The 72089-nt window shown below is 40.8% G+C and overlaps 1 protein-coding gene across 1 annotated transcript; it reads right to left on the bottom strand.

Moving 5' to 3' along the window:
* Positions 1-10130: 10130 nt before the first annotated feature.
* On the bottom strand, positions 10131-53992 carry NEK2 (NIMA related kinase 2). Its single transcript, XM_053712414.1, has 9 exons — positions 53758-53992; positions 49051-49268; positions 48732-48972; positions 47191-47273; positions 46960-47086; positions 35683-35899; positions 33923-33977; positions 14081-14157; positions 10131-12890 (listed from the first exon to the last, which is right to left on the bottom strand). The coding sequence occupies exons 1-9, from the start codon at positions 53851-53853 to the stop codon at positions 12682-12684; spliced, it is 1323 nt and encodes a 440-aa protein (XP_053568389.1). The 5' UTR covers positions 53854-53992; the 3' UTR covers positions 10131-12681.
* Positions 53993-72089: the final 18097 nt, after the last annotated feature.

Consider the following 72089-nt stretch of genomic DNA (forward strand, 5'->3'; position numbering starts at 1 on the left):
CCTAGGGGGATACAGATCATCTTAAAGTGAAAGTAAATGCTAGCGTTTTACAAACGCTAGGATTTACTATTAAAACAAATAAAGGGCATTTTCATTCATGAAGTATAAGATACTTCATGTAGAAAGCTCCTTTATTTGATTCAATCGATATCCGCTCTTAGCTCCTACAGCAGAGCACGGCTAAAAACATTTTTGGCTAAGAGGTGACGTTTTCACCTCTTAGCCAATAGCAGTGCGGTAAATCCGGCTCCCATGGGCGATTAGCCGGATTTACCACACGGCTATTGGCTAAGAGGTGAAAACGTCACCTCTTAGCCAACAATATTAGCTGTAGCAGCTAAAAACGGCGATCGATTGAATCAAATAAAGGCGCTTTCTACATGAAGTATCTTATACTTCATGAATGAAAGTGCCCTTTATTTGTTTCAATAGTAAATCCTAGTGTTTGTAAACCTATTGACGTAGCTCAGTGGGAACTGAAACTATTCCCATTGGCAGCACATTGGCTCCTGGCTGCACGTGTAGTCTCCTCAAATGGCTCATGACTGCATGTGTAGTCAGTGAGTGGGGCAGCAGTGTGTTTGCAGCGCGGGTAGTAGTCAGTCGGACTCACAGAGCTCTGAGGGCGGCTGCAGCGCAGCTTAAACGCTGAGCTGAAGTCAGTGTTTTTTTGTGCAGCTAGCTCCCAGTAGTGCATTGCTGCTCCTGCTCTTGTTATATGGATAGGAAGTGGAAGCTTAAAAATGCTTGATGATGAAGTGCGAGTGTCTTTAGCTAATATTACACCAAATATTCAGAAACTGTGTTCATCCCATCAACCTCATACATCCCATTAAAATAGTAAGTAGCTATTGGTTTTATTAAACTTTTTTTTAATTCTTGCACATACATACTGTTACTTGTAAATACATTTAGTTATTATATAATTTATGTATGTGTCCGTATCTCTTAAAACAAGTTAGTTTAACCTCCTGTTTGCCAGTACAACTGAATTACTGTGTCGCGAAATGATGTAGGTCTAAAAAGTGTGTCACCAACATGAAAAGTTTGGAAAGCTCTGCTGTATTCTATTGAGTGTGCAGTAGCATTATGTCTAATAAAAACAATGTACATACCTTAATTAAAAAATACTTTATTGCTTAAAAAATGCCAAACATTATCTGAACCTTCAGCGAGTTGTAACCTTTTTGCTGTTGTTGTATGTATTTATTGGAAACATTGGGCCAAAAGACTTGCTCTGTGGAGGGTTGCCACAAACCTTCAATTAAAAATGCAATATCTGCAAAGCGCAATAAAAGAGGTACACCTGTATCTCAAGAACTGGTACTGACTGGTCCCAAAGCTTCAGCAGTAAGATATGTACTGGAGAGGGGGTGTTCTATCTAAAACTCCAAGATTACGTCACTTCCGGTGAATCCATACATCTGATTGGTTGTGTATCCTGTCCCTCACGGAAACACAGGCCAATCAGATGGGACTGTAATCGGCTATCTTTACTATCTATTTTGCCTCTGCCTGGGGGGGTTCAAGGGGGGCAAAGCCCACCATTGAAAACCTCATTCCCCAAGGTTTACTAGGGGTGGATGCCAGAGGATCAGCGGTGCGCCCTCCAGACAGAGGCAAAAACAGATAGTAAGAAATAGAAGTTACCGGAAGTGACGTCATCTTGAAGTTTTATTGGAGATTTTGACAGAACCGGGGTAGTATCACTGTAATACCTCTAAGCCACTGGTTTTCAAACCTGTCCTCACGCCTCCCTAACAGGCCAGGTTTAGAGGATATCTGAACTAGAGCACAGATGAAATAATCAGCTGATTAGTAAGCATTGTTATTAACCTGCTCTCACCCAAGGTAATCCTGAAAATCTGGCCTGTTAGGGAGGCCGGAGGACAGGTTTGAAAACCAGTGCTCTAAAGCTATGAGACATTCATCCTCTGCTGACTTACAGGCTTTCAAAAGTAATATTCTACTACTAATATAAGGTTATTAACTTTATTCTTCCAGACCATTTATTAACATAAAAATGGGGATGGACTTTCATTGTTTAGTAATCAGAGCTTCTGCTGCATTTAATGTTTTACATTTAGACTTTAATTTATAACAAACTACATACACATCAGATAAAACACATACTACTGTTGTGACATTTTTAGTACTAAGCCCTTAGCGCATGGAATCTGTTGCACAGCTGCGTTTACTACATACAAAGCCCTGAACAACTGCAACCCAACACTGTAGGTAATTCACTCCGTTTCCTTTCCTAACCAGACACTTTCCCTTTGTGAAAACTGCATTCTTTCTCAACAACTGTGTTTTTCCCTCGTAACACAGCACCTGTGCTGGCTGCTCCAGGATTGCCAGTGTGAAAATGCTGGTAGTTCTGGTGATTTTGTTTGGTCTGATCTCGCCTGCCTGTAAATATGGCTTATGCGCTGGCAGAACAAATAGCTATTAGTGCAAGAACAAGGTATATGGACAGGAATACAATTTTATTTTTTTTTCAAATAAAAAAACAGAGACGTGTGTACAAGTGAGCCTCAGGTCAGATGTCTGACCCCTACAGCCCCCTTTATGCCAGCTATATGTTTAAAGGGACATTGTACACTAGAATTTTCTTTGCATAAATGTTTTGTAGATGATCCATTTATAAAGCCCATCTGGTGGTGTTTTTATAAAAATGTATAGTTTTGCTTTTTATTTTTTTAAGAACATTGTGCTGATTTTCAGACTCCTAACCAAGACCCACAGCGTTAGATGTATACTTGTGTTTACAGACTCCTGTTTATGTTATCTGTCTTTTCATATGCAGGGATAGGGGAGGGAGAAGAGTGTCTGCTCTTTTTGTTTACCCAGCCCCTTTGAGTGAGTGTCCCAGTCTACCTCATCAACAGTGCTAAACTGGGAGCTTCTAAGTAAGTTTTTAAAAGGTTTTATACTGGATTTTTAGATCAGTATATGTGCATATTATTCTTTATAGTAGTGTCTATTACATACAGTTAAGCAATAGTAGTAGTATAAATGCTCCTCTGTACAATGACTTTGAGGATAGACTGATAGATGAGATAGATCTGTAACCTGCATTAAAGGGACAGTAAACCCAAAAAAATTATTTCATGATTAAGATAGAGAATACAGTTTTAAGCAAGATTCCAATTTACTTCTATTATCTAATTTGCTTCATTCTTTAGATATCCTTTGTTGAAGAAATAGCAATGCAGATGGATGAGCCAATCACACGAGGCATCTGTGTGCAGCCACCAATCAGCAGCTACTGAGCCTATCTAGATATGCTTTTCAGCGAATGAAGCAAATTAGATAAGACATAAATTATAAAGTTGTTTAAAATTACATGCTCTTTCTAAATAATGAAAGAAAAACATTGGGTTTCATGTCCCTTTAATAAAGAGGCTCCCCTGCATTAGGATTGTACACATTCTGCACACAGTATGTACAGACTGGGTACATTGGGGCCCCCTCATCACTTGGGCCCTGGTGCCACTGCACCAGTGGTAGTTCCGCCCCTGTATGGAACAGCAGATAATAAAGTGGTCAAACACATACGCTTGGAATTCTGGTCTTAGAGACCTAATGCACATTGTTATAACTACGTGGAGGTACTATGACCGTTTTGGCTGTACGTTAGTAAGTTAATCCTTTCTGGCAGCCAATTTTTTTTTTAATATAAAATGTTTATTTTTGCATAGTGAAACAACTTTGCAATATATTTTTATTATTTATTTGCACCTTATTGATATAATTTATCTCTGAAAATTGAAAGATTTCTAATCACTCAGAACTTGAAAAGACTTATCAAGGCTAACTCTGCTACATGTGTCTCTAATTGGCTTTATCAGATAACAAATAATGCACTCTATACTAACTTTATGACAGGGGCTAGCCTTGCTGTCTGTGGAATAAAGCTCAGATTGGCTCCTCCAAATAAGGCAAATAGTGGGTAGATTTTGGCTATTGAAAAATAATTACAGTAAAATTCATTTTTGTTTTTAAAAATATTTAGACGTGGCCGATATACTGTACTATTCTATAGCAACACATCAGAAATGTCTTGTAATTACAAGGTGTGTACTGTTCCTTTAAAGGGGCAGTCTAGACAAAAAAAAAAACTTTCATGATTCAGATAGGCCATGCCATTTTAAACAACTTTCCAATTTACTTTTATAATCAATTTTGCTTTGTTCTCTTTGTATTCTTAGTTGAAAGCTAAACCTAGGTAAGCTCATATGCTAATTTCTTAGCCATTGAAGACCACCTCTTATCTGAATGCATTTTGATAGTTTTTCACAACTAGAGGGCATTAGTTCACGTGTGCCATATAGAAAATATTGAGCCGACGCCCGTGAAGTTACCTAGGAATCAGCACTGATTGGCTAAATTGCAAGTCTGTAAAAAGAACTGAGATAAGGGGGCAGTCTGCAGAGGCTTAGATACAAGGTAATCACAGAGGTAAAAAGTATTATTATAACTGTGTTGGTTATGCAAAACTGGGGAATGGGTAATTGAGGGATTATCTATCTTTTAAAACAATACAAATTCTAGTGAAGACAATACTAATTTGTTAATCATGTAATGCTTGCATTAGTGGGCCTAGATAAATGTGTTTAACAAAGGTGAAGTCCTAATCAGAAGCTGCATGCCCAACATCTACAAACCACATTTTCATAGAGCTGCTGCTGAAAATAAGTTACTGGCACCTCCTCTAATGCTTGTAGCATATTTTACTTCTGGAGCTGAGAAAACATTAGAAAGTAAGCAATATATATTCAAAGGACATTCAACTTTATTAATTTCACAGTAATTTTGTGCACAAATGTCAAGCATATAACAAATCCTCTGTCACGGATTATACTTCTATGGTTTTACATTGTTTCTAGTTCTAATCTTCTTGCACATAGCTCATACACCTGCAGTTTTTGGACTTTACACTGAGCAGACTACGAGCTGAAGTGGGACAAGAAAACAAGTGGTGACTGTGAGGAAAGAGTAGGCAGAGAAATATACTAGACAGGTAGATTAGGTTGGGAACAAAGTGAAAGGGGCGTATAAGAGAGAGGGGCCAGAGAGGAAAGCCAGGAACAATAGGATTGGTAGGTTTGGTATGAGAAGAAATAATCCTAAAGGCAAAGCAGAAATTACCTGTGGATGGAAATAAAGGCACAGCATGTGACAGCAAACCATAAAGCAGCAGCATTACTGTAGATGGGTGCTAAACTGGCCTTGTGTGCCCTATATTTTTGTCCATGTCAGGTTGTATGATTTTCATTGTAAGCCCTACAAGCTGATATCACAACCTCTTGCTCTAGTTTTCCTTTTAAAGAAAATGCATTTTTTTATATAAATTTGGTGCCAGCTGCACATTCTTAGAAAAGATTACACAGACCTAAACAAACTATTCTACTAATATGTGAGAAGCAGAAATACAATTGTTAGAAGTCATGGCTCTGAGTCTGTAATATAATCAGAAATCTCCTTTTATGCAAATGAATATACAAGTCAAATTAGAAATGCACCTTAGTGTGGGGAAGTATGTTTGCAATGTTAGACACATTTTGTGTTGTACACAGCTCTGCAAGTTTATCCCAGGCAAACACTGCTGCATGTTTGTAGTGCAGACTAAGCAAGTGCATTAATGCCTTTCAACCCTAAATGAATGCAGAAGATGGTGGCCGCAAGCCACATTCAGCAATCTTCTTTACAAGAATAAATCCGGCTCCAGAAATTGCCAAAGGTGGCTTGTGCCCATCATCTTCCCCATTCATTTAGTGCCAAAGGCATTAATGCACATGCCTAGTGCAGACTAAAGGGACAATAGCCAAAATGACACTTTCATGATTCACAATGTTAAACAACTTATATGCATAATTCTCTTGGTATCTTTTGATGAAAAGCATACTTGCTGCTGGCTACACGTCTCGTCAGTGGCTCACCCAAGGGCGAAACCACAGGGGGTGCAGAGAAAGCAATTGCGACTGTGCCCCCAAGGGTGGGGGCCCAGCTTAAAAAAAAATTTTTTACAATAAAAAACGTTGACCTGCCACTGCCTGCACTGATATCATGTGAGTGTGACATGATGCTTCACTAGTGTCTCTGACTACAGGGGTAAGTGTTTCTGTTTTACCCATTGGTGTTTGGGTGTGGGTGTATGTATGTGACTGTGTGTGTATTATTGTGGAACCAGCAAATTACAGACCTTGTTATTACAGCATGAGGGGGGGGGGGGCAGGGGGGGGTAAACAGTGTCAGTCTATACAGTACCACTATATACAGTACAGGGGGCTGGACCATGTCACAGACTACTGTGGTCACTATAAAGTACTGGGGCGGGTAGGGTCAGGCCAGCCATCTCACCGACAGATTACAGACTGTGTCACTGACTCACTATATACAGTACTGGTGGGTTAAACAGTGTCACTATATACATTAATAGGGGGTCAGACCATCTCACAGACTGTGGGCACAGGGTACCTCCTTTTGCAGACAGGTAATCTGATTCACATTTTTTTTTTTTCTGTTAAAAGTAAAATAAAAAGATATGTATCAAACTCACTTTTTTGGGTAGGGGGGGTGGGCCCTTCTTAGATTCTTGCACCTGGACCCTGTGGTTTCTAGTTACGCCTCTGGGCTCACCCCCATGTGTTTAGCTAGTTCCCAGAAGCAAATTGACTTAAGCACCAGCACTTACAACATCTGATGCTAGAAGAACTAAGTGCAATTCATATTCAACTTTTATGTTCTTTTAAGGTTTCCAGAATTTGAGATGATCTATAATATGCTTTGTTTTACTTTGTGAGATAGTCAACACTTTTATTTTACAATTTGTATTAATCAAAACAAACCGTATATATTTTACAAGTCCCATAAACACATACAAGACTTGGAAGGTCCCAGTGGGGACCTTAAAGGGACAGTACACACTCATTTTAATATAACTGCATGTAATAGACACTACTATAAAGAATAAGATGCACAGATACTGATATAAAAATCCAGTATAAAACTGTTTAAAAACTTACTTAGAAGCTGTCAGTTTGGCTCTGTTGAAAAGGTAGCTGGAAAGCCCACTGCAAGTGGCAAATAAGACACTCCCCCCCTCCCCCTTCTTTTGCATATGAAAAGACCCTTTACACAAACAGAAGCAAGCTGGAGAAGGTAGCTGACGGTATTCACATAAAACTTTGGGGCTTGGTTAGGAGTCTGAAAATCAGAGCAATGTTCTTTAAAAATAAGCAAAACTATACATTTATTTTTTTTAAAAAACTTTATGGGCTTTATAAATAGATCATCTACAAAACATTTATGCAAAGACAAAATGAGTGTATAATGTCCCTTTAATGGGTCATTTACATTGAATGACAACTTCTGCTCCACAGTGAGCAATATGTTATCACTGCCGAACTGCTATATCACGCAGCTTGGTATTGCTCACAGCCCAGTGAAAGATCAATGCTTTAACCACAAACCAAAGAAAGACGATCCCATCTTAGGCTGGACAACCAACATCTATTATGCCAGAGCACACGTGTGGGAGCTATAACTTTTTTGTACATAGATATTGAAGACTTTTTCATGGCATTTCCCTCACAAAAAATGGGATATTGTACTGTAGTCATGCTGCATGGAATTCAGAATAGCAAAGCAAAGATCATACATCTGTTCAGAATTGAATTCCTAATTTTACCTCTAGCAATCTCAAATAAATGACTTTTTTGTGGGGGGTTTTAATATTGCAAATATCCAAGGACAGTACTGCCAAGAAATTTCCCTGGAATTATTTACGGTTTGTGGGTCAGTTTGCACTGACCATCTCTACATCAGCACAGCAACGTTCTGATTTACCAGTGCTGCAAATAAAGGGGACTTTCAGTCATGAAGTATAAAATACTTCATGCTGAAAGTTCCTTTATTTGCCTGCAGTGTATGCCGCGCTAAGCCCCTCAGCAGAACGTTATTTTTTTTCATTGAGGTAGTTTCCACCTCTTATCCAATAGCTGTGCGGCCTATTTCGCATTATGCTGTATGGCTAGAACGCTATTGGCTAACATCACCTAACTGATGAAATAGCATTCTACCGTGGTTGGCTTGAGGCATTCCGCACGGCCCAGGCTGCAGGCAAATAAAGGAATTTTCAGCTTTAAGTATTTATTTGCAGCACTGGTGAATCCGAACATTTCAAAAATGCTAGGATTTGCCATCACTTAACACTACATATATTTCATGCACATCCCTCTAATTATGAATGCTGCCATTTTGGAACCTAGGTTTCACTGTAGGTATCTGAAGGAGAGTTGCTGCACATGTGCAAACAGGTCAGCTCTCAAATGCAGTGAAAGCCAGATTTCAACATGGGAGAACCCATCACTAGAGAGATAATCTAGAAATAACCTCAATACTATGCTTATAAAATATCTCGGCTAGATTACAAGTGGAGCGCTAATCTAAGTGGCTAGTTAATGCTACCGTGAGCTTGCAGTAGCAATTTGCACACTGAAAATTAACCAGAGATCAGAACTATCCTTTTAAAAATGTCCTCCAATTGCCCCCAAAATAAAGAATATTCTTCCTTTTCATTATTATTTTTTTTTCTTAAACATAACTGTAATAAGCAGTTATAAGGGGTTAAATTGTGCAGATGTGGAGTGCTCGGAAAAAAAACCCCCACAAAAAAACACAGCACTGAAAAGTGCCTTTACATTGTGATCTATGGGGAATGGGTTATGTAAATATATATGCTTATATTCATATATATTTGTGTTAATATGTGTATATACAATTTGCTGCGCTAGATTCTCTGCCGTGTCTCTCAGCATGAGAACGAGGCTCCCGTCGGAGCCTATGGAAGTGCGTTCTCGTGAGCGCAAAGCTTAACTGCAATGCTAACACACGGTCGCATTCGCATTGCACTCAACTAGAAATACCAGCCTACATTTGTGTGTGCTGGTATTACAAGTGGATCGCAAATATTGTGCTTGAGAGCGAAATTTTGAGCTCCACTAATAATCTGGCCCTTAATCTGCTTTTAAACAGAGACTATGGGTCACAAATTTAAACACTATTAGGAACACTAAGGTTTTCTTTGTGTCTAAAACAATGCATTTTCATATGCATTACAATTTTCATGACACTTAGGGGCCCATTTATCAAAGGGCTTGCGGACCTGATCCGACACTGCGGATCAGGTCCGCAAGACCTCGCTAAATGCGGAGAGCAATACGCTCTCCGCATTTAACATTGCACTAGCAACTCACAAGAGCTGCTGGTGCAACGCCGCCCCCTGCTGACTCGCGGCCAATCGGCCGCCAGCAGGGAGCCGTCAATCAACCCGATCGTATTCGATCGGGTTGATTTCCGGCGATTCCTGTCCGCCTGCTCAGAGCAGGCGGACAGGGTTATGAAGCAGCGGTCTTTAGACCGCTGCTTCATAACTTGTGTTTCTGGCGAGTCTGAAGACTCGCCAGAAACACGAGCCCACAAGCTCCGTACGGAGCTTGATAAATGGGCCTGTTAGATGTTTCTGTTCTGTAGAAGAAAAATTATATATAACTTTTTTGTTAGTGGAGCAAGCCACTATTCACAGCTAGAGCTGGGAGTTTTCCATATAAACCAGTGACCAGATGCACACTTTATGATAGTATAAAAATAAAATAAAAGTGTTTCAAGTAACCCTTTCCCCCCGCCATACAAAAATATATTTTAACATGCTTAGTGTGCATTCATATGCATTTCTTCCTCCAACTGTTGTACTTCAATCATATGATTTAAATTTAGGTCACAATGACACTCAGCTGTAACAGTTTAAGGGTTTCCCTGCTTTAGTTAAGCAGAGAATCAGTCACTGCATGCTGCAGCAGGGAGAGTCTGAACGATAAGCATTCATTTTATAAACGTTTAAATATGTTAACTTAACCTTGCAGCTTTCAATATGGCGTTTTGTAACCCAGCAGGTTGTTTCTTGACGCAGAGAATTAACCAATTCTTCCTGAATTCCAAAATCGTAATGTGTATCCAATATTTTTATAATTAAATTTATATTCACATCAATCTTTTATGATGTTTGTATCAGTGTATATTATGTCTTAGTGAATATAAATTGCAATAATCAAATATTACATACATACTGCAGCAAAGCTTTAAAGAGACACTCAAGTCAAAATGAAACTTTCATGATTTAGAAATAGCAGCAATCTTAAATAACTTTCCAATTTACTTCCATTAACAAAACACGCAGTCTTTCTATAATTACACTTTGCAAGAATTCACAGAATATGATTGGCTGTCACAATACAGGAGTGGAAATAGACATAACTGAAATTAGTCAGAAAAACCATAAATCTACTACTCATTTGAAGTTCAGACTAAGTGCTATTGCATTGTCTTTTATCATGCAGTTGTTGATTATGGGATACTGTATTTACATGTTCTTTAAGTAAAGCTGTATCATGAAACATCCAGCAGGAACACAAACCCATTTAGTGAGGGTAGTATGTACTATTACTGATCCGCCAACTCCTTGCTTGACCCACTGCAATCCGGATTCCGCCCAAAACACTCAACTGAGACTGCCCTTACCAAGGTCACAAACAATCTTCTCTCTGCTAAAAATATTGGCCACAATTCTATACTCATCTTACTTGACCTCTCAGCTGCCTTCGACACTGTTGACCACCCCCTCCTCCTACAGACCCTTAGCTCTTTTGGCCTCTGTGACACTGCTCTTTCCTGGATTCACTCCTATCTTTCTCACAGGTCTTTTTCTGTGTCATTTGCCTCTGTCGGAGTACTTCAAGGATCTGTACTGGGTCCTCTACTCTTCTCCATCTATACTTCTTCGCTGGGTAAACTTATCAACAGTTATGGCTTCAACTATCACCTCTATGTTGATGACACCCAGATCTACCTCTCCACCCCTGCTCTCTCTCATGTCAGCAACTGCTTATCTGGTATTTCTTCCTGGATGGCCTCTCACCACCTAAAGATTAACATGTCCAAGACTGAGCTCCTTCTTATCCCCCACCCCCCCCAGCTCTACGCTGAGTTCTCTATCCCTGTTGACAGTATCACCATTTCCCAATCGCCCCAAGTCCGCTGCCTCAGAGTCACACTTGACTCAAACCTATCCTTCGTCCCCCATATCCAATCGCTTTCTACATCCTGCCGCAATCATCTACGCAATATTTCCAAAATTTGCCCTTTTCTGAGCGCTGACACCACAAAGCAAATAGTCCACTCCCTTGTTATCTCCCGACTTGACTACTGCAATAACCTACTCGCTGGCCTTCCTCTTTCCCCCCTTCAATCCATCCTAAATGCCTCTGCCAGGCTGAACCACCTTTCCCGTCGATCTGTATCTGCTGCACCTCTTTGTGAGTCCCTTCATTGGCTCCCCATTCACAGCAGAATCAAATTCAAAATTGTCACCCTTACATACAAACCTCTCACCAACGCCGCTCCCCTCTACCTATCCTCTCTAATATACAAGTATACTCCAGCCCGACCACTAAGATCCAACAATGACCTGCTCCTTGCATCTGCAACTATCACCTCCTCTCATGCTAGACTACAGAACTTCTATAGTGCAGCACCTACTCTCTGGAACACTCTCCCTCGTGCTGTCAGGCTTTGCCCTAATCTTTCTTCCTTTAAATGTTCCCTGAAGACTTTTCTGTTCAGGGAAGCCTACAACCCAACTCAATAATAAATGCATTTCACTTATCTAACATTTTCCTTATCTAACTCAGTATTAACATCTTCCTCACTTCCTGTTTCTCAACCTCCTACCCTTCTAGGTTGTAAGTTCCCACAGGAATAGGGCCCTCAATCCCTCCTGTATGTGTTTTTAAATTTTGTCCTGTATCTTACAAGTCTTGTATTGTTTTATTTAAATGAATTGTATCCATGGACAGCACTGCGGAATATGTTGGCGCTTCATAAATAAAGTATAATACCTTGCCTCACAGTTTATTATATATAATAATGTGTAGGACAGATGGTGCAGTTATTTTAAAGGGACATGTGCTGCAAATATATGCGTTATGTTGGCGTAAATGCTGTAAGGTAGAGTGTTTAGGTTGGTTCATTTACTGCCCTTTTAAAAATTTCCCAAGCACAGGTACATAAAGACTAAGCAATACAAACAACCTATGAATTAATTTTTAAACATTTACCAGGAAACATAATGGAAGGCTTCATATTTTCAAAAATATGAAATATTAATCCAGTGTCCTGTTTTGACGCAAATGCAAACAAATCATGGTGCCATTACAGCCAAAATATTGGCCTTTTTTCACTGTATGCTTTAACAGTATTACTATACATTATATAATGTAGACCAAATAACATTTTCCAATAATAAATGCACTGAAACTGGTTTCTGATTACCTCTGAATTCTATAGGACACTTAAAATGCAAATGCTTTTTACCTTTTGAACAAACACTAATGTAACCACATTGACCTTAAAATTCCCATCAACACATACAGGCATTCCCACAGCTGTAAAAAAATATATTAACTTTTTAAATGTTGGCATACATTTAGTGCCTGGCTTATAATTACTTCTTACAAAAACCGTATAAAACAATAAATAAAAAAAACTGTTAGACAATGGAGTAAAGTCTAAAAAGTTTGAACAGTGTTTTTTTTCCCCCCCTTTCTCCTTTTGTAGCCATCAACGCATCCCTAAGATCTGTCGACTTTTTAACTGAAAGTTCTTTTCAATCTCGCTCAAAGCTTTCGCTCTCATATTTGCAGCATGCAACCGTCGTTTTAATTCTGTACATTTCTCTTGACTCATTCCATCTGAGTCACGGTTTTCTTTACTCTCCCCAAAGTGGACATACTTCTTGCTCCTTGTAGATGAGCGATCAAGAATGGTATCTGTATTAAAAAAAAAAAAAAAAAAAAAATTAGAATAGTCGACAAAAATGTCAGCTGCACTTCAAATTGTCTTTATGATGAGATTACCAAGCCACATATCCCTCTTATCTAAAAAGACATAAAAAGTAGCTAAACATATAATAAAGGTTATAAAATAGTTTCCCTAATAAGACTAAGCTAGGGCAGTGAGACATGAACCAATAAACTAGTCAGTAAAAATAGAACTTTTACAAGCTGCACAGTTCTAGTTTGTCTTGCAAGGAGAAACCACTTATTCTCTTGGTCAATATGGTTTAATAACAAAACATTTTTTATAGTAGAGACTATTAAAGTGAAGGTAAACTTTGGTGAATAAAAAATAATATTAAAAATGGGGGCACTTACAGTCAAAGTTTACAAAGCAGTCGTTTTGTTAAAAAAAAAAATCCCCCCTTTTCACAGCTAGACCAGCTTCCCCCATAGAGATCCTCTTCACACGTCAGCAATGACTAATCCTGCTTCCTCCAATCACAGCTTTCCCCCCCAGGGTAGTCATTGCCTGAGGCCATGCTGTGATTGGAGTAAGCAGTATTAGTCATTGCAGACGTGTGAAGAGAGGATCTCTACGTGGGGGAAACTGCTCTAGCTGTGAATGAAGAAAAAAAAAAAAAACACACCACTGCTTTGTAAACTTGGATGAATGAAAATGCCCCTGTTTTTAATAGCATTTAAAAAAATAAATAAAAAAAAATGTGATTTCATTCACTAAAGTTTACCTTCACTTTAACTTTCATGCTGAGCAATAGCTTATCAACACAAGCAAGGCACTCGCCTGCATCCACCCAGGAATTATAGTGAAAAACTTACCAGATAATTGACTAACTCAGAACCCTTAAGCCAGCACTACAGCAATTCTGCATAAAATGATATCAATTTATGTTTCATTCACAGTAATTTAAAGCTTTTTTGCCCCCTCCACACAAAAAAAAAAAAAGTGGAAGCACTTTTCATACGAACATTTATTAAACTGTAAACACACAAGACAAATAAACACAAATTTAATAAAGTGCATAGTATTTAGTTAAATATTTTTTCACTGTAAACTTGGCAGATCCTTTAAAAGGTGCAACACACTAAATCTAGAAGGGACAGTTTTCAGTAGTTATTCCAATCTTTTAATTCTTCTAGGGGTCTCCTGATGGCTCTCATACCTAGCCCATTTTCCAGTGCAGGAGAAAAGAGACGTTGCTCTTTCATCAGATTTAAATTCTTCATCAAATTTTCTGCCCTTGGGTGGAAGGAAAAAAAATAAAATATTAAACCATATCTATATTACTTAGCAGTTATCTAAATGAATTTCACAGTTAAAACCGTTCTTACTGGCACGTATTTATCCTTATCCCCGCACAACTTCCGACAAATTTACTATATTTTTAACAGTAGCAACAAAACCCAAACGTCCCCCGCACAGACACTAAATGTGCGCTTCATAGATTTAACATAAAACTTTACCAAAAACAAATCAGCTAGGCTGCTACTAAACCTAAAATGTAGGAGGCACAATGTATGGACCAGAGAGGATATTCAAATGCAAAACATGACGTTCTCTTAAAGGCCATAATATTAGAAAAATTACAAGCTCTGATTTAATCCCCAAAACCCCATGTAACAAGCACTGCTGACTGGATCAGAGTCAATTTCCACCCTGGACCAGTAGTGCTCAACGGGTCCCAAGTGGTACTTCTGTGTTTAACTCCATTGTAGGGAGGTTAAACACAGTAGCGCAGGGACCAAAGTCTTAAAATTACACTAACAAAATGAGAACATGTAATTTGTCAACTATTATGGCCCTTAAATGCAAAAACAAAAAAAACAAACAAAAATTATTCTTAGCAGATAATTTTCTTTTCTTCTGTACGGGGAAAGTCCACAGCTGCATTCATTACTTTTGGGAAATACAGAACCTGGCCACCAAGAGGAGGCAAAGACACCCCAGCCAAAGGCTTAAATACCTCCCACTTCCCTCTTCCCCCAGTCATTCTACCAAGGGAACAAGGAACAGTAGGAGAAATATCAGTGTGAAAAAAAAAAAAAACCAAAAAAAAAAAAACAAACCACACACACAAAAAATGGGAAGAGGACAAAGTGCCCCATCAACTAGAACCATAAGGATCCTTGTTAGAGACCACTCAAATCCTAGACAACTGAGCACAAAAAACTGAGACAAAAGTCCCACTGACTAGAAGTACCCTCTCCATGATCAATGGCAACAAACAAACAAACTCCCCACACCATTCTCCCGAGCTAAGAAGAAAGGAGGAATCAGATAAAGTCAGAAAGGACCTCTAGAAACAAACCCCGAAAACCCAAAGGACAAACAAACAGAGAGAAGCCCCTAGCCTAACTTGAAAAAGCAGACTAAGAGGACAAAGCCCCGTAGAGAATACTCTACCGACAGAGGAGAGCAAAGAAAGGAAAAATTTCAGGCCACCTACATGGATCAAAAGGAACCAATGTAAAGCCTTAACCAGAACCGAAGTTCTAGAAGGACAAAAAGGTAGAACATAACTACCTTACTGCAGAGAAACTGAACACCCATAGGTCAGAAACCCCAGGAGCAGAACAGGAACAGAATAGTAATATCCGTTTACGCCACAAACGAAAGCCACAGGCTTCCATTGGACAGGCTAAACGTCAAGCCATAATAACTAGCCAAACGAGTAGCTAGCACCAGGACCTTACTGGAAAGGAACAAGAGGAGAGAAAAAAAACAAAAAAAAAAAAAAAAAAAAAAAAAAAAAAAAAAAAAAAAAAACACCACTCTGCAAGCAGGGTGGACCATCTCCCCTCCTACTAGAAAACGGGGTAAAGGAGGATGACACCCTGACCAATAATTAAGAACCAGCTACCTGCTGAGGGAAGGTTCCATATCATCCAAACCAACTGCAAGGCCTCCCAACCTAAGGAAAGAGCACTCTGGGTACAGGATACGTGGTCGATGCCCAAACAGAGCTGTCAGAGTCCCTGACCCCTACTCAGATTGAACTGTCCCATCACAGAAGCGACTGGCAAGGTCCAAAAGGACAAGGGAGATCAAAAAGTCCCAGCATCGACAAGACCCGGAGATCAGATAACTAATCTCCAGCCACGATTTCCTAAGGAAAATAAGTAGCAAAATGAGGCACCGATACCCAGAGTGATTAGCTCGGGTTCTAGGATACCTATCCTAATTTACCTTCAGAAACCCAAAAAGGTAAGGTACACTCAGCAAAGAGAGACCCTCGACCCACATAACTCCTGGAGTCAGATGAGGAAAGCTACCTCAGGAGGAGCCAACTGGATAGGCACAGTAGACCAGATCCTCCCAAATAGAAGGGAGAAAAAAAAAAAAAAAAAAAAAATGAAGAAACCAGGAAGACTCCAGTAGAGTAATTCCCAGGGGAAAAAAAACTTCCTCCATTTCTCCGGGAAGAGAGAAAAAGAACAGCCCCAGTAGGAACAAGACTTCCCAGGACCGGGAAACCAAGCCTGCTACTGGACGCCAGACAGATCCAAAGTCTATGAAAAGCTGAAAACAGATTAACCATTATGCCAAGTCAAAAGACAAGGACTAGGTTAAAAACCGGACACCCAGAACCCGGATCAAAACCAAGAAACCTTGCGGTACAACCACAAAGTTACCCCTTTTGTAAATAAAATTGAACATGAGTTGATGCAATCAATGCCATGCACCCATGGGGTCTTGAACTCTGATCTCTCATGTTGTATCCCAGTGACTGTCCACTCAGCCCCAAAGGTCTTCTAGGATAACACCCACAAAGTCCAAAGACAAAAAAAGGCAGGACCCAAAAGAGATCAGAACTCAAATCTTAGAAATGAATCCCTTTTGGAGAGAATATGACTGTCTCTATAGGTCCAGTCTGGATTAACCCTCTTTCCAAAAAGGCAAGGGTAAGTGAAAAATACGACAATCCTTGAAACGGAAAAAAAAAAAAAAAGGAGAAGTACTGCCTAAGTAGATCGAAAACCAAAATAAGACCGTACAATCCACAGTGGAGTACCAATAGAGGGTAAAATTAAATTACCCCCTACACCAGGTACTGAAGATCTCCATGAAGTCATCTGATCCCCCCTCAGAAGGGAGAACTCTAGCTCCTGTCCAAAGGACCTCAGGAACTACAAGAATACTGCCATAGCAGGATTCATAATCCCAGCTAGCTATGCAGGGACAAGACACTTAGGACTGAGTACGAACCAAACACCGGACGCCCCACCAAGATGAAATAAACTAGGACCAGCCTGACATCTAGGATAGAAGGGCCTCCTATAGCTTGTAGAAACAAGAAAACAACCTCTTAACAAGAAGCAAACTTAGTACCCAACCAGGACCAGCCTGATGTCCGGGGTACGATAGAACTGTTCAAGGGCCAACTGAAAGTTCTAAACCCTAGCAGGGCTAGACTAAACAGACAAACTATAGACAAATAAGGTCTGAGGCTTAAAGGGACAATCTAGTATAAATTAAACTTTCATTATTCAGATAGGACTTGTAATTTTAATCAACTTTCCAATTTACTTTTATCATCAAATTTGCTTTTTTCTCTTAGTATTCTTAGTTTAAACTAAACATAGGTAGGCTCATATGCTAATTTCTAAGACTTTGAAGGCTGCCTCTTATCACATGCTTTTTAAATCTCTTTTCAACACAAAGAGACAGAAAGTACACGTGGGCCATATAGATAACACTGTGTTCAGGCACAGAAAGTTATTTAAGATCTCGCACAATACAAAGCTAAATTTAAGACAATAGATAATAAACAGTCACAGTCATGTGATCAGGGGGTTGGAAGAAGGTTCCTAGATACAAGGTAATCACAGAGGTAAAAAGTATATTTATATAACTGTTGGTTATGCAAAACTGGGGGATAGGTAATAAAAGGGATTATCTATCTTTTAAAACAACAACAATTCTATGGTAGACTGTCCCTTTAAACTTTTTTTTTTTTTTTTTTTTTTTTTTTAACTTCCGTCGGAAGCTTCATCTATCGCGACCAAAAAAACACCAGTATCAAAATCCCAGAGAAGAATTTTTTTTCCTAAAAAAGGAAGTCTACAACAGTCTAGATATGGAAATAGCCTCAGAGGAAGCAAAAGTATCAAATTTGTAGAATTTAGAAAAAGTATGAAGCGAAGACCAAGTCGCCGCCTTAAAAATCTGTTCAACAGAGGCCTCATTTTTAAAAGCCCATGTGGAAGCTACTGCTCTAGTGGAATGAGCTGTAATTCTTTTAGGAGGCTGCTGGCCAGCATTCTAATAAGCTAAACGGATTATGCTTCTCAGCCAAAAAGAAAGAAGATGCCAAAGCCTTTAGGCCTCTCCTCTGTCCAGAGTAGACAAACAATGCAGATGCTTGACGAAAATCCTTAGTAGCTTGTAAATAAAACTTTAAAGCACGAACCACGTCAAGATTGTGTAATAGACAATCCTTCTTTGTTGTTCCGTCACTGTGTCTTAATCCTTCTTCAATCTCCTGATTGATATTCTTATTAGATACCACCTTAGGAAGAAACCCAGGTTTGGTACGCAAAACTACCTTATCTGCATGGAAGATCAGATAAAGGGAAATCACACTGTAAGGCAGATAGCCATCTCTTCGGCTCGAAGAGTTTCAGAGTTACCAAAAACAGAACTTTCCAAGATAAAAGCTTGATATCTATGGAATGCAGAGGTTCAAACGGAACCCCTTGAAGAACTTTGAGAAATCTGTCCCTTTAAGGAACTAGCTGACAATCCCTTCTCCAATCCTTCTTGGAGAACGGATAGAATCCTAGGAATCATGACTTTACTCCATGAGTAACCCTGGATTTACACCAATGAAGATATTATCTTATGATAGATTTTCCTGGTGACAGGCTTTCGAGCCTGAATTAAGGCATCAATGACCGACTGAGAAACCACGTTTTGATAAAATCAAGCGTTCAATCTCCAAACAGTCAGCCGCAGAGAAATTAGATTTGGATGTTTGAATGGACCTTGGAGTAGAAGGTCCTGCCTCAGTGGCAGAGTCCATGGTGGAAGGGATGACATGTCCACCAGATATGCATACCAAGTCCTGCGTGGCCACGCAGGCGCTATCAAAATCACCGAAGCTCTCTCCTGCTTGATCTTGAGGGGGGGGGTGAATTGCAAAAAGGAATGGGAACACTAACAGGGCCAGCCTGTCAGAGACCAGATTCCTCAAGAGCTTAGAACTGGGATTAGATACACAAGAGACGACACAAGGCTCTGTCAGCATTTTCTAGATCTTATCTCTCTAGAAATAAATATACTGAACATACCTCAAGGCAGGTAATCTGCAAACAGTTCGACCAACTGAAGTCTTTCCCATACTCTTCAGTTATGTGTGAGAACAGCAATGGACCTTAGTTACAAACCACTAAGATCAACCTCCAGGCAGATTCTTCTTCTAATTTCTGCTTGCGAGTAACACAGTAAGACGCCGGTACCGTTTAAAAATAAACTCTTGATTGAAGGTAAAACAGAATTTATGCTTACCTGATAAATTACTTTCTCCAACGGTGTGTCCGGTCCACGGCGTCATCCTTACTTGTGGGATATTCTCTTCCCCAACAGGAAATGGCAAAGAGCCCAGCAAAGCTGGTCATATGATCCCTCCTAGGCTCCGCCTACCCCAGTCATTCGACCGACGTACAGGAGGAAATATGCATAGGAGAAATCACATGATACCGTGGTGACTGTAGTTAGAGAAAATAATTCATCAGACCTGATTAAAAAACCAGGGCGGGCCGTGGACCGGACACACCGTTGGAGAAAGTAATTTATCAGGTAAGCATAAATTCTGTTTTTTCCAACATAGGTGTGTCCGGTCCACGGCATCATCCTTACTTGTGGGAACCAATACCAAAGCTTTAGGACACGGATGAAGGGAGGGAGCAAATCAGGTCACCTAAATGGAAGGCACCACGGCTTGCAAAACCTTTCTCCCAAAAATAGCCTCTGAAGAAGCAAAAGTATCAAATTTGTAAAATTTGGCAAAAGTGTGCAGTGAAGACCAAGTCGCTGCCTTACATATCTGGTCAACAGAAGCCTCGTTCTTGAAGGCCCATGTGGAAGCCACAGCCCTAGTGGAGTGAGCTGTGATTCTTTCAGGAGGCTGCCGTCCGGCAGTCTCATAAGCCAATTGGATAATGCTTTTAAGCCAAAAAGAAAGAGAGGTAGAAGTTGCCTTTTGACCTCTCCTTTTACCAGAATAAACAACAAACAAAGAAGAAGTTTGTCTGAAATCTTTAGTGGCCTCTAAATAGAATTTTAGAGCACGGACTACGTCCAAATTATGTAACAAACGTTCCTTCTTTGAAACTGGATTCGGACACAAAGAAGGTACAACTATCTCCTGGTTAATATTCTTGTTGGAAACAACTTTCGGAAGAAAACCAGGCTTAGTACGCAAAACCACCAGATAGGGCGGAGAACACTGCAGAGCAGATAACTCAGAAACTCTTCTAGCAGAAGAAATTGCAACCAAAAACAAAACTTTCCAAGATAACTTAATATCTACGGAATGTAAGGGTTCAAACGGAACCCCTTGAAGAACTGAAAGAACTAGATTAAGACTCCAGGGAGGAGTCAAAGGTCTGTAAACAGGCTTGATTCTAACCAGAGCCTGAACAAACGCTTGAACGTCTGGCACAGCTGCCAGCCTTTTGTGAAGTAAAACAGATAACGCAGAAATCTGACCCTTCAGAGAACTTGCAGATAATCCCTTCTCCAAACCTTCTTGTAGAAAGGATAAAATCTTAGGTATTTTTATCTTGTTCCATGGGAATCCTTTAGATTCACACCAACAGATATATTTTTTCCATATCTTATGGTAAATTTTTCTAGTTACAGGCTTTCTAGCCTGAATCAGAGCATCTATTACAGAATCTGAAAACCCACGCTTTGATAAAATCAAGCGTTCAATCTCCAAGCAGTCAGTTGGAGGGAAACCAGATTCGGATGTTCGAATGGACCTTGAACAAGAAGGTCCTGTCTCAAAAGGTAGCTTCCATGGTGGAGCCGATGACATATTCACCAGGTCTGCATACCAAGTCCTGCGTGGCCACGCAGGAGCTATCAAGATCACTGAAGCCCTCTCCTGGTTGATCCTGGCTACCAGCCTGGGAATGAGAGGAAACAGTGGGAATACATAAGCTAGGTTGAAGGTCCAAGGTGCTACTAGTGCATCTACTAGAGTCGCCTTGGGATCCCTGGATCTGGACCCGTAACAAGGAACCTTGAAGTTCTGACGAGAGGCCATCAGATCCATGTCTGGAATGCCCCATAGAGTTATTTGGGCAAAGATTTCCGGGTGGAGTTCCCACTCCCCCGGATGGAATGTCTGACGACTCAGAAAATCCGCTTCCCAATTTTCCACTCCTGGGATGTGGATTGCAGACAAGTGGCAGGAGTGATCCTCCGCCCATTGAATTATCTTGGTCACTTCCTCCATCGCCAGGGAACTCCTTGTTCCCCCTGATGGTTCATATATGCAACTGTCGTCATGTTGTCTGATTGAAACCTTATGAATTTGGCCTTTGCTAGATGAGGCCAAACTTTGAGAGCATTAAATATCGCTCTCAGTTCCAGAATGTTTAATCGGGAGAAGAGATTCTTCCCGAGACCATAGACCCTGAGCTTTCAGGGGTTCCCAGACCGCGCCCCAGCCCACCAGACTGGCGTCGGTCGTGACAATGACCTACTCTGGTCTGCGGAAGCTCATTCCCTGTGACAGGTTGTCCAGGATTAGCCACCAACGGAGTGAATCTCTGGTCCTTTGATCTACTTGAATCTTCAGAGACAAGTCTGTATAATCCCCATTCCACTGTCTGAGCATGCACAGTTGTAATGGTCTTAGATGAATTCGTGCAAAAGGAACTATGTCCATTGCTGCAACCATCAATCCTATTACTTCCATGCACTGCGCTATGGAAGGACGAAGAACAGAATGAAGAACTTGACAAGAGCTTAGAAGTTTTGATTTTCTGACCTCTGTCAGAAAAATCCTAATTTCTAAGGAGTCTATTATTGTTCCCAAGAAGGGAACTCTTGTTGACGGGGAAAGAGAACTTTTTTCTATGTTCACTTTCCATCCGTGAGATCTGAGAAAGGCTAGGACGATGTCCGTATGAGCCTTTGCTTTTGACAGAGACGACGCTTGAATCAGGATGTCGTCCAAGTAAGGTACTACTGCAATGCCCCTTGGTCTTAGAACCGCTAGAAGGGACCCTAGTACCTTTGTGAAAATTCTCGGAGCAGTGGCTAATCCGAATGGAAGTGCCACAAACTGGTAATGCTTGTCCAGAAAAGCGAACCTTAGGAACTGATGATGTTCCTTGTGGATAGGAATATGTAGGTACGCATCCTTTAAATCCACCGTTCCTATTGGAACTGGATGAATTACTCCCATTTTTAACAGGTCTTCTACACAATGTAAGAATGCCTGTCTTTTTATTTGGTTTGAAGATAATTGAGACCTGTGGAACCTTCCCCTTGGGGGTAGTTCCTTGAATTCCAGGAGATAACCTTGAGAAACTATTTCTAGTGCCCAAGGATCCTGAACATCTCTTGCCCAGGCCTGAGCAAAGAGAGAAAGTCTGCCCCCCACCAGATCCGGTCCCGGATCGGGGGCCATCCCTTCATGCTGTTTTGGTAGCAGTGGCAGGCTTCTTGGCCTGCTTACCCTTGTTCCAGCCTTGCATCGGTCTCCAGGCTGGTTTGGGTTGAGAAGTATTACCCTCTTGCTTAGAGGATGTAGAAGTAGAGGCTGGTCCGTTTCTGCGAAAGGGACGAAAATTAGGCTTATTTCTAGCCTTAAAAGACCTATCCTGAGGAAGGGCGTGGCCCTTTCCCCCGGTGATGTCTGAAATAATCTCTTTCAAATCAGGACCAAACAGTGTTTTGCCCTTGAAAGGGATGTTAAGCAATTTTGTCTTGGAAGACACATCCGCTGACCAAGACTTTAGCCAGAGCGCTCTGCGCGCCACGATAGCAAACCCTGAATTTTTCGCTGCTAATCTAGCTAATTGCAAAGCGGCATCTAGAATAAAAGAGTTAGCCAATTTAAGTGCTTGAACTCTGTCCATAACCTCCTCATACGAAGATTCTTTATTGAGCGACTTTTCTAGTTCTTCGAACCAGAAACACGCTGCCGTAGTGACAGGAACAATGCATGAAATTGGTTGTAGAAGGTAACCTTGCTGAACAAACATCTTTTTAAGCAAACCCTCTAATTTTTTATCCATAGGATCTTTGAAAGCACAACTATCTTCTATGGGAATAGTAGTGCGTTTGTTTAGAGTAGAGACCGCCCCCTCGACCTTAGGGACTGTCTGCCATAAGTCCTTTCTGGGGTCGACTATAGGAAATAATTTCTTAAATATAGGGGGAGGAACAAAAGGTATGCCGGGCCTTTCCCATTCCTTATTTACTATGTCCGCCACCCGCTTGGGTATAGGAAAAACATCAGGGGGCACCGGAACCTCTAGGAACTTGTCCATCTTACATAATTTCTCTGGAATGACCAAATTGTCACAATCATCCAGAGTAGATAATACCTCCTTAAGCAGTGCGCGGAGATGTTCTAATTTAAATTTAAATGTTACAACATCAGGTTCAGCTTGTTGAGAAATTTTTCCTGAATCTGAAATTTCTCCCTCAGACAAAACCTCCCTCCTGGCCCCTTCAGATTGGTGTGAGGGTATGTCAGAAACGTTATCATCAGCGTCCTCTTGCTCTTCAGTGTTTAAAACAGAGCAATCGCGCTTTCTTTGATAAGTAGGCATTTTAGATAAAATATTTGCAATAGAATTATCCATAACAGCCGTTAATTGTTGCATAGTAATAAGTATTGGCGCACTAGATGTACTAGGGGCCTCTTGTGTGGGCAAAACTGGTGTAGACACAGAAGGGGGTGATGCAGTACCATGCTTACTCCCCTCATCTGAAGAATCATCTTGGGCACTATTATCTGTGGCATCATTGTCCCTACTTTGTTTGGACACTATGTCACAATTATCACATATATTTAAATGGGGAGACACATTGGCTTTCATACATATAGAACATCGCTTATCTGATGGTTCAGACATGTTAAACAGGCTTAAACTTGTTAACAAAGCACAAAAAACGTTTTAAAATAAAACCGTTACTGTCACTTTAAATTTTAAACAGAACACACTTTATTACTGAATATGCGAAAAAGCATGAAGCAATTGTTCAAAATTCACCAAAATGTCACCACAGTGTCTTAAAGCCTTAAAAGTATTGCACACCAAATTTGAAAGCTTTAACCCTTAAAATAACGGAACCGGAGCCGTTTTTACATTTAACCCCTATACAGTCCCAGGTATCTGCTTTGCTGAGACCCAACCAAGCCCAGGGGGGAATACGATACCAAAAGACGCCTTCTATAAGCTTTTTCAGTGGTTCTTAGCTCCTCACACATGCATCTGCATGCCTTGCCTTCCAAAAACAACTGCGCATTAGTGGCGCGAAAATGATGCTCTGCCTATGACTAGAGAAGGCCCCCATCTGAAAAAGGTGTCCATACAGTGCCTGCCGTTTTTTAACAACAATCCCCAAGATTATAATAACTATAAAGAGTTATAATCTGTCAAATATGCTTAGCAAAGTAATCGTTTTAGCCCAGAAAAATGTCTACCAGTTTTATAAGCCCTTATCAAGCCTTTTATTCTTTTGCTTAATCTAAGAAAATGGCTTACCGGTCCCCATAGGGAAAATGACAGCCTTCCAGCATTACAAGGTCTTGTTAGAAATGTGGCCAGTCATACCTCAGGCAGAAAAAGTCTGCCAACTGCTTCCCCCAACTGAAGTTACTTCATCTCAACAGTCCTGTGTGGAAACAGCAATCGATTTTAGTAACGTTTGCTAAAATCATCTTCCTCTTACAAACAGAAATCTTCTTCTCTTTTCTGTTTCAGAGTAAATAGTACATACCAGCACTATTTTAAAATAACAAACACTTGATTGAAGAATAAAAACTACATTTAAACACCAAAAAACTCTTAGCCATCTCCGTGGAGATGTTGCCTGTGCAACGGCAAAGAGAATGACTGGGGTAGGCGGAGCCTAGGAGGGATCATATGACCAGCTTTGCTGGGCTCTTTGCCATTTCCTGTTGGGGAAGAGAATATCCCACAAGTAAGGATGACGCCGTGGACCGGACACACCTATGTTGGAGAAAAACTACACTAAGTCACCACATATCTCTTGATACTTCCTATCGTGGCAAGAGAATGACTGGGAGTGGCAGTTAGGGGAGGAGCTATATAGACAGCTCTGCTGTGGGTGTCCTCTTGCAACTTCCTGTTGGGAAGGAGAATATCCCACAAGTAATGGATGAACCCGTGGACTGGATACACCTTACAAGAGAAAGTATATTTATATAACTGTTGATTATGCAAAACTGGGGGATAGGTAATAAAGGGATTATCTATCTTTTAAAACAAAAACAATTCTATGGTAGACTGTCCCTTTAAACTTTTTTTTTTAAAGTTCCGCCGGAAGCTTCATCTATCGCAACAAAAAAACAAAACACCAGTATCAAAATCCCAGAGAAGAAATTTTTTTCCTAAAAAAGGAAAAGTCTACATTAGTCTAGATATATGGGGGGGGGGGGGGGGGGTTGAGATTGCAAAAAGGAATGGGAACACTAATAGGGCCAGCCTGTCAGAGACCAGATTCCTCAAGAGCTTAGAACTGGGATTAGATACACAAGAGACGACCAGGAGTAGGATCTCCATCCCTCCACTCGTTTAGCGCAGTTCGCAATCCGATTCAGAAGACAGAGCATCCATTGACAAATCAGAACTGGGATCCTCCAATGCTGCCAACACATGCATCAGCAGTACACGCCAGTCTGAATCTAAAAAAAGGCAAAACTCACCTCTGGCGGGTATCTAAAGGCCCCGACCCTGAAGGCTGTACCCCGTGCAGTAACCTCTGGAGGAAATAAACCTCCTTCCGGAGAAGCGGTAACAGTATTTAGGACAACTGTTTAGGAACAGAATATTTTAGGGAAGACACCTCACGGGACACAGAATCCTCAGAGGCTGACGGCTCAACGATCTCTAACCTCCCCCTATTGGGAGAAGAGAGCACTCCATTGCCGCATACTGAACATAAATGATTGGGCTGGAATACTCGGGCCTCCACACAATCTACACGGGTAACAGAATCTGAATCAAAGAAATCCTTCCCCCGAAAATTCGGAATCCTCCATAACTTGACAAAAATAACTGGCACCTTACACCCCCAATGGCTGGGGCTAACACCACCTCCTATGGCCCAGACAAGTAGAGAAACAGACCATCTCCATCAACACTCGGTCAGGAATATGGAAATGGAGAACGAAAAATGTTGCCGCGCCCGGTCACGAGGTGCAACCTGCATGCCAAAAGGAAAAGCGCACCAGTCCACAGGAACTGCGCAGCTCGAAAAATACTTGTACGTTCCGAAATAGCCATGAGCCCCATCATCTTTAATCATGTTTGTTATGTGATTCTGTGCTTATGTGTAAAGTCCCCCACTGTTCCCTCAGGAGATATTAACCCTTGATTCCATAAAGATAAAGGAGTCCCACTGAGACCCTGTCTTCTATCATTACATTATATTCCCACAATGAAAAGTAAAATGATCTTACCAGAATCTATGCAGTGGAACAGTAACACGGTCCTACAAGTTTGACAGATAGTAGCGTTGCTTCTGACAACGACTTGAGCAAAGAAAGCAGGCAGCGAAACTCGTCAATGCCAATTGCTTAGGGAGCTCTTAATGAGTCGGGATGATTTTGCAGAAAGACTCTCCCTGCATCTCTGGACTAACTTTCATCCATGCTCTTACCGAGAGGCTGACAGGACTACTTAAAACTCCAGTCCCATCTCGAAGAGTACTACCCTCTATAAGAGATTACTCCAAAATCTTCTAACACTTCTCTGCCAACCTCCTGTGACGAAATGCAAGGGATGACTGGGGTTATGAGGAAGTGGGGGAGGTATTTAAGCCTTTGGCTGGGTGTCTTTGCCTCCTCCTGGTGGCCAGGTTCTGTATTTCCCAAAAAGCAATGAATGCAGCTGTGGACTCTCCCCAATTTAAGAAGAAAATAGCTTGCTTTAAAAAAGGAACGGTAAACAAAAGTAAATTTGCATTAAAGGGACAGTATACACTCATTTTCATTTAACTGCATGTAATAGACACTACTATAAAGAATAAGATGCAGATACTGATATAAAAATCCAGTATAAAACTGTTTAAAAACTTACTTAGAAGCTCTCAGTTTGGCTCTGTTGAAAAGGTAGTAGGAAAGCCCACTGCAAGTGGAAAAATAAGACACCCCCCCCCTCCCCTTGCATATGAAAAGACCCTTTACACAAACAGGAGCAAGCTGGAGAAGGTAGCTGACTGTATTCACATAAAACTTTGGGGCTTGGTTAGGAGTCTGAAAATCAGAGCAATGTTATTAAAAAAAAAAAACAGAATTTATGTTTACCTGATAAATTACTTTCTCCAACGGTGTGTCCGGTCCACGGCGTCATCCTTACTTGTGGGATATTCTCTCTTCCCCAACAGGAAATGGCAAAGAGCCCAGCAAAGCTGGTCACATGATCCCTCCTAGGCTCCGCCTACCCCAGTCATTCGACCGACGTTAAGGAGGAATATTTGCATAGGAGAAACCATATGTTACCGTGGTGACTGTAGTTAAAGAAAATAAATTATCAGACCTGTTTAAAAAAACCAGGGCGGGCCGTGGACCGGACACACCGTTGGAGAAAGTAATTTATCAGGTAAACATAAATTCTGTTTTCTCCAACATAGGTGTGTCCGGTCCACGGCGTCATCCTTACTTGTGGGAACCAATACCAAAGCTTTAGGACACGGATGAAGGGAGGGAGCAAATCAGGTCACCTAAATGGAAGGCACCACGGCTTGCAAAACCTTTCTCCCAAAAATAGCCTCAGAAGAAGCAAAAGTATCAAATTTGTAAAATTTAGAAAAAGTGTGCAGTGAAGACCAAGTCGCTGCCTTACATATCTGATCAACAGAAGCCTCGTTCTTGAAGGCCCATGTGGAAGCCACAGCCCTAGTGGGGTGAGCTGTGATTCTTTCAGGAGGCTGCCGTCCGGCAGTCTCATAAGCCAATCGGATAATGCTTTTAATCCAGAAGGAGAGAGAGGTAGAAGTTGCTTTTTTACCTCTCCGTTTACCAGAATAAACAACAAACAAAGACAAAGTTTGTCTGAAAACCTTAGTAGCTGCTAAGTAAAATTTGAGAGCACGAACTACATCCAAGTTGTGCAACAAACGTTCCTTCTTTGAAACTGGTTAGGACACAAAGAAGGCACAACTATCTCCTGGTTAATGTCTTTGTTAGAAACAACTTTTGGAAGAAAACCAGGTTCAGTACGCAAAACCACCTTATCTGCATGGAACACCAGATAAGGAGAAGAACACTGCAGAGCAGATAATTCTGAAACTCTTCTAGCAGAAGAAATTGCAACCAAAAACAAAACTTTCCAAGATAATAACTTAATATCAACGGAATGTAAGGGTTCAAACGGAACCCCCTGAAGAACTGAAAGAACTAGGTTGAGACTCCAAGGAGGAGTCAAAATTTTGTAAACAGGCTTGATTCTAACCAGAGCCTGAACAAAGGCTAGAACATCTGGCACAGCTGCCAGCTTTTGGTGAAGTAACACAGACAAGGCAGAAATCTGTCCCATCAAGGAACTTGCAGATAATCCTTTTTCCAATCCTTCTCGAAGGAAGGATAGACTCTTAGGAATCTTAACCTTGTCCCAAGGGAATCCAGCAGATTTACACCAACAGATATACCAAATTATGTGGTAATTTTCTGGTTACAGGCTTTAAGGCCTGAACAAGAGTATTAATAACAGAATCTGAGAACCCTCGCTTTGATAAGATCAAGCGTTCAATCTCCAAGCAGTCAGCTGGAGTGGGTCGAACGGACCTAGAACAAGAAGGTCTCGTCTCAAAGGTAGCTTCCATGGTGGAGCCGATGACATATTCACCAGATCTGCATACCAAGTCCTGCGTGGCCACGCAGGAGCTATCAAAATCACCGACGCCCTCTCCTGATTGATCCTGGCTACCAGCCTGGGGATGAGAGGAAAACGGCGGGAACACATAAGCTAGTTTGAAGGTCCAAGGTGCTACTAGTGCATCCACTAGAGCCGCCTTGGGATCCCTGGATCTGTACCCGTAGTAAGGAACTCTGAAGTTCTGACGAGAGGCCATCAGATCCATGTCTGGAATGCCCCACGGTTGAGTGACTTGGGCAAAGATTTCCGGATGGAGTTCCCACTCCCCCGGATGCAATGTCTGACGACTCAGAAAATCCGCTTCCCAATTTTCCACTCCTGGGATGTGGATAGCAGACAGGTGGCAGGAGTGAGACTCCGCCCATAGAATGATTTTGGTCACTTCTTCTATCGCTAGGGAACTCCTTGTTCCCCCCTGATGGTTGATGTATGAACTTGGCCCTCGCTAGCTGAGGCCAAGCTTTGAGAGCATTGAATATCGCTCTCAGTTCCAGAATATTTATCGGTAGAAGAGATTCTACCCGAGACCAAAGACCCTGAGCTTTCAGGAATCCCCAGACCGCGCCCCAGCCCATCAGACTGGCGTCGGTCGTGACAATGACCCACTCTGGTCTGCGGAAGGTCATCCCTTGTGACAGGTTGTCCAGGGACAGCCACCAACGGAATGAGTCTCTGGTCCTCTGATTTACTTGTATCTTCGGAGACAAGTCTGAATAGTCCCCATTCCACTGACTGAGCAGGAACAGTTGTAAAGGTCTTAGATGAATGCGCACAAAAGGAACTATGTCCATTGCCGCTACCATCAAACCTATCACTTCCATGCACTGCGCTATGGAAGGAAGAGGAACGGAATGAAGTATCCGACAAGAGTCTAGAAGTTTTGTTTTTCTGGCTTCTGTCAGAAAAATCCTCATTTCTAAGGAGTCTATTATAGTTCCCAAGAAGGGAACCCTCGTTGACGGAGATAGAGAACTCTTTTCCACGTTCACTTTCCATCCGTGAGATCTGAGAAAGGCCAGGACAATGTCCGTGTGAGCCTTTACTTGAGGAAGGGACGACGCCCGAATCAGAATGTCGTCCAAGTAAGGTACTACAGCAATGCCCCTTGGTCTTAGCACCGCCAGAAGGGACCCTAGTACCTATGAGAAAATCCTAGGAGCAGTGGCTAATCCGAAATAAAACGCCACGAACTGGAAATGCTTGTCCAGGAATTCAAACCTTAGGAACCGATGATGTTCCTTGTGGATAGGAATATGTAGATACGCATCCTTTAAATCCACCTTGGTCATGAATTGACCTTCCTGGATGGAAGGAAGAAGTGTTCGAATGGTTTCCATCTTGAACGATGGAACCTTGAGAAACTTGTACAAGATCTTGAGATCTAAGATTGGTCTGAACGTTCCCTCTTTTTTGGGAACTATGAACAGATTGGAGTAGAACCCCATCCCTTGTTCTCCTAATGGAACAGGATGAATCACTCCCATTTTTAGCAGGTCTTCTACCCAATGTAAGAATGCCTGTCTTCTTATGTGGTCTGAAGACAACTGAGACCTGTGGAACCTCCCCCTTGGAGGAAGCCCCTTGAACTCCAGAGAATAACCTTGGGAGACTATTTCTAGCGCCCAAGGGTCCAGAACATCTCTTGCCCCAGCCTGAGCGAAGAGAGAGAGTCTGCCCCCCACCAGATCCGGTCCCGGATCGGGGGCCCGCATTTCATGCTGTCTTGGTAGCAGTGGCAGGTTTCCTGGCCTGCTTTCCTTTGTTCCAGCCTTGCATAGGTCTCCAGGCTGGATTGGCTTGAGAAGTATTACCTTCCTGCTTAGAGGACGTAGCCCCTGGGGCTGATCCGTTTCTGCGAAAGGGACGAAACTTAGGTTTATTTTTGGTCTTGAAAAGACCTATCCTGAGGAAGGGCGTGGCCCTTGCCCCCAGTGATATCAGAGATAATCTCTTTCAAGTCAGGGCCAAAGAGTGTTTTCCCCTTGAAAGGAATGTCAAGCAATTTGTTCTTGGAAGACGCATCCGCTGCCCAAGATTTTAACCAAAGCGCTCTGCGCCACAATAGCAAACCCAGAATTTTTTCGCCGCTAACCTAGCCAATTGCAAGGTGGCGTCTAGGGTGAAAGAATTAGCCAATTTAAGAGCACGAATTCTGTCCATAATCTCCTCCTAAGAAGAAGAATTACTAATAATCGCCTTTCCTAGCTCATCAAACTAGAAACACGCGGCTGCAGTGACAGGGACAATGCATGCAATTGGTTGTAGAAGGGAACCTTGCTGAACAAACATCTTTAGCAGACCTTCTAATTTTTTATCCATAGGATCTTGGAAAGCACAACTATCTTCTATGGGTATAGTGGCGCGCTTGTGTAGAGTAGAAACCGCCCCCTCGACCTTGGGGACTGTCTGCCATCAGTCCTTTCTGGTGTCGACTATAGGAAAACAATTTTATAAATATGGGGGGAGGTACTAAAGGTATACCGGGCCTGTCCCATTCTGTACTAACAATGTACGCCACCCGCTTGGATATAGGAAAAGCTTCGGGGGGCCCCGGGGCCTCTAAGAACTTTTCCATTTTACATAGTGGTTCTGGAATGACCAGATAATCACAATCATCCAAATTGGATAACACCTCCTTAAGCAGAGCGCGGAGATGTTCCAACTTAAATTTAAAAGTAATCACATCAGGTTCAGCTTGTTGAGAAATGTTTCCTGAATCTGAAATTTCTCCCTCAGACAAAACCTCCCTGGCCCCCTCAGACTGGTGTAGGGGCCCTTCAGAAACCATATCATCAGCGTTCTCATGCTCTACAGAATTTTCTAAAACAGAGCAGTCGCGCTTTCACTGATAAGTGGGCATATTGGCTAAAATGTTTTTGATAGAATTATCCATTACAGCCGTTAAATGTTGCATAGTAAGGAGTATTGGCGCACTAGATGTACTAGGGGCCTCCTGTATGGGCAAGACTGGTGTAGACGAAGGAGGGGATGATGCAGTACCATGCTTACTCCCCTCACTTGAGGAATCATCTTGGGCATCATTTTTACTAAAAAAATTTTTATGACATAAAATACATATAGTTAAATGAGAAGGAACCTTGGTTTCCCCACAGTCAGAACACAATCTATCTGGTAGTTCAGACATGTTAAACAGGCATAAACTTGATAACAAAGCACAAAAAACGTTTTAAAATAAAACCGTTACTGTCACTTTAAATTTTAAACTAAACACACTTTATTACTGCAATTGCGAAAAAGTATGAAGGAATTGTTCAAAATTCACCAAAATTTCACCACAGTGTATTAAAGCCTTAAAAGTATTGCACACCAAATTTGGAAGCTTTAACCCTTAAAATAACGGAACCGGAGCCGTTTTTATATTTAACCCCTTTACAGTCCCTGGAATCTGCTTTGCTGAGACCCAACCAAGCCCAAAGGGGAATACGATACCAAATGATGCCTTCAGAAAGACCTTTCTATGTATCAGAGCTCCACACACATGCAGCTGCATGCCATGCTGTCCTCAAAAACAAGTGCGCCATACCGGCGCGAAAATGAGGCTCTGACTATGATTAGGGAAAGCCCCTAAAGAATAAGGTGTCAAAAACAGTGCCTGCCGATATAATCATATCAAAATACCCAGAATAAATGATTCCTCAAGGCTAAATATGTGTTAATAATGAATTGATTTAGCCCAGAAAAAGTCTACAGTCTTAATAAGCCCTTGTGAAGCCCTTATTTACTATCTTAATAAACATGGCTTACCGGATCCCATAGGGAAAATGACAGCTTCCAGCATTACATCGTCTTGTTAGAATGTGTCATACCTCAAGCAGTAAGAGACTGCACACTGTTCCCCCAACTGAAGTTAATTGCTCTCAACAGTCCTGTGTGGAACAGCCATGGATTTTAGTTACGGTGCTAAAATCATTTTCCTCATACAAACAGAAATCTTCATCTCTTTTCTGTTTCTGAGTAAATAGTACATACCAGCACTATTTTAAAATAACAAACTCTTGATTGAATAATAAAAACTACAGTTAAACACTAAAAAACTCTAAGCCATCTCCGTGGAGATGTTGCCTGTACAACGGCAAAGAGAATGACTGGGGTAGGCGGAGCCTAGGAGGGATCATGTGACCAGCTTTGCTGGGCTCTTTGCCATTTCCTGTTGGGGAAGAGAGAATATCCCACAAGTAAGGATGACGCCGTGGACCGGACACACCTATGTTGGAGAAAAATATATATGGGCTATATAAATAGATCTACAAAACATTTATGCAAAGAAATAAAAAATAGTGTATAATGCCCCTTTAAACACCAACAGATGCAGGATTTAAAAAAAAAAAAAAAAAAAAAAAAAAAAAGATATAGAGATAGATATAAAATAGCACAGACCACTTTTGAAATTGTCAGGAAAAAAAAAATCTCATTTTTAAAGTTATATATTTCCACTCGTCTTGTATTATGTGGCAGCCATTTGCCAATTACATGCATATAGGTATATTCTGTGAATTCTTGCACAGACTCAGGAGTTGGTCAAAAATGTTTAATCCCTGCAAAGTGTGGTTAAACACCTAACTAAAGTCCTGCATGGGTATTGAGCCAATACACTACAGCTCCCATGTGGGACTTAAGTTGTGTTACCAAGGGACACATAAGAATTCCGATTTCAGTTAGAGCATTTTTTTTTCATCAGAGTCCGTTTAATGTTGTTAACACTGCCTATGGCCCAACATATATGCCTCTCTCTAGTGGTCATAAAACAGAAGAAGCAAAACACAAGCTCACAGTAAAAATGCTTATAATTTAAATTACTTTAAAACAAACCTCATTGGTTCAATATGAAATTACACACATTTGTATTCGGCAATCCACCTGTGTTTGATGGATAGTAAGTTAAGTCAATTTACCTTGCAAGTTTATCTTCAGCAAGTCTCTCGCGTACACAAAGTTCTCGTTCTCTCTCTGAGGGAATAAAGGTTAAATGAATGATGCAGAAAAAAAAAAAAAAAAAAAATTCTTTTGTGATTTGAATTAATAACATTTTTGACCAACTTTTCAATTCACTTCTATTAGACAATGTGCTTTGTTGAAGAAGCAGTAATGCATTACAGAGAGCTAGCTGAAAACATTAGGTGAGCCAACAACATGACGCTTATATGTACAACCACCAATCAGCTCCTGACTCTGCCTAGGTATGCTTTTCAACAAGATATACCAAGAAAACAAATTAGGTAATGGAAGAAGACTGGACAGTTTAAAAAAAAAAAAAAAAATTATATATATATATATATATATATATATATATATATATATATATATATATATATATATATATATATATATATATATAAAAAAAAAAAAAACTCACATGCTCATCTGGATCACAAAAGAAAAATTGTGTTTCATGTCCCTTTAACCAACATCAGTATGAACATCCATGGACTGTGTGCACAGATCACAGGTGCTATGACGCTACAAGTTAAAAGGGACAGTAAAATCAAAAAAAAATTTAGAGATAACTTTTTTTTTTTTATCTAGGCCCATTTTGGTATATTTCATGCACCCATTTCTCAGCCAAATGCATAAAGTAAATTTTTTCACAAACTGTGTTTCTCACTGAAATTTACATACCGCTTGTGCAATCATGGCACAAAAGGATGTGAAAGCTTCTATGGAATCCCCTTTATTTAGAAATAGACATATATGGCTTTGCAATTGCTTTTGGGCAATTAGAAGGCAGCTAATTGAAGCTACGCACCATACTATTCCTAGCAGTTAAGGGGTTCATTAGGTGGCGTGTAAGGTTAATTTTAACCTTAGTGTAGAGATTATCCTCCCACCCCCTGATCCCTCCCAAACAGCTCTCTTCCCTCCCTCACCGCCCACTAGTCAACTCCTTTTAAAGTACTGGCGGATAGTCTGCCAATATACAAATTTAAGGCTTTTTTTTTCCAGCTCTAACACCCCCCTCTAATTAGTGCCGCCATCTTAGGTACTGGCAGCGGTCTCCCCCCCCTCGCAAGTTAGGAACCCTTCACACCCCATTTCTGTAGAGTAGCAGCCCCATCTCTCCCCGACACTCTTTTTTTTGTAGTGTAGGGTCCTTCCACTCCATGGCTGGGCCGCCCATCGACCTTGCGGATTCCCTCAGACGGCACCAACAGCTGACCGATACACACAGTGTCACTTTGAGCAACGATCAGGCATCTGCCCATGTATGGAACCGGAGCACTGATCGCGCTCCGGTTCCATGTGCGGAGACTGCTGGAGCTTAGAGATAGATATGTCTTGCGGTGCAACGAGCAAATAACAATCTTTCCAGTTTACTTTTATTATCAAATTTTACTTAGTTCTCTTGATATCTTTTATTAAAATGTAATCCTAGGTGAGTTCAGGAGTGTGCACATGTTCTTAGCCATCTGGCAGCAGTGTTTGTATAACATTGCTATACACAATGTTGCATAGTTGCAAACAAGGCTGCCATTAAATGCTAAAGACATGTGCACGCTCCTGAGCTTCTTTCAGTCTACCTAGATATACTTTTCAACAAAAAAAAAAAAAAAAAAGTTTAAAAAAAATTGCATGTTCCACTGACCACCTCAACCATGAAAATTTAATTTGACTTTACAGTCCCTTTTAACTGTAGGAAAGGGGAAAATCAACTTACGTTCTAGCCGATCTTCCCTTTCTTTCAAAGCCTTCTCTCTCGTTAGCAACTGGTTTTCCTTTAACCGAAGTTCTGAAGCTACAGGGTTTGGTTGCTGCATTTTCTCTTCGGAGGCTTTAAAGGCCTTCTTTTCAGAAATGTTGCTCTGTTCCTCTATAACCCATTCTGTTAACAATGGATTCAGTAAAACTTCTTCTATTGAAGGTCTTAAGTAGTCCTTATATAGAGAAAAAAAAAAAATATTGCATAATTTTTTTTACATAGAACACACGTCAGGTAACCATTTGAACAATTTACACATTTTGTTCTAGGTGTTTAGAAAGATGGGGTGGGAGGTTTACAAAAAGAAATAAAACATAATTTATGCTTACCTGATAAATTTATTTCTCTTGTAGTGTGTTCAGTCCACGGGTCATCCATTACTTATGGGATATATTCTCCTTCCCAACAGGAAGTTGCAAAAGGATCACCCAAGCAGAGCTGCTATATAGCTCCTCCCCTCACATGTCATATCCAGTCATTCGACCGAAACAAGACGAGAAAGGAGAAACTATAGGGTGCAGTGGTGACTGGAGTTTTAATTAAAATTTAGAACTGCCTCAAAAAGACAGGGCAGGCCGTGGACTGACTACACTACAAGAGAAATAAATTTATCAGGTAAGCATAAATTATGTTTTCTCTTGTTACGTGTAGTCAGTCCACGGGTCATCCATTACTTATGGGATACCAATACCGAAGCTAAAGTACACGGATGATGGGAGGGACAAGGCAGGAACTTAAACGGAAGGAACCACTGCCTGTAGAACCTTTCTCCCAAAAACAGCCTCCGAAGAAGCAAAAGTGTCAAACTTGTAAAATTTTGAAAAAGTGTGAAGCGAAGACCAAGTTGCAGCCTTGCAAATCTGTTCAACAGAGGCCTCATTCTTAAAGGCCCAAGTGGAAGCTACAGCTCTAGTGGAATGAGCGGTAATTCTTTCAGGGGGTTGCTGTCCAGCAGTCTCATAGGCTAAACGTATTATGCTACGAAGCCAAAAAGAGAGAGAGGTGGCCGAAGCCTTTTGACCTCTCCTCTGTCCAGAATAAACGACAAACAGAGAAGAAGTTTGCCGAAAATCTTTAGTTGCCTGTAAGTAGAACTTAAGGGCACGGACTACATCCAGATTATGCAAAAGACGTTCCTTCTTTGAAGAAGGATTAGGACATAATGATGGAACAATAATCTCTTGATTGATATTCCTGTTAGAAACTACCTTAGGTAAAAACCCAGGTTTAGTACGCAGAACTACCTTGTCTGAATGAAAAATCAGATAAGGAGAATCACAATGTAAGGCCGATAACTCAGAGACTCTTCGAGCCGAGGAAATAGCCAATAAAAACAGAACTTTCCAAGATAACAGCTTAATATCAATGGAATGAAGGGGTTAAAACGGAACACCTTGAAGAACTTTAAGAACTAAGTTTAAACTCCACGGCGGAGCAACAGTCTTAAACACAGGCTTAATCCTAGCTAAAGCCTGACAAAAAGCCTGAACGTCTGGAACTTCTGCCAGACGTTTGTGTAAAAGGACAGAGCAGAAATCTGTCCCTTTAACGAACTAGCAGATAAACCCTTTTCTAAACCCTCTTGTAGAAAAGACAATATCCTAGGAATCCTGACCTTACTCCATGAGCAACTCTTGGATTAACACCAATATAAATATTTACGCCATATCTTATGGTAAATTTTTCTGGTAACAGGTTTCCGAGCCTGTATTAATGTATCAATAACCGACTCCGAGAAACCACGCTTTGATAGAATCAAGCGTTCAATCTCCATGCAGTCAGTCTCAGAGAAATTAGGCTTGGATGGTTGAAAGGACCCTGAATTAGAAGGTCCTGTCTCAGAGGCAGAGACCATGGAGGACAGGACGACAGGTCCACTAGGTCTGCATACCAGGTCCTGCGTGGCCACGCATGCGCTATCAAAATCACCGATGCTCTCTCCTGTTTGATCCTGGCAATCAATCGAGGCAGCAACGGAAACGGAGGAAACACATAAGCCATCTTGAAAACCCAAGGGGCTGCTAGAGCATCTATCAGCGCCGCTCCCGGGTCCCTGGATCTGGATCCGTAACAAGGAAGCTTGGCGTTCTGGCGAGACGCCATGAGATCCAGTTCTGGTTTGCCCCAACGAAGAATCAGTTGAGCAAAGACCTCCGGATGAAGTTCCCACTCCCCCGGATGAAAAGTCTGGCGACTTAGAAAGTTCGCCTCCCAGTTCCACGCCTGGGATGTGGATCGCTGACAGGTGGCAAGAGTGAGACTCTGCCCAGCGAATTATCTTGGAGACTTCTAACATCGCTAGGGAACTCCTGGTTCCCCCTTGATGGTTGATGTAAGCCACAGTCGTGATGTTGTCCGACTGAAATCTGATGAACCTCAGTGTTGCTAACTGAGGCCAAGCTAGAAGAGCATTGAATATTGCTCTTAATTCCAGAATATTTATTGGAAGGAGTTTCTCCTCCTGAGTCCACGATCCCTGAGCCTTCAGGGAGTTCCAGACTGCGCCCCAGCCTAGTAGGCTGGCATCTGTTGTTACAATCGTCCAATCTGGCCTGCGAAAAGTCATTCCTTTGGACAGATGAACCAGAGACAACCACCAGAGAAGAGAATCTCTGGCCTCCTGGTCCAGAGTCAGGAGAGGGGACAGATCTGAATAATCCCCATTCCACTGACTTAGCATGCATAATTGCAGCGGTCTGAGAAGCAGGCGCGCAAATGGCACTATGTCCATTGCCGCGACCATTAAGCCGATTACTTCCATGCACTGAGCTACTGATGGCCTTAGAATGGAATGAAGGACACGGCAAGCATTTAGAATCTTTGATAACCTGGACTCTGTCAGGTAAATCTTCATCTCTACAGAATCTATCAGAGTCCCTAGAAAAGGAACCCTTGTGAGTGGTAACAGAGAACTCTTTTCCAAGTTCACTTTCCACCCATTCGACCTCAGAAATGCAAGAACTCTCTCTGTATGAGACTTTGCATTTTGAAAACTCGACGCTTGTATCAGAATGTAGTCTAGGTACGGAGCCACCGCTATGCCTCGCGGTCTTAGTACCGCCAGAAGTGAGCCCAGAACCTTTGTAAAAATTCTCTGGGCCGTAGCTAACCCGAAGGGAAGAGCTACAAACTGGTAATGCCTGTCTAGAAAGGCAAACCTTAGGTACCGATAATGATCCTTGTGAATCGGTATGTGAAGGTAGGCATCCTTTAAGTCCACAGTGGTCATATACTGACCCTCTTGGATCATGGGTAGGATGGTTCGAATAGTTTCCATTTTGAACGATGGAACCCTTAGGAACTTGTTTAAGATCTTTAAGTCCAAGATTGGTCTGAAGGTTCCCTCTTTTTTGGGAACCACAAACAGATTTGAGTAAAACCCCTGCCCTTGTTCCGTTCGCGGAACTGGGTGGATTACTCCCATTACTAAGAGGTCTTGTACACATTGTAGAAATGCCTCTTTATTAGGTTTGTTGATAACCTTGACAGATGAAATCTCCCTTGTGGAGGAGAAGCTTTGAAGTCCAGAAGGTATCCCCGAGATATGATCTCCAACGTCCAGGGATCCTGGACATCTCTTGCCCAAGCCTGGGCGAAGAGAGAGAGTCTGCCCCCCACTAGATCCGTTTCCGGATAGGGGGCCCTTCCTTCATGCTGTCTTAGGGGCAGAAGTAGGCTTTCTGGCCTGCTTGCCCTTGTTCCAGGATTGGTTGCTTTTCCAACCCTGTCTGTAACGAGCAGCAGTTCCTTCCTGTTTTGGAGCGGAGGAAGTTGATGCTGCTCCTGCCTTGAAATTACGAAAGGCACGAAAATTAGACTGTTTGGCCTTTGATTTGGCCCTATCCTGAGGAAGGGAGTGACCCTTACCTCCCGTAATGTCAGCAATAATTTCTTTCAAGCCGGGCCCGAATAAGGTTTGCCCCTTGAAAGGAATATTAAGCAATTTAGATTTAGAAGTCACATCTGCTGACCAGGATTTAAGCCATAGCACTCTGCGCGCCTGGATGGCAAATCCGGAGTTCTTAGCCGTTAGTTTAGTTAAGTGCACAACGGCATCCGAAACAAATGCATTAGCTAGCTTAAGTGCTTTAAGCTTGTTCATGATCTCATCCAATGGTGCTGTGCGAATAGCCTCTTCTAGAGACTCAAACCAGAAAGCCGCCGCAGCAGTGACGGGTGCAATGCATGCAAGGGGCTGTAATATAAAACCTTGTTGAACAAACATTTTCTTAAGGTAACCTAATTTTTTATCCATTGGATCTGAGAAAGCACAACTATCCTCCACCGGGATAGTGGTGCGCTTAGCTAAAGTAGAAACTGCTCCCTCCACCTTAGGGACCGTCTGCCATAAGTCTCGTGTGGTAGCGTCTATTGGGAACATTTTTCTAAATATCGGAGGAGGGGAAAAAGGCACACCGGGTCTATCCCACTCCTTGCTAATAATCTCTAAGCCTTTTAGGTATAGGAAAAACGTCAGTACACACCTGCACCGCATAGTATTTATCCAGCCTACATAACTTCTCTGGGATTGCGACCGTGTCACAAACATTCAGAGCCGCTAATACCTCCCCTAGCAATACACGGAGGTTCTCAAGCTTAAATTTAAAATTTAAAATTTCTGAATCCGGTCTCCCTGGATCAGATCCGTCACCCACAGAATGAAGCTCTCCGTCCTCATGTTCTGCAAATTGTGACGCAGTATCGGACATGGCTCTCGTGTCATCAGCGCGCTCTGTCCTTAACCCAGAGCTATCGCGCTTGCCTCTTAACTCAGGCAAATTAGATAATACTTCTTTCATAACATTAGCCATATCTTGCAAAGTGATTTGTAAGGGCCTTGATGTACTTGGCGCCACAACATCACGCACCTCCTGAGCGGGAGGCGCAGGTACTGACACGAGAGGAGAGTTAGGCGGCATAACTTCCCCTTCGATGTCTGGTGATAATTTCTTTACCGGTAAAGACTGACCTTTATTTAAAGTAATATCAATACAATTGGTACACATATTTCTATTGGGCTCCACATTGGCTTTTAAACATAATGAACAAGCAGATTCATCTGTATCAGACATGTTTAAACAGACTAGCAATTAGGCTAGCAAGCTTGGAAATTACTTTCAGAAATTTTTCAAGCAATGTAAAAACGCTGCTGCGCTTTTAAAAACACAAAAAAAACAATTACAGTTGAAATAACAATGAACAAATTCAGTTATAGCAACCAAATATTTACATTAAATGTATGAAATCAGCAGAGGATTGCACCCACTAGTAAAGGATGATTAACCCCTTAATACCCAAAAAACGGATAATCAATTTAACAGTTAACGTTTTTATCACAGTCAAACACACTGTCACAGGTCTGCTGTGACCGATTACCTCCCTCAAATATAAATTTTGAAGACCCTTGAGCTCTCCGGAGACGTCCTGGATCAAGGAGGATAGAAACAGGAAGACTATGATTGAATTTTAACTGCGCAACAAGGCGCTAACAAAAAGCCCCTCCCAGTCATATTACAACAGTGGGAGACCAGCTAAAACGGTTTCTATGCAGAAATATACGTTAGCCATGTGGAAAAATCATGCCCCAAGAGATTCATCACCAAAGTACCTCACAAAACGATTAACATGCCAGTAAACGTTTTAAACACAACATTTCATATGCTGTGTAAAGTTATCACTAAGCCTGCTACCAGTCGCTTCTACCGCAGTTAAGGCTCATACATTAATTCAGTATTAACAGTATTTTTTCAGTCAAATTCTATTCCCTAGAAAATAACTCTACTGTGCATACATTTACCAGCCTGATACCAGTCGCTACTACTGCATTTTAGGCTGTACTTACATCATATGGGTATCGGCAGTGTTTTCTTAGTCAATTCCATTCCTAGAAAATATGTTACTGCACATACCTCATTTGCAGGGGACCCCGCATGCTATTCCCTTTTCTGAAGTTACCCCACTCCTCAGAATGTGCGAGAACAGCCAGTGGATCTTAGTTACGTCTGCTAAGATCATAGAAAACGCAGGCAGATTCTTCTTCTAAATACTGCCTGAGAGAAAAAAAACGCACGCTCCGGTGCCATTTAAAATAACAAACTTTTGATTGAAGAATAATTAAGTAAAAAACTCCTAACTCCTCTCACAACCTCCTTCTTTGTTGAGAGTTGCAAGAGAATGACTGGATATGACATGTGAGGGGAGGAGCTATATAGCAGCTCTGCTTGGGTGATCCTCTTGCAACTTCCTGTTGGGAAGGAGAATATATCCCATAAGTAATGGATGACCCGTGGACTGACTACACTTAACAAGAGAAATACTCTTTAATCATGCATTTACAGGGTAGATAAAAATGGATTTTTTTTCAATATATAAAATAATGCTTTGAGGGGGGACCCCGCACACATCCTAGCAAAACATAGCATACATGAATTCAGAGATTTCATTCACTTCCAAAGACAGCGGCTCTTTGTGCCGCTGGAGTATTTTCCTAGCCGCATTTATTCTTGTGCGACAGCAAAGCACTAACATTTGGATTTGCACTGATTAGTGTTGCTGTTGCACAAGAATAAATGCAACAACAACAAAAAAAGCCAAGCAGCACGATGAGCCGCTTTCAGAGGTGAACAAAACCGCTGAATGCGCATATCTAAGATAGTTTCTATTTAAAATAAAAAGTTTATTTATCCTGAAATATAGATTGGTTTATAATTATATAGCAAGATGCTGTAATGTTTAATTTTTGGGGGGTAGATTAAGTTAATGAATCCATTCACAATGTCATGCTCACCCAGAGGTTTGTCAGATTATTTCCAGCAATTTTTCTTGAAGATATCACATATTGCTTTTGTAGTTTAAGAGAATTTGTGTCTGTAGAAATAACATGCCCCTCCCTCACTGCAAAAATTTTTATAATAACAAAAATGTATGCTTACCTGATAAATTTCTTTCCGCATATGGAAAGTCCACATCAATTACTAGTGGGAATATCAATCCTGGCCAGCAGGAGGCAGCAAAGGAGCACCACAGCAAAGCTGTTAAGTGTCACTTCTAACCATAATCCCCAGTCATTCGACTGAAGGGAAATGGAAAAAGAACAAAAAGGTGTAGAGGTGCCTGAGGTTTAGTAAAAAAAATATTATATTTATTATTTTTATTATTATTTACATATATCTATATCTTAATAAAGGGTGGGGTTGTGGACTCTCCATATCCAAAAAGAAACTTATCAGGTAAGCATAAATTTTGTTTTCTTTCCTAAGATATGGAGAGTCCACAACGTCATTCAATTACTGGTGGGAACCAATACCCAAGCTAGAGGACACAAAATGAACAGGGAGGGAGAACAAGACAGGCAGTCCTAAAAAGAAGGCACCACCGCTTGAAGAACCTCTCTCCCAAAAGAGGCCTCAGCAAAACAAATCACACTTCTCAACCAGAGGGAAAGAAGTAGCAGTAGCTTTCTGACCCTTATGCTTTTCTGAGAAACAAACAGGGCAGAAGACTGGTTAAAATCCTTAGTCTGTAGGTAGAATTTTAGAGCATGCACAACATCCAAGTTGTGCAACAGATGCACTTTATGAGAAGGAGGATTGGGACAGAGAGAAAGAACTATTTCCTGATTAATATATTTCTATCCGAAACCACTTTAGGAAGAAACCAAAATTTAGTACGAAGAACCGCCTTATCCGCATGAAAGATAAATCACACTGCAAAGCCAAGAGTTGCAAAACTCATAGCAGAAGAGATAGCAATAAGAAACAAAACCAAAAGATAGCAACTTAATATCTATGGAATGCATTGGCTCAAACGGAGCCTGCTGTAAAAACTTTAAGAACAAGATTAAGGTTCCAAGGAGGAGCAACAGGTTTAAAAACACAGGCCTGATTCTGACCAGGGCCTGGCAAAAAGATTGCACATCTGCCAGACGCTTGTGTAACAAAATAGATAATACAGAAATCTGACCTTTCAAAGAACTGACTGAAAACCCTTTCTCCAGACCTTCCTGGAGGCAAGACAAAATTCTAGGAATCCTGACCCTACTCCAAGAGTAGCCCTTAGATTCACACCAATAAAAAGGTATTTACGCCATATCTTATGGTAAATTTTTCGAGTAACAGCCTTTCAAGCCTGGATCATGGTCTCAATGACCGACTCAGAAAATCCACGCTTAGACAGAACTAAGCGTTCAATCTCCAAGCAGTCAGCTTCAGAGAAACGATATTTGGATGGAGGAATGGACCCCGAGTTAGAAGGTCCTTCCTCAGAGGCAACCTCCAAGGCGGCTGAGAAGACATCTTTACTAGGTCTGCATACCAGATCCTGCGAGACCATGTAGGAGCTATTAGAATTACTGATGCTCTCTCCTGTTTGATACAAGCAGTAACTTGTGGAAGGAGCGCAAACAGGTATGCTAGACCGAAATCCCAAGGAACCGCCAGAGCATCTATCAGAGCGGCCTGAGGATATCTTGACCTTGAACCGTACCTTGGCGTTCTGCCGAGATGCCATCAGATCAGACTCCAGCACCCCCCATTTGAAGGTTAACCTGGAGAACACCTCCGGATGGAGAGCCCACTCCCCAGGATGAAATGTCTGTCTACTCAGGAAATCCGCTTCCCAGTTGTCCACTCCAGGAAAGTGGATGGCAGATAAACAGTTGTGAGCTTCTGCCCACTGAATAATCCGTGCCACCTCCTTCATGGCCAAGGAACTCTGAGTTCCTCCCTGGTGGTTTATGTAAGCCACTGAGGTGATGTTGTCCGACTGAAACCCGATAAACCGAGCTAAGGACATTTGAGGCCAAGCCCTCAGAGCATTGTAAATCGCTCTCAACTCCAAGATGTTTATGGGGAGAGCAGACTTCTCCCGAGTCCATAGTCCCTGTGCTTTTAACAAAAAAAAAAAAAAAAAAAAAAAAAAAAAAGAGGAGAAAGACGGTCTAGAACTCCGAGACAGATCTGAATGGTCTCCGTTCCATTGTCTGAGCATGCATAATTGCAGAGCTCTCAAATGGAATAGAGCAAAGGGAATGGATGTCCATAGAAGCGACCATCAGACCAATTGTTCTCTTTCCAATAAAGGACAGCTGGAAAAAAAAAAACAAAAAAAAATTATGTGAATGAATAATCTATTAAATTGTAGATTAAATGAAATTGGGAGGTGATCGATAGATATATATCTTACTAGTGATTGAAATCAAAGCCACCCCATGTGTTTATAAAAGTGTACACCCTTTTAGAGTATTAGACAAACTCCCATGTTTCTGCAGGTACCATATGAGGTTGTTTTTGGATTTTACTGGGTGTAAACCAAACTATACGAACAAGAGTCATGTGAGCAAAATGTGTTTAAAACTTTTATAGTTCAGTCTCTATGTGCAAGATTTAGATGATTTCTTATTCAATCATGTATGGGATGGTGAACTATTGTTTATGCAAACAAAACAAGTTAAAGAGTAAGGTCAAAATTAGACATAGCATAACATTTTAAACATTCCATTTTACTTATATTTAAATTTGCTTCCTTCTCTCGATATCCTTTAAAGGGTTTATCTAGGCAAGCTCAGGTGCAGCGAATCACTTGGGTCCTAGCTGCCGATTAGTGGTATGTATGCATTTTTTTTTTTTTTTAAACTACACACACACACATTGTCATTGGCTCAGTTAGCAACCAGTAGTGCATTGCTGCTCCATCAAAGAAAATTAAGCAAATGTTATAATAGAGCATACAACTTGCCAGTTTACGTCTACCTAAATCATGAAAGTAAAATGTTAGGTTTCATGTCCCTTTAAAAGGAACGTAAAGTGGTGTGTGCGCGCGCGCGCATGTGTGATTCAGATAGAGCATGCAATTTTAAAATTTACTTTAATGTCTTGGTACCCTTTGTTCAAAATCAAACACAGGCCCAGGAGCAGCAATGCTCTACTGAGTGCTAGCTGCACATGTGTCTGGTCATTTGCTAATCCAGCGTTTGCAGTTAGCTCCCAGTAGTGTATTGCTGCTCCTTTGAGAAAAGGATACCAAGAGGACAAGTTTGGTAAGAGAATAGAAAGTAGTTTACAATTCTATGCTCTATCTGAACTATGAAAGAGTGTTGGGTTTCATGCCCCTTTAATATATTTAACCCCTAAAGGAAGGAGGCAATAGCCCAAGTCCTGAAACGTAAACCAAGAGTTAGAATTTGAGCTATGTTTGTTCAACCATAATTTACTTCTCACATTAAGTGCTCCCACACACTTTTTTTGTTTGTTTTTTTAAAAAGGCCAAATAGGGCTTTTTATCGTCAGTATTTAAATATGAATAAAAGATAAGTGTGATAATTTAAGATTTTTTTTTTTTTTACTTTTTCCTCAACACACATTTTTTATTGTTAATATCATAATCCTGGTTTTGGAGCAATAAAGACACTGATATTTGTATTCTGCAATGTCCCATGAGTATAGGAATACCCCCATGTACAGGTTTTATGGGGCCTGGCAATTTCAGTCTTTATATATGGAATTTTTTTTATTTTTAACTCCTACCCAACACTAACTCCCAAAACGCACCCATCAATTATACCCCTATTTCCCATTTACTAATTAGTGATCAGCACCTAAAGGGTTAACCCCTTCACACGCTTACGGCAGCATGAAACGCCATATGTCATGTGGCATCCTGCAGTCTCCTGCTTTAAGGAAAAGGATAATCAGATTGGGAGGCGGGGAGTGCACAGCCAACATCATAGGCAGTCCACCATGACCCAATCCCAGCCTTGAAATCATGTGATTGCATCAATGGTCATTTTTTCAAGCACACATTTACATCAATGTTAAACAATTGCCCAGGGCATGGATTATTATATATAAACTATATGGGACACTTTGTAGGATAAATCTATATGCCCTTCTCACCTCAGATCACACTGAGGAAAGTGAGGTGTAGAGGGAAGTGCAGATTGGCTGTCACGTGGTATCAGTGACTCCAATAGCCCTGATTGGCTACTTGGGGACTGTCTGGTTTTCTAGGCAAGTCCCTGCGTCAGATCCAAGTGGATAAGTATTACAGGGGGGCCACAGAAGTTAGGCTGGTCCATGCTGTCATTAAGGCACAGCATTGGCGTGGAATGTCATCTAGGGGTTAAGATACCCAGTTAAAATAGGTGATGTTAAGTGAGTAAACCCTAAATACAAGAAAAAAAAAAATAGCAATATACCAATCTTCAAAACATGATAATTACATGACATTAACTCAAACCTTAAGATGTAACATTTTTGTTATCACTTGATTCAGATCTTCAGAATAACGATATGGGATTCGTCTAAACTTTCCTTCCCTTATTTTTTCTGTCAACTCCTTCTGATTATAGGCAGTAAATGGTGGCCTGAAATAAATAGTTCACATCTTAAAATTACCAGGAAAAAGAAAAGAACAAAAACAAAAAAAACACACACACACCACGACAAAACAAAAAGTAACTATACTTACGAAAGGGCACAAAGTTCATATAGAAGGCAGCCGAGAGACCAGATATCCGACTTCTCATTATAGGACATACGATTCATTTGCTCCTAAAAAATGAAAAATTTTACATTTAAAAACTTCTGAACCAAGTTTAAATGCACTATTGTGGAATTTTTGCAGACAACAACTTCACAAGTATTCCCTTTAAATGGATATAAAAACAATGCACTTTTAGTAACAAACGTTAAATCAAAGTTTAAAGGGATAGTAAACCCAAAAAATATTTTCAACTCATTCAAAACTTCTTTTTATAATAAAGCCTTTTGTAATTGGGACCTTTGTACAGTTTTCTTTCCATTTCTTGAAATTTTAATTGAAACATTAATTTTGCGCCAAACCCATTTTCTACTTATTATGCAGCATGTTACGATGTTCTACCTAGGTAGAAACATCATGGCGGCCCGCATGCGCAATTAAACTATTTACACTATAACACATGCGCAGACTCGCCCCCGTCTCCAGCACCGCTTTCGGCAGTCTACTGGGAGGAGACAGGAACACAAGTTACTAGAGCGGCAGCTCTAGCCACCTGACAGATTTGTATTACAGTATCTCAGAAACCGGCCGGCATCAACAGTGTGTATGTTAGGATTCTTCCCTGTTTGTGATGAAGTGCATCTGTGCTTCTGACATTTACAGCGCGAGTATGAGCGCTCTGTTTATTTACACTGTCGGACTCATCTCCCCCTCCCCTCTTGATGCGTTTCCTTTCATGTGGAATTGGAGCCCTCTCTAATCAAACACAGCGAGGGAGAGGGGGAGATAAGCCGGACAGTTTAAACAGAGCTTTCACACTGCTGCTGTATTCAAATTCTGAACTTGAAGCAAAGGTGCACTAAATCACAGGCAGGGAAGAATTCTAGTATAAACGCTGCTCTCGTTAGTGCAGGGCTGAACTGGGACAAAAGCAGCAGCAAAGTCTTGCACAGCTAGTCTCAGCTAAGGTTATTTTATTATTCCCTATGTGAAGCTCAAGCTGCCCCTGCAATACAGATGAATAGGCTATGAACAGCTGTACATTAACAGAGACTGCGCATGCAATGTTGACTGAAGGCAATATTGAAATGAAGGGATCCAGTCGCTTCACCATTGGATGGGGGGCGGATGCTGGATTTACGTAAGCCATGCCTTATTTTATGGGCAGTCATTACTGCTCATTTCATAATAGTTTATTGCTAAAAAATAAGGTATGTAAAAGCTTAATTTTGTCTTAAAAAACGGTTTAATTTAATTGCATTTATAATAGTCATTATAATAGTTTAATTAGCGTCAAATGGGAACAATTTCTAACCCTTTAAATAAAAAAACACACACACACACCTCAATCTAATCATGAACATTCAATACTATATCCACCAGTGTTCTGCAGCAAATGCCAGTATCCTGCAAACCAGAAGTTGAACAAGTCCAATGAGTATAGCGTAAAACATCGCCAATTTCTACAAGTATCTAATGAGGCTGGTCTAGCAGAGACAGAACCCTTGTCCATAAAGACTAGTACTTACAGGAGACATATAATATGGAGTGCCAACAAATGTTTTGGCAAAACTTGTATCATGATGCAGTATTCTGGCCAACCCAAAGTCTCCAAGCTTCACATTCTTTTTGGCATCTAAAAATATGTTTGCAGGTTTTAGGTCTCTATGAAGTACCGTATGGCCACCATCTCCTCGTCTATGACAATCCTTTAACGCCAAAGCAAGCTGAGCAAACACACGCAGAATAAAGTCTTCTTCTAAATATTGCCTGGAAAAAAATTAATTGGAATTAAGTTTGTATTAATCATACACTTATTTCAGCAGAAGAAATTTAACATGGATTTACCTCTCTTTTGTACATTTAGAAATTAGGCTGGCCAGGTCCCCACCTTCACAGTACTCCATCACTATATAAAGAGTAGTGTTTGTTCGGTCAATGATACGGTCATAATAGCGAACAATGTTGGGATGTCGGAGCTCACGCAGTAAATTCACTTCAGAGACCAGCATTTGCTTCTCTGCCTCAGACATGGTGCCATAGTCCAGCTCTTTCCAAACTAAAGTCTATAAAAGTAGAAATGAACAGTTAGTTGCAAATAAAACTGGATTTAAAATTAAATCACAGGGTAATTAATGTTATCGTACATACACAATGAAAGATACTGAAACTAGGAGCATTCTGTTCAAAACTGAAATGGACACACTTGTGACAGATTTTTCTGGAAGTAGGCTTAAAGGGACACTGAACCCAATTTTTTTCTTTCACGATTCAGATAGAGCATGCAACTTTCGAGTTCACTCCTATTTTTTCTTCATCCTCTTGCTTGCTGTTACTTAGCATGTCTGATGAAGGGGAGCATTCCCCAAAACGTCACTAAATAAATTTTACTTAATTACTAAGACCAGAGAGTGCGATAGAGAAAATACATACATACATACATATACACACATATACTCATGTGTTTATATGTGCATTTGTGTTGGAAAAATGGCACCTATAGACTTACTTGACACAGTGTTGCCAAAAACCTTTTCACCCTCGTCATGCCGCAACTCCCTACAGTGTCTGGCTGGACATCAGGGAAAACTGACAGAGGAGTTAAATTACAAATCTCCCTATGCTCATTGCGTAGTACTGCGCAACTTGCGTAGCTAGATTGTATATTTAACTGCTCCTGCCCGGCGCGCTGCTCAGAGAGGTTGATATAGACTTGGCTTGAAATAGTTGAATTATAGTATATATAAAAAAAGAAAAATCTTAACCCTTTTAGTGCTAAGCTGAACTTTTTTTGTTTAATGTTTTTACATAAAACATTTAACTTTTTTTTTTTTTTTTACAGATCCAAGACTTATAGGAGATTACCTTTCCAATGGTGGGTCTTGGGGGTCTGTAGCTGCCTGAGACACAGGCTTCCAAGCAGCATGCCCCCTTTCCCTATACTTTGCATTGTCCATTTTAAATAAAGTTGAGCAGTGACGTCACCGCGAAAAACGTGAAGCCCCGGCAATGCCTGTCACTATACAGGCCCGATCACCGAGGTAGGAGCGGGTGGCAGTGTTAATTTCGGCAAAAGAAATGCTGATGACTAAAATACGACTAAAACTAAAATGGCATTTTAGTCAAAAGACTATGACTAAAACTAAATTTGCTGACAAACACATTTTATGCAAGGTGTTATAATCAATCCATATCCAATTACTGCTCTTTTGTAAAATTTACGAAACTTAATTTTATTAAATTTTAAGATAAAGACAGGTTATATACCACAACAGTTAAATCTGTATTGCATGTTCAAACCTCAATACCATAAATAAAAACAGGTTAATAAACCTTTACTCCAGGAGTATCTAATGAGTTTGGAAGTTCTAGAGCAGTGCTAATATTGTTGCCAAAAAAATTTTGAATCTGTGAATAAATTGATTCTTCCTATAGAAATAAGCATAACCCACGAGTATGGGTTTAAGTTATGCTGTGCCTGTGCTAGCTGCAGAAACTTTTTGTTGTGTTGAGTTACTTAAAACTTGTTTTAATTATTAACAGAGAAAAGTTAAAGTTTTTAATATTGGGTAATATGTGCAATACAGTTTACAGTTTTTTTTTATACAATTTAAAGTTGCACTTCTGTTTGTTTACGAAACTTGGTTTTATTTCATTTTAAGTTTAATAAAGATGTTACATATCACAACGGCTAAATCTGTGTCTGTATTGCATGTTTAAACCTTAAAGGGACAGTCAAGTATAAATTAAACTTTCATTATTCAGATAGGACTTTAAATTTTAATTGACTTTCCAATTTACTTTTATCATCAAATTTGCTTGTTTCTCTTGGTATTCTTAGTTTAAACTAAACATAGGTAGGCTCATATGCTAATTTCTAAGCCTTTGAGGGCTGCCTCTTATCACATTCTTTTTAAATCTCTTTTCAACACAAAGAGATAGAAAGTACACGTGGGCTATATAGATAACAGTGTTCAGGCACAGAAAGTTATTTAAGATCTCGCACAATACAATGCTAAATTTAAGACAATAGATAATAAACAGTCACAGTCATGTGATCAGGGGGCTGGAAGAAGGTTCTTAGATACAAGGTAATCACAGAGGTAAAAAGTATATTAATATAACAGTGTTGGTTATGCAAAACTGGGGAATGAGTAATAAAGGGATTATCTATCTTTTAAAACAATAACAATTCTATGGTTGACTGTCCCTTTAATACTATAAATAACAACAAGTGTTATGTTTACTCCTGGAGTATATAATCAGTTTGCAAATTATAGAGAAATGCTTAAATAATGCAGTACACTTTAACTAAACCCCGACTGGAACTAAAATGGCATTTTAGTCAAGAATAAATTGAAATTTGCTGTCAAAATTAACACTGGGCCGGGTGGAAGCCTCCAGATCTCCCTCAAGGTGGGAGAGTGCTAGTGACGGCTTTGAGCGGTCGTTAGCACCTGAGTGAAACAATTTTTCGATGGCTCAGAGCCGTCGTTGGCACTCAAAAGGTTAAAATAAAACTCTTTGCAGTATTTTTGCTAATTCCTTCAGATAGACTTACATCACTGTTGGTCTGCCTTCCTACATTTTTTTTTTTAATTAAATATTAATTATTTTTCATTCTAATAATTTTCCAACACACAAAGCCATTCCACCTGAATTCCATTAACTGACATCCAGCAGATCAGCAATATCCCACCAGTATTATAGTAATTGCCAGTAACATCAGGCGTGGTTAGCTCACATCCATAGTGAGAGCTTTCTAAAATAAAACTTAATTTACGACTCCAATGTCTTTCCATGATCATAAGTAGTTTTGAACAATTCCTAACTGGGGAGGTAACTTGGAAGACTTGTGGTCCTTTAAAAACAAATTATTCCCCCCCACACTTTCTTCCTCTGCAGTTCAAAAGTTGGCACTCACCATTCATCTGTCATTCGGAAGTATTCTTTCCATTCTGTCATTCAATTCCAAAAAATTATTCTTAAAAATGTGTAATTATATACATAATGTAAACTTAGCTATGGATATACTAGTTATGAATAAATATATATATATACACATACACACACACACACACAATAGGAGGTTTGTACCTTAAAAAAAAAAAAATTCATGTTAGTGTTTAAAGGGATTCAAAATTGTTAGAGTTTATTGGCCCCTGAGGTCAGAAAGGTTGGTGACCCCTGCAGTGATTTGCAACCTTTTTTTTGCCGTGGCACACTTTTTCACATTAAAAAATCCTGTGGCACACCACCATATATATACACACACATATACACACTGTACTGTGCTGTCATGCTACAAACTATACATGACATATTGACATTCATTCACAAACAATCATAATGATTGTCTGTGAATGAATGTCATGGTTGTAAATGATGCCTGATGAGCCTGTCACATACCTCCCAATATTTCAAAATTTGAAAGAGGGACACCCCTGCACTGTTGTCAGTCTGCCGCGGCACACCTGAGGACCTCTCACGGCACACTAGAGTGCCACGGCACACCTGAGGACCTCTCACGGCACACTAGAGTGCCACGGCACACCTGAGGACCTCTCACGGCACACTAGAGTGCCACGGCACACCTGAGGACCTCTCACGGCACACTAGAGTGCCACGGCACACCTGAGGACCTCTCACGGCACACTAGAGTGCCACGGCACACCTGAGGACCTCTCACGGCACACTAGAGTGCCACGGCACACCTGAGGACCTCTCACGGCACACTAGAGTGCCACGGCACACCTGAGGACCTCTCACGGCACACTAGAGTGCCACGGCACACCTGAGGACCTCTCACGGCACACTAGTTGAAAAACACTGCTCTAGGTGACGCTTTTGCAAAATAAAAACCATCCATAGCTGCTGTTATAGGTTTGTCCACTTGGGGGAAGATTGCCTCTGTATCAATACTCAGCAAATGCCACAGATCGACCCAAATGAAAGCACCTCTGTGCTAAACTTATCTTCAGATTAGATAATCGTGTTGTGCAGGTTACTCAGCTTTACAGCATGTTGCAGACCAGGGAAAACTAGACCGGTTTAGTTCTACAGTCTTCTCTGTCAACATCCAATTTGCCTTACATATAAACCAAGTATCCTTACTTGTATGGTTTTCATAACCACAGAGCCTGTCATGGGTATTGTATGTGCAATATTAAATAGTTCTTACGATTATATATATATATAGATAGATAGATAGATAGATAGATAGATAGAGATATATATATATATATATAGTAAAATCTTAGTTTAACGTTCTTAATTATTTTCTCAGCCACTAAGATTTTACACACACATATATATATATATATATATCCCATCCCCATTATTAAAATTCTCTAACAGAATGTGCAAATGTGTCCTTGTCACCTCTACTATAAGCTTATTACAACCTTCCTGACAAGATTCACTTCTTTAATTTGCTCTTGACACCATAATATTTATATGAAACACAACGAATGCCGCTAGTCGCTGTTTACCTCGACTGGCCCCTAAAAGCCCAACCGATAGTATAATCTACACTTGACCAGGTCAGACGCTCACCTTGCCATCAGATCGCCTGCGAACTTTCTGACATTTCCCGTAAGAACCAGAGCCGATGGTGTACAAAACCTCATAATCTTCCACGCGTGACGGCATCTTTCAATCCTTCTCACAAACACCGAAGAACCGAACACACACCATATACCTCCGCTACAGCCTATTCCCTCATATATTTGCCCAGGCCCAGCAGCCACTAAGCATTTTAAACGTTGCAACTTCCAGGTTACCTGCGTGCTTATTGGCTAACACAACACAACTCCTTGATCGTTGATTGGCTGTTACGAGGAAAACAAAACGCACCACGCACTATTGTAAGCTGCAGTTGTTAGCGTCGTGTGGGCGGGACTTGTTACCCAGCGGATTTGCAGGCGCGGGCTGAGGGGCGCGTGTTGAAACTGTGTAACTGAGCGCTCGCGGCTCGAGTCAAGTGTAGCGATCATCATTAGACCCTGAGCACAGCAGGCGCGTACCCTGATACACACAGAGCCTTTCAGTGTACTGTTTAGTACACACACAGCCTGTCTGGTACTGAGAGCGGGGCGCAGCTGTTGTGTAGCAGCTGACGCCTGACTGTATTTCAACTACAGTGAGATTAGTAAGTTGTATACTACGAAAAAGAAAATAATATAAGCAATGTAATGATCACGTTTCACAATTTGGTTTATTGTACGAACTTTGGGTTGCTCACAATTATTTTATGATTATTTCCGTGTTTACAGCTGTTGGGGAGATTTTTTTCGAATGTAATCATAATCAGACGTCATTAACAGTACTTTCTTGTTATCAGTTTGGTAAATAATGGCCCTATACTGAAAGGGACACTAAAGTCAGAATTAAACTTTCATGCATGAACTAGAGTAATGCAATTTTAAGTCTTCCCATTTTATTTCCATTATCAAATTGTGAACAATCTTTATATATACACTTTCTGAGGCACCAGCTACTACTAAGGCTGTGCAAGGAGTCACAGCACATGAGGCTGGTTGTCAAATGATACAGGGGACAAGGAACTGTAAGAAAACTAAGACATTTCTGCTCATTTGAAATCCAAAGTAAACATCATTGCATTGTCTTTTTATTATGCCTCTGTTGATTATGCAGTTATACTGTATTTACTGTCTTTTAATATATGGATCAAACTCTAAATGCAAGTGACTAAATGATGTTATGGCAGCATTGAGATTACCGCACTGAAAACCATAAATATTACTTACGACGGGCACAGTAATATAATAAATGAAGACTAAGGTCACATAGTTACATACAAATGTTTAAAACAATTATGACTGTGGTACAAAGTTACATTTCATCATCATACTGTAATAAAAAAAATACACTACCTGATTTATTATAATGAAAGACATGCTAACTTATTTATTTTGTATTGCATAAACAAAGCTCTCGTACTGGTCTGCATAATAAATATGATAAATAACAAGATGAGATTTAACTCTTAAGCACAAGACAAGTCTTTTGCACCCCTTATGCTCAGTGCCGTAACCAACAGCATGTATGCAAATTTATAAAAAAAAAGGCTATAGACAGGGGTGAAACAGGGTGTATGTCCCCTGGCTTGATCACATGTCTAAAGTCTGATCCTGGAGAAAAGACACAAAAGAACTTTAAAGGGACACTAAAGTCAAAATGAAACTTTCATAATTTAGAGCATGCAATTTTAAGACTTTCCAATATACTCCCATTATCAAATTGTGCCCAGTATACACACTTTTTAAGGCACCAGCTTCTACTGAACATGTGCAAGAGTTCTCAGTGTATGCGCATATGAGTCTGTGATTGGCTGATGGCTGTCATATTATAGAGGGGGCTGGCAAATTGAAGTACATTTTGAAATTGGTCAGAAAAAAGCTGCTGTTCATTTAAAATTCAGAGTAAGTGCTATTGCATTGTCTCTATTATGTACTTGCTAATGTCCCTTTTACATGTGCCAGTACTGTTTGGCTCATCACAATACAATTTCTTACATTTACAGGTTAAAGAAGAGAGAAAAGTAGGCGCTATGGAACCCCTATACTTCTTAAATTTAAAGGATAATCCCAAGCCTAGTACCCTTTTTTCCTCCTCTTTCAGTGGATAGCTACTAATATTAAATACGCCATTGTCGGTTGGTTCTGTCTTTATCTCTTGTCCCTCCTTTCCCTCGTTTTTTTTTTTTTAAATTTCTATTCCTTCCTCCTCTCTTTCCTCTAGTGCTCTTTTTCTAAGGTTCATTAGAGGTGCTAGATGCACCCTCTCTGATATGAGGGTGTCCCCTAAAAAATGGACATGTGCGATCGCTTGGCTCTGGGTTCCAATTTCTCTCAAGGGTTCAATATTACCACCTTGCGCTAACGGTTGGAATCTGTTCCTTAAGGGAACCCTCCAATTTTTCTCCTCCCTTCTTTGTGGTGGGAGAAAGGATCTATGGTGGGATCTGTTAGAATAATTCCTTTCATTTCTAGTGTGGTAATTCCTGTCTATATTCCCTTTCTAGTATGTATTCTCTTTCTGGTCTATGTTTTCTTCTGTTCTTTTAAGGGTACCTATGGTTGTGCCAATCCGTTTTATATCTGTTATCTGAATGGTACCAGTCGGTATTATTTCTATTCGCAGAGTATCTACCCTGACTGTTAGTGTTGGAATAGTAGAAATTATTATGATCATCGTCTTGGTTAGATCTGGGATATGGATCAAACGTGTGGCTCTGATGATAAGAATTATAATCAGGGGTGGCATTCACCTTATAAATCATATTTGGGTAGTTCCAATCCCCTCTAGTGAAATGTGGAGATGGGATGGTCCTTTCTCTGTTCTTTTTAAACAATTTTGTCATAATTGGTGTTCTATTCGGTTCTATATGTGTGTTTTTCTATTATTAGAGTTTACACCGTTATCTTCAAATGACATAGAAGGGGTAAAATTAAGATTTTGGAGTTTGTGGATGAAATAATTTGTGGACCCTCATTTGTGGGCCCTCATTTGTTTGAATAGTCGTCCTGGTCTCTTTTCAATTTTTTCTTCTTAACCCTTTGTAATTCTGAATTTGTATTATTTTACGGCTCTAATCATTTCTATTTTTCTTTTCTTATAGATTTCAGAGTCTTTTCTACTCTATAGGATATTTTTTATTTAATTTATCCTTGTATCTAATATTTCAAGACTAATGGTTCTAGTTTTTTTTATAATGTCAATTAATGTAAAAGAAGCTTTCTTTAGGGACGTGAACCATTCGTCTTTGAGGTCCTCATTTAGATTGAATGTGCATATTTTTTTCCAGTCTAAGACCTCTTGGTACTATGTTGAGTGAAAACTATTTTTCTGTTTTTTGTTTCAGTTCTTTAATCATGATTTTTTCTAATTCGATCATTAATTCATTTGTACTAATATTAGTATTGTCTACATTGACTGATTCAATATTTATATTGTCAGTTTCTATTTCTATAAGAAAATTGTCTCTAGCCATTGCTCGTTGCCAGGGGCAGTGTCGGCTCAGATGCCGGTCAGACCTCAGTGGCGTGAATCCTGTGCCTATTAAAACTTTCCACAAACGATCTGTCACTGCCAAAGTATAGGTGTTACTTTGTGTACTCCTGGGTGTGACAGATAGTTCTTTCTAAGTGCCTAAATACCGTTACTGAACCTGCCTGCCTGACTACTCTCCTGCCTTAACCCTTAAACTGCTGGATTGATTACTGTTGCTGAACCTGCCTGCCTTACTACTCTACCTGCCTTAACCCTTAACTGCTGGATTGATTACTATTGCTGAACCTGCCTGTCTGACTACTCTACCTGCCTTAACCATCAATCTGTTGGACTGCTTTACTGTTGCCAAACCCTGCCTGTCTGACCATTCTAGTGGTTTATCCTTGGACTGCTTTACTGTTGCCAAACCCTGCCTGCCTGACCATTCTAGTGGTTTATCCTTGGACTGTTTTGCTGTTGCCAAACCCTGCCTGCCTGACCATTCTAGTGATTCATCCTTGGATTGCTCTGCTGTTGCCATTGGGGACTGTCCTGCCTGTGGTGAGTGCCGCCTTCCTTATCTCTCTAACTTTCTCTGCTCTAGGATATTCCCTATCATTCCAGCTCGACATCGGTATAACAAGACTACTGTCCGAGTTTGGTCTGATAGAGGAGTATCGCACAAGCGTTACATTATACTTGGGCCATGCAGCCCGATGAGGTGGCACAAGCTGTTTATCTTCAGGGACAGATGTTGGGAACCCATATCACACAATTGCAGAATATGGATTCCAAGTTAGAGGCTATTACCGCTCAACTCTCCTTACTAGTTGCAGCGAGGGATACCGCTCCTGTTACTACACTACCAGCCCCTATTCCTAGTACTGTGACTTCTTCCTCTGCTTCTGGAAGTATACCCCGGATACCCTTGCCTGACAAGTATGAAGGTACTACTGATTGCAGGGGCTTTCTAAACCAATGCAGGCTGCACTTCCACAATGATCCTCACACCTTTCAGTCTCATCAGTCAAGGGTCACAGTTATCATTTCCTTGTTAAAGGACAGGGCCCTAGCCTGGGTCTCTCTCCCCTTTTGGAACAGAATACTACACTCCTGCGTGATGCTGATGAGTTCATTTCTGCTTTATCTTCTGTGTTTGGGACTTCTGGCCGTACCTCTGCTGCGGAATATTCTCTCCTGGATCTCCACCAGGGTAATAAAACTGTGGCACAATTTGCCATCGAGTTCTGCACCTTGGCACTTGAAACCACTTGGGATGGCAGTGCTCTCAAGGCAGCCTTTAGGAGGGGTCTCCATGAACGCATCAAAGATGAACTCACTTATCGTGATATTCCTTCTTCTTTTGATGACTTTATAGCGCTTTGTATCAATCTGGACTCTCGCTTTCAGGAAAGACAAGCCGAGTGAGACAGAACAAGGAGGGTTCTTCCCTCCCGTCCTCCTGTTCGCCCAGTTTCGTCAGCATCCGCTGCCCCTTCAGCAGCTCCAGTTACCTCAGTAGAGGAACCCATAGATTTCTCCTCCTTCAAACCTTTAGAGTCTGAAAGGCAGAGAAGAAGGAGACTGAGACTATGTTTTTATTGTGGATCTAACACCCACCAACTTAAAGACTGTGATATTCGGCCGGGAAAAGCCAGTGCTTAGGGGATAAAACAGGGGTACCTCTAAGCATGATCTCAACTAAATCCCCTCACTCCTCGGATTCTGGTACCTGTTACCCTTACCTTCCTTCAGAATACTGTCCACACTCAAGCCTTTATTGATTAAGGGGCAGCTGGAAACTTCCTGGATCACCGTTTTATGATTCAAGCTGGTTTGCCTCTTCTGCAGAAAAGACATTGTCTCAAAATAACTACCCTGGATGGCACCCCCCTTGGTTCGGGCGTGATCCATTTTGAGTCAGCACCCCTGACCCTGACTGTGGGAGTCCTCCACACTGAACAGCTGCAGTTTGAGGTCATTCATTCCCCAGCACAGCCTGTCATCCTTGGTCTTCCTTGGCTTCGGGTACACAATCCACAGTTCAACTGGGCTGAGGGACACCTGTGTCTCCTGGGGCACCTCCTGTTTCCACTCCTGCCTTGCTAAAGTAACTCTTCTGCCTTCTATTCCCATAGCCAGTATACAGACTCCTTCAAACCTTCCTTCAGTATACACGGACTTCGCGGATGTGTTTGAGAAAAAAGAAGCCAATGTGCTGCCACCCCACCATCCTTATGATTGCAAGATTGACCTCTTTCCCGGAGCCCCACTTCCTAAAGGGAGGACTTATCCACTCTCCAAGGCTGAAACCAAATCCATGGAGGAGTACATCCAAGAGAACCTAGTTAAAGGTTTCATTCGCTCTTCCTCCTCTCCTGCTGGGGCTGGCTTCTTTTTTGTCAGTAAGAAGGATGGTGGGCTCAGACCCTGCATTGACTACAGGGCCTTGAACAACATAACCATCAAGAATCGCTATCCAATACCACTGATCACCGAACTGTACGACTCACTCCAGGATGCTCGCTTTTTCACCAAATTGGACTTACGTGGGGCATACAATCTGATTTGTATCTTTCCAGGCCACAAATGGAAGACCGCCTTCAACACAAGATCTGGGCATTACAAATACCTTGTAATGCCCTTTGGGCCCCTGCAGTCTTCCAGGCATTTGTCAACGATGTCTTCCGTGACCTCCTCCACCGCACTGTCATCGTTTATCTGGATGATATCCTTGTTTTCTCTTCCACTTTAGAGGAGCATCATAGGCATGTGCGACAGGTGCTTCTTCCTCTCAGAGACAATTCTTTAGTAGCCAAGCTAGAAAAGTGTGAGTTTGATCAAGTTCAGATCCAATTCCTTGGTTATGTCATCTCAAAGGAGGGTTTTGTCATGGATCCTGCTAAACTCACCGCAGTATTCGAATGGCTTCAACCTACCTCTTTAAAGGAATTGCAGAGGTTCTTAGGATTCTCCAATTATTACCCAAGTTTATAAATACCTTTTCTCAAACAGTTGCTTCTCTCACTGAATTGACAAAATGGGACAAAGACTGTAAACATTGCTCTCCTGAGGCCATAAATGCCTTCCCTTGTCTTAAAAAGGCTTTCTGTTCAGCTCCTGTGCTCCGCCATCCTGACCCTGACCTACAGTTCACTTTAGAGGTTGATGCCTCCAAGATAGGGGCTGGAGCAGTTCTTACACAAAGGGACCCTTTGACTTCCAAGTCACACCCTTTAGCCTTTTTCTCTAAACACTTTACTCCTGCTGAGAGGAACTACGATGTGGGTAATCATGAACTCTTAGCTATTAAGATTGCCTTGACTGAATGGCGTCATTGGTTAGAGGGCACCGCCAATCCTATTCAGATTCTCACCAACCACAAGAATCTGACTTACCTAGAGACTGCTCATCGACTCAATCCTCGACAGGCCAGGTGAGCCTTGTTCTTTTCCCATTTTAACTTTGTGGTTTCTTATCTTCTTGGAACCAAGAACAAGAAGACGGACACCCTTTCCCGTCAGTTCCCTCACTCAAGTGATTCCTCAGAAGCTCCTATTGAACACCTCATATCCCTCTCCTGTGTGGTTGCTCAACTCAATACCACCCTTCTGCAAAGATTGCAACATGCTCAGTCTAGTAAACCTCCTGGTGCCCCCATGGCCTCCGATATCTTCTTTGTACCCCTGAACCTGCGTATCCCTGTGCTAGCCTGGGCTCATGATAGCAAACTCTCAGGACATCCTGGTTAGACTAGGACTTTCAAGCGTCTTTGCCAACACGTTTGGTGGCCTACTATGAAGTCTGATACTCAGGATTATGTGAAAGAATGCACAATTTGTGCTGCCAACAAGACTTTGCCTCCTGGCTTACTCCAACCATTATCCATTCCCAAAAAACAATGGACACATATAACAATGGACTTCATTGTGGACCTTCCTTCTTCCGACCACCATACAGTTATCTGGGTTGTGGTGCACAGTTTTTCCAGACTGGCTCACTTCGTACCCCTAACCAAACTGCTTTCTATGCAAGAATTATCGTCCCTTTTCCTCTTGCATGTGGTACGACTTCGTCTGGCTACCATCCTAAGACCAATGGACTAACAGAGAGCAAACCAGGATCTTGAAGCCTACCTTAGAGCCTTTGTCAACACTCGCCATACCAACTGGTCTGAGTTGCTACCCCTAGCTGAGCCTGGCAAGAAACATTGGCACTCTTCTCTTCGATGTTCTCCATTTCAAGCCGCAGCAGGGTATCAACCTCGTGTCTTCCCTCTTTCAGCTCAGTCCACTGGGGTCTCTGCCACAGACCAACACATCACTGAACTCACCACTCACTGGCAACGTATTCGCTCTCAGCTGCGTCCAGCTGACTCTAGATATAAGAAGTTTGCTGATCGTCATAGGGCTTCTGTACGTGCCATTCCAGTGGGTGAACGTGTTTGGATCTCTACTCAACATATTTGTCTACGTCAACCCTGTCACAAATTGGGGCCTAGGTTTATCGGTCCTTACAAGGTCCTGAAAAGACTGTCTCCTGTTGCCTACAAAGTGGCCTTGCCAAAAAACCCACGCATACATCCAGTCTTCCACATCTCACTACTTAAACCTTACATCAAGAATAGATATACTACTGACTACTCTACCTGCCTTAACCCTTAACTGCTGGATTGATTACTATTGCTGAACCTGCCTGTCTGACTACTCTACCTGCCTTAACCCTCAATCTGCTGGACTGCTTTACTGTTGCCAAACCCTGCCTGCCTCATCATTCTAGTGGGTTATCCTTGGACTGCTTTACTGTTGCCAACCCTGCCTGTCTGACCATTCTAGTGGTTTATCCTTGGACTGCTTTGCTGTTGCCAAACCCTGTCTGCCTGACCATTCTAGTGGTTCATCCTTGGACTGCTCTGCTGTTGCCGTTGGGGACTGCCCTGCCTGTGGTGAGTGCCGCCTTCCTCATCTCACTAATTTTCTCTGCTTTGGGATAATCCCTATCATTCCGGCTCGACGCCGGGATAATAAGACTACTGGCCAAGTTTGGTCTGATAGAGGAGTATCCCACGAGCGTTACAAAGATGGTCACTGGTGGAAAAAGATCCATTCCTATGGATGAAATATTTATATGTGCTTTATATAATGTAATATATATCAAGTTTTAACTATTTCAAAGCAGCCTAACTTATTATTTGGGAAGGTACAGGTTAAAGAAGAGAGAAAAGTAGGCACTATGGAACCCCTATAAAGCCTAGTACGGGAAGGTCCCCCAAACAAAGACCCTCAAGTGGTATAGCAGAACAAAAGGAAAAATGTACTGTCGCTGAACAACTAGGGGATAGCCAATAAGTTGGTATAGGATATCCTCAGTGTTACTATTGGTGAAAAGTAATTCATAGTTTAAGTGATATTTAATCCTAATACTAAAGACTAGCCTGATGAAAGCAGATTATTTAGAGCAAATAAAACGGTACAAAAACTATAAATTGTACAATATAAGTCAAAGGTAAAATCCAGAAGACTATTAATATCACACGTAAAAGACAATTTCACAGATAAAATTATTTCACATATAAAACTGTTAGCTACATATACAAAAATATAAAAGACTCTGGACATCCAGGGATTTAATCTAAAAATAAAGATTATATATATATATATATATATATATATATATATATATATATATAGTGTTTGGATAAGGACTCGATATCCAAATGAAGGTCTATAAAATAGTGCAGTACCTTAAAAACCGCTCTCTCTAGGTCTAGAGAGAGGGGTGAAGCAGAAAGATATCTGTTTGATTAAAAATGGAATGGATCCACTCTCATTAGGAGGGGCAATATACAGCCCTTATGGTTGGAGTGTCGTCTGTTTATGTGGGGTGGTAGACTAGTATACGCCATAGTTCTAGTGAAAGGTAGAATCGTGGCTCTAGTCACAGACGGTCCCTTGATTCTCTTCTGTTGGAGTGGTGTTCACCGTGGTGGGAGCTCCGCTGTGCTTCCAGGTGTTCCGCTGAACCTCCGGGTGTGTTCAGTATAGAACAAAAAGACTTCATCCTAGACAGTATTGGATTCATACTTGACAATAATACTTTTTCATTTAATGGCAAAATGTATGTCCAGACCAAAGGGACCACTATAGGCACCAGATTTGCACCAAGCTATGTGAACCTATTTATTAGGAACTGGGAGGCAGATTTCCTGGGAATGTGTAGCCTGGTGCAATATCTGGTGACCTATAAAAGGTACATAAACAACATACTTATCATCTGGAATGGTAGTGAAGATAATCTGTTGGAATGTTTTAGAGATATGAACCAGAACATCAAGGGGCTACAATTTACCTATGAAACTAGTAGAACTAGGATAGCATTCCTTGACTTAGATATAGAAATTGAGTCTAATAATTTTAACACCAGAACCTTTTTCAAAAAAGTACTGTAGACTCAAGTAATTTCATACATACGAGCAGTTGTCATCTGGCAAAATGGAAGGAAAATATACTGAAAGCACAATTCCTGAGAGTGAGGAAAAATTGTTGATTGAGTATGAAGAACAAGCGAGAATGCTAAGTAAAAGATTCTCAGACAGAGGCTACAAAGAAAAGCACATACCATACAGAACGACCTACTAGGAAATGAAATAAATGGCCTTTTCCCTTGCCATTGCTATAGATCCTGTCACTACAGTTCCAAAACAAAAGAATTCTCATCTAGTAGTACTAAGGAAAAATGTATAATCTGGGACACTATTAGATGCACCTATAAAGGGGTAATCTTTTTTATCCAATGCAGCTGTAAAAAACAGTACCTATGAGAAACAACAAGGGCCCTTAGAGAGAGAATAAGAGAACACCTGTGGCTCATAGAAAAGGGAAACAAAGACAGCCACTTGTATCAACATTTTAAAGATATACACAACAATAGATTAAAAGATTTTACTTTCTGGGGAATAGTCAAAGTAAAAGCACATTGGAGGGGGGCAATTTTGCTAACAAAATACTAAAGAAAGAGGCTGAACTCATATATAGAATGAAAACCCTCCACCCATTAAGTCTTAACTCAGAACTAGATGTCACCCCTTCATGTATGATTAAGTCCCTCCCCCTGTTTAGTATATATACCCCCTATCTTCTCTTCTTAGATATCTATGGATATACCTACAGCCAATTTATAATCAATTTTTATAACAGTGACTATCTCAACCTATGAAGGCTGAAAACAATCATCTGGGGTTGCTGTGTTCCTTGTTCAGAGAGGAATTGCCTGGTATTTCGGCGCTGGACTGACCGTAATAGGCGGGATCAGACTGATATACTACAGGAAAGTTCTACTCTGTGAAAAGCATTACTGGGCTAAAAGAAGCTGCACCCAGGTGGTAAATCACCATAGAACAGGCTAACAATGGTATTGAGCCGGTTGTTCGTTCCTGTGAGTATGCTTCTCTCTGTGTGTAATTTAGTCAACCTATGTTAGGATCACTAAAAATCAACTCTTCTGATTATATAATCATTTATATGTTTTACTAGTCCTAAAGCCCGTGTACATGGGCCATTTTTTGCAGTACAGCTGTCCCACCCCTTCCCCCTCTCTCTTCCCCCCTTTCCCCCCTCTCCCCCTCTCTTTTGCGCTCTCTCCCCCTCTCTTTTGCACTCTCTCCCCCCTCTCTTTTGCGCTCTCTCCCCCCTCTCTTTTACGCTCTCTCCCCGTCTCTCTTTTGCGCTCTCTCCCCCTCTCTTTTGTGCTCTCCCCCTCTCTTTTGTGCTCTCCCCCCCCTCTCTTTTGCGCTCTCTCCCCCTCTTTGCGCTCTCTCCCCCTCTCTTTTGCGCTCTCTCCCCCCTCTCTTTTGCGCTCTCTCCCCCCTCTCTTTTGCTCTCTCCCCCTCTCTCTTTTGCGCTCTCTCCCCCCTCTCTTTTGCTCTCTCCCCCCCTCTCTTTTGCGCTCTCTCCCCCCTCTCTTTTGCGCTCTCTCCCCCTCTCTTTTGCGCTCTCTCTCCCCCTCTCTTTTGCGCTCTCTCCCCTCTCTTTTGCGCTATCCCCCTCTCTTTTGCGCTCTCTCCCCCTCTCTTTTACTCTCTCCCCCTCTCTTTTGTGCTCTCCCCCCCTCTCTTTTGTGCACTCTCCCCCCTCTCTTTTGCTGTCTCTCTCCCTCTATTTATCCCCCCTCTTCTGCTCTCTCTATCCCCCCTCTTTAGAGCTCCCTGTCTCGGCTCTCTGTCTCGGCAGTCGGCCCAGGCATCTGGCCCCGCCTGCGTCATACCCGCGCCCCACCCATGTCATGCCCGGGCCCCGCCCCCATCGCACCCGTCCGGCCACGCCCACTCCACCACACGCTGACGCCAGATGCCAGGTCAGTTGGAAGGCCAGGTGTGTTTGTCCTCGCGCGCAGTCTCTACTGCGCATGACAGCTTCGGACAAACACACTTGGCCTTTTATTATATAGGATTATTATCATTCATTTTTTATACACATATTTTTATTATTCTTTATAAATTCATCAGTGTGTATGTATAGTAACAGAGTGTAGCTGATACACACTATTATCACACTTATCTCTATGACATATTTTAGAGAATAATATATATATTTTTTAACATCCCCTAAGATATATAGGATACGCATATTTACATATCCCCAGAGGGCCGTGTCCACTTTGAAACTTGAGATTGTAAATTAGTAGATCTGTTTCCTTATCCCGTGTTTAGTATACATGTGTGGAATCACACCCACCATCCAATTAACCAATGAGACTCCAAAAGACTGCTACAACTAGACACAAGTATCATTGCTACTCATTCTTGAAAAAGCCCCTGGTGTGGGGCAAAACGCGTTGAACTGAGTTACATTTACCCTAAGGTTGCATAATTCATTGTGCATCTACCAGCCACGTCAAGTTTGGTGTCCTCTGAAAACTGCTCACCATTCTATATTGCACCTACTAAGTGCACGTCAAGAAAGGCCAACTCACTTTGTAACTAACAGACCTGGAGTCCCCCCCCCCCCCCAGGTCGTCTAATAGTCTCTGGGGTTGGTTCCATGGGAGAACACCTAGGGGAATGGCTTGATAACATTCTTCAACCCTTTGTATTAATGATCCTTAGTTTTGTTAAAGACTACACATATTCTTAATATAATGAATAAACAAATTTGGAAGGACACTTTTAAATGGCTCACTATAGATGTTTTGTCTCTTTACTAATATATTCCTCATGAGCTAGGGATTAAGGCAGTTGAATACCATCTACTACTTAAAAGGGATTTCCCAACAGAACTAATCAAATTCATCTTAGAAGTACAAAAGTTTCTACTCTCCCACAATTTTTTTATGTTTGACTCAAACTACTACCTACAGATATGTGGCCCCCTCATATGCCAATTTATTCTTGGGTTGGTTCCATTTAATGCCCATGGTAAATTTATTAAATCATATGTAAGATACATTGATGACCTGATCTTGATATGGTCAGGTACAGATGAACAAGCCATGGAGTTTCTCATGTATATAAATTCAAACAACATAAATCTGAAATTCACCTACCAGCTAACTAGCTACAGTATTGAATACCTAGATATACTTTTAAGTGGTGAAAATGGGAAGGCATCACCTGAGTTATAAGTGGTGAACATTGCTGGAAACACCATCCTTAGAGCAGACTCCTGCCATTCAAAACATTTAAAAACAGGTAACCCCAAGGGCCAACTAATCAGAACCAACTAATCAGAATTAGGTGAATATGTACCAAGCTATATAGTTATGACAAACACTCCATGGATCTAGTTTATAGACTAACAAAGAGGGGCTACAATAGAGAATCCCTACTACAACTGAGACAAAAAAAAATTAATAGAACCCAACTATTACAAAAACAAAGAAGCTCAAAAAATGTTGAAAATGCAGATGACATAAAATCCATTACACAGTACAGTAACCAATTTGGAGCAATAAGAAATATTATACATCAAAACTTGGAGATTCTAACATTAGATTCCCAATGTAAAAAGATTCTAGACAAAGGAATTACATTAATTCCAAAAAGAGCCACCACTATAGGAAGCCACTTAATCAAATATGTCTAAAACTCTGAAACCCCCACCAGAGAAACTTACGGCTAGATCACAAGTTTTGTCGGTAAGGCTGTGTGGTGCTAACGAGCCTTTTTTTCTTACCGATCCCTTAAGCCAACGCTGGTATTACGAGTTTTCTGCAAGCCAGCGTTAGCCTCACAAAAGTGAACGTTGAGCAAAATTTAGCTCCACATCTCACCTCGATACCAGCGTTGCTTAAGTCAGCAGTAAGCTGGCTAAACATGCTCATGCACGATTTCCCCATAGAAAACAATGGGGCTGAGCTGGGTGAAAAAAACCTAACATCTGCAAAAAAGCAGCGTTCAGCTCCTAACGCAGGCCCCATTGTTTCCTTTGGGGAAATTAATTTTATGTCTGCACCTAACACCCTAACATGAACCCTGAGTCTAAACACCCCTAATCTTACACTTATTAACCCCTAATCTGCCGCCCCCGCTATCGCCGAACCCTACATTATATTTATTAACCCCTAATCTGCCCCCCCCAATGTCGCAGCAACTATATTAAATTAATTAACCCCTAATCTGCTGCCGCCAACGTCGCTGCAACTATAATAAAGTTATTAACCCCTAAACCTAAGTTTAACCCTAACCCTAACACACCCCTAATTTAAATATAATTTAAATACATCTAAATAAAATAACTACAATTAAATAAATTATTCCTATTTAAAACTAAATACCTATAAAATAAACCATAAGATAGCTACAATATAACTAATAGTTACATTGTAGCTAGCTTATGATTTAGTTTTATTTTACAGGCAACTTTGTATTTATTTTAACTAAGTACAATAGTTATTCAATAGTTATTAACTATTTAATAACTACCTAGCTAAAATAAATACAAAATTACCTGTAAAATAAATCCTAACCTAAGTTACAATTACACCAAACACTACACTATAAATAAATAAATTAACTAAATTAAATTAAACTAATTACAATTAAATGAAATAAGCTAAATTTAAAAAAAACCCACTAAATTACAGAAAATAAAAAAGAATTACAAGAATTTTAAACTAATTACAGCTAATCTAATCCCCCAAATAAAATAAAAAGCACCCCTAAAATAATAAAATTCCCTACCCTATACTAAATTACAAATAGCCCTTAAAAGGGCCTTTTGCGGGGCATTGCCCCAAAGTAATCAGCTCTTTTACCTGTAAAAAAAAAAAATACAAACCCCCCCAACATTACAACCCACAACCCACATACCCCTACTCTAAAACCCACCCAATCCCCGCTAAAAAAAACCTAACACTAACCCCCTGAAGATCACCCTACCTTGAGTCGTCTTCACCCGATCAGGGCAGGAGAGGACATCCAGACCGGCAGAAGGCTTCATCCAGGCGGCATCTTCTATCTTCATCCTTCCGGAGCGGAGCCATCTTCTATCCAGCCGATGCGGAGCCATCCTCTTCAATCGAAGTCCTAACGAAGAATGAAGGTTCCTTTAAATGACGTCATCCAAGATGGCGTCCCTCGAATTCCGATTGGCTGATAGGATCAGCCAATCAGAATTAAGGTAGGAAAAATCCTATTGGTTGATTTAATCAGCCAATTGGATTGAAGTTCAATCTGATTGGCTGATTGGATCAGCCAATAGAATTGACCACGCATTCTATTGGCTGATCCAATCTTAAATCCGATTGGCTGATGCTATCCTACCTTAATTCCAATTGGCTGATAGAATCCTATCAACCAATCGGAATTCGAGGGACGCCATCATTTAAAGGAACCTTCATTTTTCGTTATGACTTCGATTGAAGAGGATGGCTCCGCGTCAGCGGGATAGAAGATGGCTCCGCTCCACTCCAGAAGGATGAAGATAGAAGATGCCGTCTGGATGAAGCCTTCTGCCAGTCTGGATGTCCTCTTCTGCCCCGATCGGATTGGGTGGGTTTTAGAGTAGGGGTATGTGGGTGGTGGGTTGTAATGTTGGGGGGGTATTGTATTTTTTTTTTTACAGGTAAAAGAGCCGATTACTTTGGGGCAATGCCCCTCAAAAGGCCCTTTTAAGGGCTATTTGTAATTTAGTATAGAGTAGGGAATTTTATTATTTTGGGGTGCTTTTTTATTTTTTTAGGAGGATTAGATTAGGTGTAATTAGTTTAAAATTCTTCTAATTCTTTTTTATTTTCTGTAATTTAGTGTTTGTTTTTTTCGTAATTTAGTTTATTTTATTTAATTGTAATTAGTTTAATTTAATTTAGTTTATTTATTTATAGAGTAGTGTTCAGTGTAATTGTAACTTAGGTTAGGATTTATTTTACAGGTAATTTTGTATTTATTTTTCCTAGGTAGTTATTAAATAGTTAATAACTATTTAATAACTATTGTATCTAGTTAAAATAAATACAAAGTTGACTGTAAAATAAATATAAATCCTAAAATAGCTATAATGTAGCTATTAGTTATATTGTAGCTATATTAGGGTTTATTTTATTGGTAAGTATTTAGTTTTAAATAGGAATAATTTATTTAATTGTAGTAAATTTATTTAGTTTAATTTAAATTATATTTAAGTTAGGGGGGGTTAGACTTAGGGTTAGACTTAGGTTTAGGGGTTAATAAATTTATTATAGTAGCGGCGACATTGGAGTCGGCAGATTAGGGGTTAATAAATGTAGATAGGTGTCGGCGATGTTAGGGATGGCAGATTACGGGTTAATGAAATTTAACTAGTGTTTGCGAGGCGGGAGTGCGGCGGTTTAGGGGTTAATACATTTATTAAAGTGGCGGTGATGTCCGGTCAGCAGATTAGGGGTTAATAAGTGTAGTTAGGTTGCGGCGACATTGGGGGCGGCAGATTAGGGGTTAATAAATATAATGTAGGTGTCGGTGATGTTAGGGGCAGCAGATTAGGGGTTCATAAGTATAATGTAGGTGGCGGCGATGTCCGGTCGGCAGATTAGGGGTTAAAAAAATGTATTATAGTGATGTGGGGGGGCCTCGGTTTAGGGGTTAATAGGTAGTTTATGGGTGTTAGTGTACTTTGTAGCACTTTAGTTAAGAGTTTTATGTTCCGGCGTTAGCCCATAAAACTCTTAACTACTGACTTTTAAATGCGGTAGGAGTCTTGACAGGAGAGGGTCTACCACTCACTTCTTCCATGACTCGTAATACCGGCGTTAGGCAAGTCCCATTAAAAAGATAGGATACACAATTGACATAAGGTGATTTGCAGTAGCCTTGAGTCGCGGAAGAAAAGTGAGCGGTAGACCCTTTCCTGCCTGACTCGTAATACCAGCGGGCATTAAAAAGCAGCGTTGGGACCTCTCAATGCTGCTTTTTAAGGCTAATGCCAAACTCGTAATCTAGGCGTTAGTTAGCAAGAAAAGTTTTCTTTTTTTGTGGGAGACATGTATGCATTCACTGTACACAACATAAACTATAGATTAGATTGCTGTTCAAAATATGTCATCTATTTAATCACGTGCAAAGTTTGTGGCAAACAATACACTGGCTCTACAAGTAGAAATCTAAAAGAAAGGATACGTGAACACTTAACATCAATAGATAGAGATCCCCTAAAACACAAGTGGGCAAACATTTTAATCACCATGAAGAAAAAAGAAGGCTCTGATGTTCCAAGCAATAGATTATATTCCTCCCAATAAAAGAAGGGGTGACTTATATTGAAAGCTCCTGAATAGGGAGGTCCAATGGATTTTTAAATTAGAAACTAAAGAACCAAAAGGAATTAATTTGAGATGGGACCTAGACATGTTTCAGGGACTTTGACTTAACTAATTCATAGCAGTCTGTAAACATTATGATCTGTTAAATTCTATCTACATTTTATCTATTTATCTACCTAATTATGTTGATAAAAGTACAAATGAACATGATACATTAATGATCTAACTTATGTATTTATTCAAACCTATTGCTATAAGTAGGTCATATGTACATATATATGTATAATAGTAATGTAATATTTTGTATCTTTTTTCTGTGATACATATTAATTGTATATTGTGTTTCAATATCAACTGTTGTTGCACTTTTGACTGTCGTGCTGTAGAAACTATCCAATCAAGCTTGGTTGTGTAAAAAAGTAAAAAACCTATATATATTCTAGCGAAATTAACTCAATATACATGGCGGTCGGACTATGATGTATTTTCCTGATTAATGAGGTGTATTTCTTTTGTTACTTATAGTATCCCTCATATAAATATTTATTTTTCAGGAGCCTCATTATAGGCAGACCACCATACCTACCGTTATTTTGCCTTTGTCCTCAAATTATCATATTTTTAGTGTGTTTTTATTACTCTGTAATTTGTAACATTGTCTTGAGTTTGATACATGTAATATTCTGTCTTTTTGCACTCCTGGTTTTGACGGATCTGGTCTCCTTGAATGAATTAACCTGTGACAGGGCACATATTTATGTCCACTAATTTAACTTATACTTAAGCTTCTATCCATAGGGTGGGACCGTCCGCTAGGAGTGCATATACACAGAATATAGGTCAGGTGTTTGGGGGCATGAACCTATACGGGCATTTAAACCTCGATACCTACGCCCCCAAACCATCTTTGAAAAGAGGGGCGTGAAACGCGTCAGATGACGTAACCCAAACTGTGTCTCATGTGAGTCTGTTTCTACTTTCAATGCATACCGAATAAATCGTACATTTTTAAGGCTTGTGCATAGTGTCTATTCCTAATAGTTAAGGACTGTGCCTAACTTTTGACCTGTATGGAGAATCTGTTTCTTTTGCAAGTATTTGTGGATTTACACGCCTGTGGATATTAAATACAACTCTGGAAT

Source organism: Bombina bombina, chromosome 4, assembly GCF_027579735.1.
Source record: "Bombina bombina isolate aBomBom1 chromosome 4, aBomBom1.pri, whole genome shotgun sequence".
NCBI lineage: Eukaryota > Metazoa > Chordata > Amphibia > Anura > Bombinatoridae > Bombina > Bombina bombina.

Coding starts and splice junctions, on each gene's coding strand:
- NEK2 (XM_053712414.1), bottom strand. CDS start 53,853: ATGCCGTCACGCGTGGAAGATTATGAGGTTTTGTACACCATCGGCTCT. Junction 47,274..48,731: donor CTCCATATTATATGTCTCCT/GTAAGTACTAGT, acceptor TTCATTTTTTAG/GAGCAAATGAATCGTATGTC. Junction 35,900..46,959: donor CAAAAATGTTACATCTTAAG/GTTTGAGTTAAT, acceptor TCTCTATATAAG/GACTACTTAAGACCTTCAAT.